The sequence below is a fragment of the Lactuca serriola genome, chromosome 7 (assembly GCF_051521515.1).
Source record: "Lactuca serriola cultivar US96UC23 chromosome 7, Lser_US96UC23_V15, whole genome shotgun sequence".
Lineage (NCBI taxonomy): Eukaryota > Viridiplantae > Streptophyta > Magnoliopsida > Asterales > Asteraceae > Lactuca > Lactuca serriola.
Window position 1 is genome coordinate 61,233,909 of NC_136414.1, and position 72,089 is coordinate 61,305,997.

At 35.5% G+C, this 72,089-nt stretch overlaps 4 protein-coding genes across 4 annotated transcripts; 3 read left to right on the forward strand and 1 right to left on the reverse strand.

Annotated features, from left to right (window-relative positions):
* Positions 1-5,740: 5,740 nt before the first annotated feature.
* Positions 5,741-12,705, forward strand: LOC145061157 (casein kinase 1-like protein HD16). Its single transcript, XM_079008556.1, has 18 exons — positions 5,741-6,005; positions 7,267-7,683; positions 8,611-8,736; positions 8,831-8,904; positions 8,990-9,059; positions 9,153-9,208; positions 9,293-9,364; positions 9,442-9,536; positions 9,635-9,701; positions 9,849-9,978; positions 10,249-10,467; positions 10,563-10,693; positions 10,819-10,993; positions 11,088-11,178; positions 11,420-11,577; positions 11,687-11,875; positions 12,041-12,122; positions 12,348-12,705. Exons 2-17 carry the CDS (start codon positions 7,306-7,308, stop codon positions 12,098-12,100), a joined length of 2,091 nt encoding a protein of 696 aa, XP_078864682.1. The 5' UTR covers positions 5,741-6,005; positions 7,267-7,305; the 3' UTR covers positions 12,101-12,122; positions 12,348-12,705.
* A 26,709-nt stretch (positions 12,706-39,414) lies between these two features.
* LOC145064028 (uncharacterized) lies at positions 39,415-40,125 on the forward strand. Its single transcript, XM_079011558.1, has one exon. The coding sequence runs from the start codon at positions 39,415-39,417 to the stop codon at positions 40,123-40,125; it is 711 nt and encodes a 236-aa protein (XP_078867684.1).
* A 12,913-nt stretch (positions 40,126-53,038) lies between these two features.
* MBF1C (multiprotein bridging factor 1C) lies at positions 53,039-53,757 on the reverse strand. Its single transcript, XM_079010851.1, has one exon. The coding sequence runs from the start codon at positions 53,665-53,667 to the stop codon at positions 53,230-53,232; it is 438 nt and encodes a 145-aa protein (XP_078866977.1). The 5' UTR covers positions 53,668-53,757; the 3' UTR covers positions 53,039-53,229.
* A 2,868-nt stretch (positions 53,758-56,625) lies between these two features.
* LOC145064029 (uncharacterized) lies at positions 56,626-58,503 on the forward strand. The gene is made up of 6 exons (XM_079011559.1): positions 56,626-56,739; positions 56,985-57,020; positions 57,128-57,310; positions 57,582-57,665; positions 57,740-57,919; positions 58,036-58,503. Exons 1-6 carry the CDS (start codon positions 56,626-56,628, stop codon positions 58,447-58,449), a joined length of 1,011 nt encoding a protein of 336 aa, XP_078867685.1. The 3' UTR covers positions 58,450-58,503.
* The last annotated feature ends 13,586 nt before the right edge of the window (positions 58,504-72,089 follow it).

Here is a 72,089-nt window from a genome sequence, read left to right on the forward strand (position 1 = left end):
TGCGAGGTGAGTTGCCTTCCAGTAGAAGTGGGTCTTATGCACCAAGGTCGGCCCACTAGTAAGAGTTATAGTTGAGATGACTGTCTTTGTGATAATTATCTGGTATGTTACTATCTGTTATGATTATGTGTTAGTATGCTATAATGTTATGTGATATACAATTGGAGGGGTAGGATAGACCTTAGTACCGGTCGAAAGGACTGAAGGGGTAGTTAGTACCTAGTTATGCTAGACAGATTATGTTATGTGCTATGATATTATGTGGTAGTAATAGGGGTGAAATAGTCCTCGGAGACCGATCGAAAGGACTGAAGGGGTAGGCCAGCACCCAGATATGCTAGACAAGATTATCGGTCGAAAGGACCGAATGGGTAGGCCAGCACCCAGATATGCTAGGCAAGGTTACTGGTCGAAAGGACAGAAGGGGTAGGCCGGACACCCAGATATGCCTGACAGTATGTGTGTTATTTATGATATGTGGTATGATGGGGGAACTCACTAAGCTTCATGCTTACAATTTTAGTTTTGTTTCAGGTACCTCTTTAGCGAAAGGGAAAGAGTCGGCGCGGTAGCTGCACATCACACACACACACACCAGATTTCCGCATTATGAGATTTTTGGGATTGTACTATGACATTATTATTATTTCATGACATGTTTTATGATATTTGAATTATGGGATTATGATCGATATGATATTGATGATGTTTTTCAGTAAACTGTTTCACAAGTAACATAATTAAAATAATAATTTTGGCCTTGAAAATTGGGATGTTACAAGTGTCAGATTTGGACGTTCTCTATATGCACCCTCTCGGTTTAACGTCTACTACGAATTTTGTTTTGATTTCTACGGCTAAAAAGTATTTCGTCAAAAAATCATTTTTTACGTTATGCGGAGCTGTGTCGGTTTAATCGCGAAACTTCGACGAGTCATAACTTCTTTGTTATAAGTCAGTTTTCAACGTTCTTTATATGTACAGAATCCTTGTGACATATACTATAAATTTTGTTAAGATTATTTATTTTAAATAATATTCTATCAAAAAGTCATTTTTAACGTTTATTATCTCTAAATTGACTAGCCCGAATTTGCGGACATTACAATGGTCTTACTTGACGAAGGCTTGGTTGTGATAGTAATGGAGATGATATATGGAATTTGATTATAAGGGATGTGGTAGGGGTTGGGTGTGTCTATTTCCATTGTCATAATTTAATAAATATGGAAAATATACTTTCAATTTGGACAAGGACCAAAGCCACAAAGAAACCCTCTTAAAGGATGACATTTGAAACTTTGTAACTATTTTAACCACATCTAAAGAAAAAAAAAACCAAAACACATTGAACATTTTTTTAGTTTTATCATTTATGTATTGTTATTATATTAAGATGAATCTTCATATTCTTTCATCCCTTTCGTGTTACATTCTTCAACAACTAGCACGTATGAGAACCTCAAGATTAAATCATTAACCACATCCTCCAATAATGTCTACTCCAAGTTTTGAGACGAAAGTGGTGGTATTATGATGGTGAAGGTGATATCATAAGTTTTGCTCCATCACCATTCATGTTTCACCTTCTATAAACAATATTTGTTCATTTATTATCCCATGTAACCTAGGTGACCTTACCAAAAGTTCGTTCATTCTTTTTGATACTCTTGATGATATATACAACAATGGAGTCACCAGACTACAAACAAAATATTCAAACTACTCATATTATGGAACCGAGGGTTGATACTTGGACCTCTAACTATTGACAAAATCTTCAAAAAAATATAATTTCAAGGACACTGAATATAGCCATTCAATTCTTTAATGTTGTATAATTTCATTGATGAGCATCCATCCCTTTAAACATGACACATTAACATTTTATTAAACATATGGTAAGAAAACTATGTAGTAAGGAAAATATGTGTGTATGTTGGGGGGGGGGGTGTAGTGAATTAACATGAGTGTGATTATTTGATAGATACATTATGTCTAACAACAAAATATCAACCTTATTATTCGTTTATGTTAATTGACATAAGGTCAAAATATAAAGAACATCTACTCGACAATAAACAAAACATGTTATGATAACATCTTTTCATGTTGCTCTATGATTCCCAAATGGGATTGGGTCCAAAGACATACATACAAAAATGTACTGACTTGATTTCTGGTAACATGATTGGTTACTGATTAGATTTAATAGACTCTTGTGTTAATTAGCATGCTCTCTTTACTGACATGGAGTCCGATAAAAATACTATCATTTTCTTCATATGTCAAACGCGTTGGGGATAACATACACAATATATGTCTTGAACCAAACAAAATAAGGTGGAAATTAATTGTATAACCTTGTTATCCATTATTTTTCAAGATTTTGAATATAATTCCAAGGTGGCATTTGATCAAAACATAAGCACCCGCCTCAAAATCCATTGGCATGTTCTTAAAACCAAATAAAATTTATCTATGTATTGGGACCCTTTTATTTATTCATGGATCAATTCCAAGTTATATATAGTTTGTTGCAAATGTTCTCGACTTGAAATATTTTCACCCGCTTCAAGCCAACAAGTTGTTCTCCTACATTTGTGTACACATAATGCTTTGTAGGGTTTTGTCTCAATACTATAACGATACTTTTTGTTGTAAGAAAAATTTACCAACAACAAGTATGGATCCTAATTCCCACCAATGTCAATGACATAATATCTTAACATGTATTTGAGTGTTTTGTATGGTGCACTCACTTTAGCTATTTGTCTATAAGTGGTGCGTGGTACTTAAGTGAAAATCCTCACATCCGGGATAGTTTGAATAGTAATTTAAAACCATTCTTTAAAGTTTATTAAACCATTTCCAACGTGCAAAAGTCCCCGAAGTAGATTATTATAGGATATTAATACCCATAAAGAGAAAAATTATGACAAAATCTCCATTATTTTAAGCATAAATAGTCTTCTTAATCCTCGATGTGACCACTCTTAGTATGTCCCTAATTATCTTACGTTTCACATGAGCACATGCCAAAATAATATGTTAGATTAGGAAGATTATTGAATCACAAAAGGGATTAACATCATATGAATAATATATAGATGGACACATTTATATATTTTAGAAATAACTAATTTTAGCGTGACACATTTGAAATCACTTTAAATTACCATTTAATAACTTTTAAAATATCTTTTGGGTAAAACATTCGATTTCCACATTGAAGTATAAGTCACACAAGAATGAGAGTGTAATAGTAAATGCAATGTTTGATATGTACTCACATACCGAAACCCAAGTCACCTTAGTCTTGTTTTTTCGTCCCCTTTCTCATATAGGTTCCATACACACCTTAAGGGATGATGATAATAAACAATGCAACGTTCAAATTTCCAGACAAAAATTCCATTTTTGAAACATAATTAAAAACATTCCAATAACCACTTTTTTTATTAAAATCATAAGCACCAAAATGTTCAACCATAATAAAACCATATCAAAATGTATCAGAGTATGCAGAAGTTCGAAAATATAAACAAAATATTGATGCGTAACAGTTAAGCCTTGCCATTCCCGTTATCACTGTAACAACCCGAAAAACATTTAACATAAGAGAGTACACAAAAAGCTTAGTGAGTTCCTCAACTTACCATGTATCACATCACATATACAATGCATACATGTAAAAGGATCATAGTTAACACCTTAGTGAGCATATAGGTACAATACCCTTTTCCCAACATGACCTGTTAGACTTCCAACCAACTCATAGTCAATACCTCATTAGGCCTATAAGTACATAGCCCTCATCCCAATCTGACATGTTAAACTTCCAACTATCCTCTTAGTAGGCCTGAAGGCTTACAATTAACTTCCCATAAGATCCAACACATACCACAATATAAGACAAACCAGTCCTAATCATATATTCACACCCTAACAGTATCTATACAGGCTACCACATTATATATACCATATCAAACATAGTATAATGAGAACACTAACTTGAATAAGAGAGCTGAACCATCATACACTCGCGTCCTTAAATGAATCAACAATATTAACCACTTAAATTACCATTAGTTGTACCATAGTGACCAATAATAATTAAAGGTCAATCTTTAGTCCAAAACCCTAAATCCACCAAAGTTTAACCCAAAGTCAAACTGGTCAAAAAATCAACAGTCAACTGGTAAAAGTCAACGGTTAACGACTAGATGCGCCACACAATTCGCCAGACGTGTCCCGTCTACTAAAGCACAAAATAGTCACGTTTTTACCCTCAGACACAACACACTCAAAGGATGGCACTATACACTTTCTGGGAAAAAACACTTCTCATGTTAAATGCTTAATCCTTTAAGCAAAGGGTTCAAACTTTCTATAACATTTTTAATGATGATCTAAATGGATAAAGTTTCCAACTTTATCCATAAGGAATCCCCATATAAAAACCCAAAACCCTAGATCTAAAAGTGGCAAATATTGCTAGTTACTTGATACATGGCTCAAGGAGAGCTTGAGCATGCACTCCTTTTACTCTATGAAGTCCAAAAACCAACTCCATACAAAGATTTTGACCCGGAGTTTCCTAACTCCAAAGCAACATCATAAAAGGGACCGCAAACACCACTAATTGTTAGATCCAGAAGCATATAAGCATAAAGTTTGGATCTTGAAGACTTATGAAGGTCCATACACAAATGATAAGGCTGGATCTTCACCAAAGAATGCTCATCCTGACACCAAATGGCTAACTTCTTCTTTAAAGAGCACCAAAATCACCAAACACTCAAAAAACACACATAAGGGAGGCTATCGTTTGCTTTATGGAGATGGATGCTGATGTATCAGGCAAACCCTAAGAGTTAGTGCCTTTAAATAAGGCTTAAAGTCCGAGAATTAGGGTTTGGGCCGCCAACTAAAATGATTCGCGCCAAATAAAAGGCAAGCCATGTCGGACACGCTACCAGACATGCTGCGTCAACAAAGGCACACGCCGCACTTAGGCTTAAGCCAACCCTTAACTTAAATCAAAGTTAAAAGGTTTGATGAATAAGAACATACCAAAACCAAGTGGAATCAAAACTCTCTATAATGTATTAACTTTTAAAGAATTGGAGGATTTTATTTGGGTTCTTGGAGTACCAATTCATTCCATAAGTATTCTAGTAAATGGAGAGAAATATTATTTGTGGAACCTTTTCAAATGAAATATTTTATACAATGGAGAGATGTGTATAAAGACAAATTACATTGACTACATTTCAAATGGGGTACTTAAAAGAACGGGAAGATATGAGAAGTTTTGAAAAATGTATTTAATGTAGATGACCAAGTTCGGTGGGTAGTCGATGGAGACGAAAATTTACGATTTTATTTCATGGAATGATCATCATGAAAAGGACTTTCGCACTACAAGGTGTTATGTCTAATGTGGGTTAGATTTTAATTCCAATTCAAATGAAAGATGCATTTTGCTCTTTTTTGCAACCAAGTTTGATGATACATTCACAATTAGGCCCAGAATATTAGGTGGTTCTTTTAAAAGAATATCAAAGTCGAGTAGGGACTTTCTTACAAATATGCATTATGTACACTGTATTGTATGCATTGGATAAGAGATTTGAAATCAGCCCACAAACATATTTAGGAAGATGTTAAATTGAGAGCCCATTTACACAACACCAAATCTGCTATGTCAATGGCAATATCTGTATATGCTGTAAGCCTGTAATAATGGAACGTTACAATCTACGCCTCACACCGTCTTTCCATGCGCCATATCTCTCACACATCGACCGCACACCCGCATCGACTCACCGACCGTCGTTTCTTTCTCCTATTTACTCATCCATATATAAATAAACCAACCCCATTTCATCAATATACAATAGTTTATCTTCAATTTCATCTTTAGGGATTTCTTCATAATCTTATCATACCTATACGGCTAAACCAATCAATAATCCGCCCACACACCTATTTAATTAAAGGTATAATCTTTATCTTTACCTGTTTTGGTCCTTGATTGCACTGTTTATATGTGTTTGAATACTGACATTTCTGCATTGATGTTCTATGCTTCCGATTGTTTGGTTTAGAGTATTTAAATGGGTATCCATCTTTTTGCAACAAAACTTTGAGTTTTTTCCGGCGATCGTTGTTGATTGCCTTGTAGATTGATCTCATCTTCATTTCGTATAGTTTTTGTAAGTGATGATGAAACCGATTGATGTTTAGTTCAATAGCAAGGTCCGATTATTAGGTCTGTAGTGGTGTGGGGTATTATGATATGAAGCAAGATTGCTTTTTTCGATGAACTTAACTTTATATATGCAGTTGGGGTTTCTGATTATATGAAAATAGGCATCTATGCAGATTGAATATCAGTTACTGTTTTTTGTTTTGATGTCTGGTACGTGGGGTTTCCAGGATGAATCTCCTCCTGCACACCATGTGTTTGATTATTGGTTAGCACTTTGTATAAATCTTAAGTGTTTCATATGTGTGTTTTCTTAATTTGATCATTGCTGCATATGTAATTTTTACATAATGTTGCCTGTGATAATTGTTTTTAACTTTCCCGACTTTGATTCATGATTATATTCATCAAAGTTTCTGCCTTTTTGTTCAGAAGTCAGAATGGCAAATATTTTAACTGGTTTTTACTTTTTAGAACATCCAAGAACACGAATCAAAGTTCACGTGAGTTATTGTTTGTATGAATGCAGTTTTTAGCAATGAAATTATATAGTCATAATGTGCTCTGAAAATCTGAAGCAAATTTTATTCCCCTTGAGGTATTTTAAATATGGTTTAAGTACAAAAGGTCTACAAGTAAAGGAAGTCATAATGGATCTAGAATATTAAGAAAGAAAAATACATTAAAAAGGTGAATGGTGTTTAACAAGTATTAGCACATTTTAAATCAAAGCTTTCCCAATAACGATTCCTTAAAATCTTTTTGAAGGTATTTAATTCAAAGAAAGAGATCTTCTTTCAAAAGTTTTCATCTTTTCTCGTATATCATATGATTTAGCAACTAACTATTTCGTATGTTCTCGTTTAGTCCCTTTAGTCATTTCAATGTCTCAAAAAGGTAACCAACTACAATGTTTGTTTAAAGCATATCATTATGAGTAGCTATATCAAGTTTTACCTATTTTAGATGCTTATCATACAACCACCTAAAAAGTTTCTTGATTCTCATGATTATGTTCTAAATATGCTTGAATCTTTTTATTTTTTTTGAAGGTTGAAGAGTATTTATTTGTGCATGGAAGAAGAAAAAAGATGCCAGATTTGAGACGTGGAGTTCGCCAAGCTAAAAAAGTGATAAATCTTGATAATAATAATAATAATGATGATGATGATGTTGTTGTTGTAGTAGCCCCTACAACACGTCGTGGGACCCGCAGAGGTAAAGCTCAGGCACCAAAAGCAACTCCGGCATACCCGATTCCAATGCCGAGGCCAGGTGGCAGAGGTAGAGGGGTTAGAGGAATTGAACATGATAAAAATGGTGAGATATTTGGTGGTGTTGGTGGTGGACGTGGGCCCCACTTGAATTTGGATGTGGGAATTCGTGATCAATTGGTTGTGGGAAAAAGTGCAGAGAAATTGGTTGTTAATGGTGAGGAGGAAGGAAGCTCGAGCCCCGTTCCTGAAAGGGTATCTTTTTTAATTTTAAATTTTAATTTTTTTTGATTTTATAAATGCATTAGGAGTTACTATTTGAATTCTTTGTTTCATAGTTCTTGTCATTTCTTATTTGAAAAATTGCAGAAAACCATTATATTTTGGGGAGTTTTGCTGTTTAACCACTTATACTTTACTTTTTTTCAGTCAAACTATTAAAGTTTCAGACATTTTTCCAAACTAAATAACTAAAATTACCAGTTAAACCTGATATATGAGGTTTAAACAGTTAATTTGGAAAAATGTATGAAACATTTATTAGTAGTTAAACCACAAAGCTGCCTTCTCAAATATAATGTTTTTTTTGGTAATTTGGCTGACTTTATAAACGCATTATGACTATTATTTTGATTCTTTATTTCATAAAGTTCTTGCCTTTTATTATTTTGTGAGTTAAATGAAAGACTCTTTCTCCCATTAAGTCCTAACCTTTTACAAAATTGTCCCCATTTATTTTTTTGTTCCCTTTCCCTAGTTGCGTCATACTGTCATCATTTTCTCAAATATTTTTTTAAACAACATATATTTAAACAACACTTAATGGAGAAATAAAGAACGGGGCCTAAGTTTATCATGATTCTAATGCTAAAAAGCAAAGAAGACTTTATTTTCCAAAAAGGTAGAAGATTTACTTTCTATTTTGGTCTTTTGTGGATTGCTTTGGTTTAAGAACACAATATTAATACAATGCCTGGGAAAAAGAATGAAAACCCATAAATAATAATAGGAAAGAAATTATCTTTCATGACTTTTTAAAGATTTTCAACTAGTGGATGAACAATGATTCTTGATGATCATGGCATTGAGCCATGGATTGTCTACATGGAATGTATAACATAGTTTAATAAAATATAATTTTGTTTTTTGTTTTTAAAATTTTGGATTTTGCTTGTTTTGTAGGTGCAAGTTGGCAATTCTCCTGCATACAAGTTAGAAAGAAAACTCGGTAAAGGAGGGTTTGGTCAAGTTTATGTTGGTAGGAGGGTGACAGGTGGCATGGGAAACTCGGGTCCAGATGCTCTTGAGGTACATGTCATCTTCATTCACATTTAATTTTCCATTTTTTAAAATTGTTTTATATTTTATTTCATTCAAATATATTATTATTATTATTATGTAGGTTGCTTTGAAGTTGGAACATCGTAATGGGAAGGGATGTAGTTATGGTCCTCCTTATGAGTGGCAAGTTTATAGGTAATTAAAAAGTTTCATTTTACATTTCTTGAACCTTAATTAGCACAAGAAAACTAATTTTCTATGATTATTTTTCTTTATGAAGTACTCTAAATGGTTGTTATGGGATTCCAATGGTTCATCACAAAGGTCGCCAAGGAGAATATTATATCCTTGTGAGTTCTTCACTTTTTCTTTTTATTTTGTTCCATGGTGTCTTAAAGTCTTAAAACACTTTTTGTAATTCCTATTTTGCCCTTTTGATTTAGGTTATGGATAAGCTAGGCCCGAGTTTGTGGGATGTTTGGAACTCTAGCAACCAAACGTATGTAAAAAAAATCTACATTTGTTGCATATTTTCTTTAAATTTTTTTTAGTTTTTAATCGATATTTCGCCTCTTTTTGGTAGTCTTTCAGAAGAAATGGTTGCTTGTATAGCAGTGGAATCTTTATCAATATTAGAGCAGCTTCACTTAAGAGGGTAAAATTTAAATTTATACATGTGAGTTTTAGACTTTTAATATGAATTTCATATGACAATTAATTGTTCTTTTTTAGTTTTGTTCATGGAGATGTAAAACCAGAAAACTTTTTACTCGGTCAACCGGGGACACCCAATGAGAAAAAGTTGTATTTGGTTGATCTTGGTTTAGGTATATATATATTTCTATTACTTACTTTTAAGGTTCATATTATTTTATACATATTCTACATGAGCTTAATAAGCGATCCATTTCTTTTTTATTTTCAGCTTCAAAATGGAGGGATACGTCTTCGGGTAATCATGTTGATTATGACCAAAAGCCTGATGTGTTCAGGTAATTTTTGTATATCTTTAAATATAATATTAGTAAGTAGATCTAAATGCAAGAAATAGCAATGTGCTTTCATTTATTTGTGTATGCTTGTTGCTTTTATGATAATCATGGTCTTTTTTTATTATAAATTTTTTGTTTTTTTTATAGGGGAACAGTACGTTACGCGAGTGTACATGCTCATTTAGGAAGGACTGGAAGTAGAAGAGATGACCTTGAATCATTGGCTTATACATTAGTTTTCCTCCTTAAAGGAAAACTTCCATGGCAAGGTTTCGTTGTAAGTTTTTTTTCTACTTTTACTAAATTATCCAAATTCACCTTTTCAGGATAGGACAAAAAGTTGCTACTTTTGTCTCATGTGACAAAATTTGCTACTTTTTTTTCCCATACACATTGTCATGTCATGTCATGATTTAGACGAATGTCATAGTATGAAAGTTCACTGACAAAAAGTTGCCACTTTTGTCCCATTCATAGAACAAAGACTTAAGGGACAAATATTGATATATTGGCATCATGTTTTGACATTTTTTTTTTGGGATTTCAGGGAGAGAACAAAGGGTTCCTTGTTTGTAAAAAAAAGATGGCAACGTCTCCGGATATTCTTTGTTATTATTGTCCTTCACCCTTTAAACAATTTCTTGAAGCTGTGACCAATATGAAGTTTGATGAAGAGCCTAATTACTCAAAGCTTATTGCATTGTTTGAAAACTGCCTAGTTTCTAATGCATCATTGCGCCCTTTAAGAATCGATGGTGCTCTAAAGGTGACTCTTTTATATTTTATTAATTTTGATAATATCATTGAGGGTTTTGATATATTGTTTGTGTGTGTGCGTGTGTGTGTGTGTGTGTGATTTAGGTGGGACAAAAGAGGGGAAGGCTGCTTAGTGATTTGGAAGATGGTTCTCAACCTAAGAAGAAAATTAGACTCGGGACACCAGCTAATCAGTGGATTTCAGTTTATACATCAAGAACACCAATGAAGCAAAGGTATAAATAATAGTGCACTCAAAATATCAACATTTCTTAACTTTAATCTGTTTTATGCTATTTAAGAACAATCTACTTTAGATTTCTTCCATTTGTAATGATATTTTGTATTTCAATTGTTTCAGATACTATTATAATGTACTGGATTCAAGACTTCATCAGCATGTGGAAAAAGGGAAGAATGATGGTTTGTATGTTAGTTGTGTAGCATCTGCATTGAATCTATGGGCAGTTGTCATGGATGCTGGGACAGGGTTCACTTCGCAGGTTTACGAGATTACCCCCATGTTTTTACGCAAGGTAATAAATAATAATTACATCTTACGCCCTTCTTCAATCTGTCTCTTTTGAAGAAAGGATAAGCATTTGAATTCCCTTTTTGTATATATTCAAGGAGTGGATAATGGAGCAATGGGAGAAAAACTATTACATAACATCACTTGCAGGTGCCTCGAATGGCAGTGCCTTGGTTGTAATGTCAAAGGGTAAGTCTTCATTTCCTTTTCTTTAATGAGGGCAAATTTGTAAAAACTTGTTTTTTCTCCTACATTAAGTAATAAAGAAACACTCATATTATCATACATAGCTTACCTGATAACGTTTTGTCCTTGTTATCTTTTGTTGTATTCGGGATCAAAGCTCTAATAGAAGTCAAGAATTTGAATTTTCCATAAATACCCTTGTATAAGTGATATATATATTTTTTTCTTTTTTACCCCTCACTAGGGACAACGTACACACAACAATCATACAAAGTAAGCGATGTGTTTCCATTCAAGTGGATCAACAAGAAATGGAAGGAGGGCTTTTTGGTCACTTCAATGACAACTGCTGGTAATAGATGGGGCATTGTGATGTCTCGTGATGCAACTTATTCCAATCAGGTATTTTGTTTGTTACATTTTGCTTTTATTGATAAAGAAATGCCAAGTGTTTTATATTATTGTGTGTAAAGAAATGTAATTACATTGCTATATTATTGGTTATTTGCAGGTGGTGGAACTTGATTTTCTTTATCCGAGTGAAGGGATTCATAGAAGATGGGAAAACGGATACCGAATTACATCAGCTGCTGCAACTGAAGATCAAGCTGCTTTCATACTTAGTACTTCAAGGAGGAAATTACAAGATGTCACTCAAGAAACTCTCAGGACTTCTGCTTTTCCTAGTACCCATGTCAAGGTAATTAAGTGCTTTATGCATAAAAAGGCTTAATGGGATAAATTCCTGTTTCTTTTTGTTAGTGTTACAAGGGCAAAATGGTTATTTACATCATGTTCAGACAATTTATTCGGTTCATAACACTTATGGCTTACCATATTATGTCTTGGATTTGTTTATCAACAGGAGAAATGGTCAAAGAATTTGTACATAGCATCCATCTGTTATGGAAGAACTGTATCTTGAGATATACTAGAAGCTTCTATCGGTATGTATCCCTTTCCCTTTCTTATATTACCTTTCACTATATGACTTCAAAATTTTGGAGTTTAGATTGATTTGGGATAAGGTCATGAAAGGGTAATGTATGTGTGAAAATAACATAGTTATGTACATAAGAAAGAGTTGAAAAAGTACATTGCTATTATATGACCTTATCCCGATTGTTTCTGCAAAATATGGTATCTGAAAAGATTGAATTTGTTACTCACAGGTATTCAAAATCTGCTCAACATGTTGTCGTTTAGCTTTCATGCTACACCTTTCTTGAAAAATGGTTGATTGGAAATGTTGAAATTTAGTCGACATTTCTGTGTCATTTTTTTTAATATGAGGAAGGGAGATAATTTATATAACGATGAAGAAAAGATGGGGTTTTGTGGCACCTCTCTTTTTTCGGGTTTGGTGGTGTGTTGTAAGGATGTATAGTCGATAAACTTAATGTTAAAACTGGTGGTTAAAAGTGTGATGTTGTTACATGGCTTGAAAAAAGTCGGGTTTTGTGAAAAATTGTATGGTGTGTAATTGAATTTATAAAGAAAAGTTAAGAAAAAGGTGAAGAGATTATGATACTTGATGAGTTGTTTTGTTTTGTTTTTGGCAAAATTTCTTCCATGGTTTTGTTTTAATGATCATGTGTGTGGGTTGGGAAGCATGTCAACGTATGATTTTTAAGGTGTATGTGGTTATGTTGACATGTTATCACTTTTTCTAGTTCTTTAAATTTCAAGAGATATTTACAAAATGACCAAATGGTATGTGGAATATAGATCAATGACCAAAGTTTTAGGCATAATTTTAAGGTGTATATGTGGTTATGTTGATTTGGTAGGTATGTTCAGACAACTTAGGCTAGTATTAATTTTTTTTCCCCATATGTGTTGGTTAGGGTTTTCCCAATCTTTTCTCAAGCAAAATTCTGCAGATAGAAATAACTTCATCCGATCTTATACATGAAGAAAGCTTTTCCACCCTTCTTGTAAACCATTGCACATAAAAACGACGAATCCCATATTAGTTATCCATATAAAAAAGATGACTGATTGTTTTGAGTTCTTAGTTGTCGCCCTGTTGTAATATTAATTTTGTAACAGCCTAAAAATAGTGATAAAATTTTTCATTGAAAGATTATCAATTTCATTCATTAATTAGTTCAAAAACCATCACCAAATATAATATCCAAAATATCAAATTATAATTATTCAAAATGCAGAAATCATGAGGGGAGGATGTTACGTCATCACACTGGACTTTTCCTTTTTGAATCAAAAAGTACCTGAAACCATAAACATAAACTGTAAGCACAAAATTTAGCGAGTTTTCCAAAGTACCATATACCAATAATACAACTGCGTTTTAACCTTGGGGTATAGACCAACCCAATATACATATATAGGTCCAACACTGGGGCCTCACCTTGGGGTGTATTTCAACCCTATCAATACAGATGGGCCCCGCCCTGGGGCTTTAAACCCAATCATACAATAGTGAGCCCCGTCCTGGGATTTATTTCAACCCGAACATGCGATAGTGGGCTCTTCCGTGGGGTTTATTTCAACCCATCATACAAACTCATATAAGCTACATAACAACCATCATCCTAAATAACACAATAATGGGCCGCCATTGGTGCTTTTGACCCATGGACAGTGAGAAGACTCACCTCATAGGCAGATGAAAAGATGAAACAATACGTTGCTCCGAAATCAACTCTATCGGTCACCTTTATAAATAACAGTGGCTAAAACTCATAATACAACTCAAAAATACCCAAAATACCCCTAGATCAAAATCCAGGTCAATGTCAACCGAGTCAACCAGGTAAACTCGGTGAGTACGCTGGGTGTAGACTCGGTGAGTATGTTGGGTGTACTCAACACGTACACGGGGCATACTACGTGCTTGACCAAAGTCGAGGGGTTGACCGTGTACGCGCAACGTACTCTTTGGTACGGCCAACATACGCGGCTGCCACCCTTTCTTCCCATTAAGAGCTTAATCCTTAAGCTCTTTCATCTAAAATCCAGATCTAGCCCTCAAAAGATGCTCTTAACCATAAAGTTTCCAACTTTATGGTCTTGCATAGCTACTAAGAACTCAACATCAAAAACCCTAACTTCTTGACCCATTAAGACAACCTAGATCATGCATGGAAAGAGACTAATGCCCAATATCATATTTTTATGATTTATCACACCCTAAAGCCTCTGAAAGGACAACTCAAAAGTCCTGGAGTATTCTATACTCACAAAGATCAAGATTTGGGACAAAAAGGTGCCAACTTAAGCTTGAACTAGATCTTAATGAAATATTCATCAAAGTTGGAGCTTTATACCTCCAGAAGATGCACAAGAGAGACTAGTTGTTGGATCCAAAGTCTTGAGTGAAGCACCACAACTTCAAGGTTCTTCCTTCACCACTAAGAGCACCAAAATGACTCTCCAAGCTCTAAAATACACTCACACACTTTAGGGTTTCGAAATGAGGGAAAAAAAAGGATGGAGGCTGGAGTTAAGAGAGAGTATGGGGCTATAATGATATTTAAATAAAGTTGAAACCCTAAAAATTAGGATTTGCAACTTGGCCACGTACGCCCAACGTACGCATGCATGGCCTCATATTACAAAAATGCCATTAGGGACTAACTTTGCAAACAAATTACAAACCAAGGATCAAAATGGAATACCTGGAAATCAAGATGTTACAACTCTCCCCCACTCGAACTAGACTTCGTCTTCGAAGTCTGCTGCCGTGAATAAATTAGGGTAGTGCTCTCGCATCTCCACCTCGAGCTCCCAAGTTCATTCGGAATCCCTCCGATGTTGCCACTAGACCTTGACCAAAGACAGGAAAATCCAGTCAGTATGCAACCTTGCCCACTCGGGCGGTAATCTTGAAAAGACTGATAAATCAGGGTCCCAACTTGGCTCGCTTCCAAAATCGGATGACACCATTCCAAGGTGACACCTTTAGAAGCACCAAGTCCCCCACCTGAAACTCGAGGTCCGAACGTCGCCGGTCTGCATAACTCTTCTGCCGGCTTTGCACGATTCACAACCTATCTCACACCTGATGAATCAACTCAGTGGTCTTGAGTACCACCTCATTACTCCCCATGAACCGATGCCCGACCTCCCTCCAACAAACCAGGGTCCTGCACCTCCTCCCATATAACTGTTGTTGTAGGAGAACTTGACAAGTGGAAGGTAAGTATCCCAACTTCCTCCAAAATCTAAAACACATGCTCGGAGCATATCTTTGAGCGTCTGAATCATCCGTTCGCTCTGATCGTCATTATGGGGGTGGTATGTGATGGGTTTTGGTCATAAGAACATCCTATGTGCCCATACAAACCCTAATGCTTGGATCTAGGTTTCTCTATTGTACATGCAAGTTATCCAAGACTATAAACCCTAGATCTAGCATATGATAATCAATATAACATATAATTAGGGTTTAGATCATACCTTGATTGTTATGTAGCAATAACAATCCCAATTCCTCCTTGTATTGACTTTAGAAAGCTTAGAGGCACAAATGTCACTCCTCTAATGGTTCACAAACACCATAAGCAAGAGGATGAGAATGAGAGAGGAAAGAGGCTGCCCTAAAACGTGTGAAACCCTAGAAGAAGTCTTAGCCACGTTTTTGGGTCATAAGGGATCTCTCTCTCTCTCTCTCTTTCTCTCTCTCTCTCTCTCTCTCTCTCTATATATATATATATATATATATATATATATATATATATATATATATATATATATATATATATATATATATATATATATATATAGAGGAGGCTATTAGGGTTATCTAACAAGGAAACCCTAATTTGGATGCTTAAGCCTTAAGCAACCCATAGATTCCTTTCCTTAAGGCCTTGGACGATTTCTTCTTGGGTTTTCCCATAGAATTCGTCCACTCCTTAATATAAGGCAATCCATGGCCCAAATTGCAATTATCTTATAATTACAATTCCAGTCCCTTAAGTATAATTAGTCTCTTTTAGTCACAAAACTAATTACCAATTAATTATTGACTAATATTAATTAAACAATATGATTTCTCCTTTAATATATTATTCTCATAATATATTAATAAATCATATTTAATCCTTTCTCTCCATAATTCATCCTATCAAGTTGCTTTGGTGAAGGCAACCCAAAAGGACCATGCACCATCGGGTCAAGTACATACCAAACTAGTTATGGACTTAGACACTAATCCAACAGTATGTTGTACTAAAATGGAACTGAGTACCCAACTCCTCATGAAACTTCCTCCAAAATCTGGAAGTGAAACGAACATCCTGGTCCGAAACCACCGAAACTGGCACTCCTTGCCAAACCACTACCTCCCGAATATAGATGTCAGCTATCTTCTTAGCAGATACACTCTCGGCAGTCGGTATGAAATGTGCAATCTTGGTCAATCTATCAACAATGACCCAAATAGAATCAACTCCACTTTCCGTCTTTGGTAGCTTTGTGCTGAAATTCATGGTAATCTCTTCCTACTTCCACATATGAATGGGTAACAGCTGCATCTTGTTATGGGGTCTCTAATGTTCGTCGTTAACTTTCCTGCAAGTCCAGCACCGCTCTACGAACCATGCTATCTTCCTTTTCATACAGGGCCACCAATAACTCAACTTCATATACCGATACATCTTTGTGGCCCCTAGGATGGATTGAGAATTTTGACTTATGAGCCACCTCCAGAACTATCTGTCTCACCCCACCAGTATTCGGAACCCAAACTCTACCACATTGAGTCAACAATCCCCGACCTTCTCTAAAAAATAAAGGAATTTATCTATGATTCGCTCAGCCTTCCAATTCTCCTTTTTCAATCCCTCCACCTAAGCCTTTTTGATAAAATCTAACAAGGGTAAAGTAAAAATCATCCTCAAGCAAATATCCATGATAAGAGAACTCACGACTTTATGGCTCAAAGCATCGGTCACCATATTGGCCTTCCCAGGGTGGTACAGGATCTCATAATCATAATCCTTTACCACATCCAACCATCTCCGTTTCCGCATATTTAAATTCGATTGATCCATGAGATATCTCAAACTCTTGTGGTCAGTGTATATAGTACACCTAACCCCATACAGATAGTGCCTCCAAATCTTGAGGGAAAAAACCACTGCCCCCAACTCCAAATCGTGCGTAGGGTAATTCGACTCATGAGGCTTCAACTGCCTTAAAGCATAAGCAATCACATGACCCATCTGCATAAGAATAACTCCCAAACCTGAAATGGAGGTGTCACAATAAACTACAAAATCATCCATACCCTTGGGAACCTCGAGAATCGGGGCCTCGCATAATCTCTATCTCAGTGTCTCAAAAGTCAATTGCTGATTAGGCCCCCAACAAAAAGTAACATTCTTCTTTTTCAAGCGGGTCAAAGGCACTGCAATCTTCAAGAAATCCTAGATAAATCTTCGATAATACCCTGCAAGACCCAAGAAGCTTTGAATCTCAGATGGGGTCCTTGGGACCTCCAATCAAATCACAACCTCGATCTTGGCCGGGTCGACCAATATACCCCTCTGGTTGATGATGTGCCCCAAGAGTTACACCTCACGCAACCAAAACTCACTTTTGGAGAATTTGGCATATAACCTCTCTCTCTATCTCTTTAGGGTCTCCAACACCTCTCACAAGTGTTCCCCGTGTTGTTCCTTGGTCTTGGAGTAGAACAAAATATCATCTATGAATACTAGCACTGACTGATCCAACGTCGAAATGCAAACCCGGTTCATGAGATCCATGAAAATTGACGGTGCATTAGTGAGCCCGAATAGCATCACCACAAACTTGTAATGACCATAACGAGTCATGAAGGCCTTCTTCTGTACATTATCATCCCTGAACCTCATCTGATGGTAACCTGATCGCATATCAATCTTGGAAAACCAAGATGAACCCCGAAGCTGGTCAAATAAATCATCAATCCTCAAGAGTGGATAACGGTTTTTCACCGTTAGCTTATTCAACTCCCGATAGTCAATGCACATCCAGTGCACACTGTCCTTATTCTTCATGAGCAGGATCGGTGCTCCCCATGGCGAGCTACTCAGCTGAATAAACCCCTTGTCTAGCAGCTCCTGAAGCTGCATAGACAACTCCTGCATCTCTGGTGATGCCAAATGATACAATGCCTTAGGTATTGGAGCCACACCAGGAACCAGATCAATCTGGAACCCGACTTTCCTCTCAGGAAGCATTCCTGGTAACTCCTCAGGAAACACATCGGGGAAATCCTGAATAATGGGCACCTCATTCAACGTTGTCGTTCCGTCCACCCGAGTATCCGCCACATAAGCCCAAAATCCCGATCAACCCTACTGAAGATATCTCCTTGCGCTCGCAGCTAAATAGAGAACCGAATCATGTGAATCTTCCTCGCCAGGAATACCCATTTCTCCCCCACTTGGGGTTCTAACTCTCACTAGTTGGCGCTCACAGTCAATGATGGCCCTATTGGGGCCCAACCAATCCATCCTAATAATAACATTCGATCCTCGCAGAAGAATCGACACCAAATCAATGGAATATCTCTGACTAAATAGATTCAGGACACACCCACGATGAACCCTCAAAGCACTCACAAATTCACAATCTCAGCCTCCAACGAGAAATCCAGAGTTCCAGGAGCATCACAAAAGCTCTTGCTAAGCACAAGAGATACACAGGATCGTGTACCCAAATCAAACAGAACACGAGCAATCATACCATTGACCAAAAAGGTCCATATACAAAATCAAATATAATCATGAGCATAAATAAGGAAATCAATGAAAGATAGAAATAAGTCACATACTAGTAACTGTTGGATTAGTGTCTAAGTCCATAACTATTATGACATGTACTTGACCCGATGGTGCATGGTCCTTTTGGGTTGCCTTCACCAAAGCAACTTGATAGGATGAATTATGGAGAGAAAGGATTAAATAAGATTTATTAATATATTATGAGAATAATATATTAAAGGAGAAATCATATTGTTTAATTAATATTAGTCAATAATTAATTGGTAATTAGTTTTGTGACTAAAAGAGATTAATTAAACTTAAGGGACTGAATTGTAATTGTAAGATAATTGCAATTTGGGCTATGGATTGTCTTAAATTAAGGAGTGGACGAATTCTATGGGGAAGCCCATAAGGAAATCGTCCAAGGCCTTAATTAAAGGAGTCTATGGGTTGCTTAGGGCTTAAGCATCCAAATTAGGGTTTCCTTGTTAGATAACCCTAATTGCCTCCTATATAAAGAGATCCCTTATGACCAAAAATGTGGCTAAGACTTCTTCTAGGGTTTCACACATTTTTGGGCAGCCTCCATCCCCTCTCCTCTTCATCCTCTTGCTTATGGTGTTTGTGAACCATTAGAGGAGTGACAATTGTGACTCTATGCTTTCTAAAGTCAATACAAGGAGATTTAGGATTGTTATTGCTACATAACAATCAAGGTAATATCTTAAACCCATTCTTATGTTAATATGATTACTTGTATGCTAGAATTAGGGTTTATAGTCTTGGATAACTTGCATGTACAATAGAGAAACCTAGATCCAAGCATTAGGGTTTGTATGAGCACATAGGATGTTCTTAGGACCAAAACCCATCAGTGGTATCAGAGCCTAGACTGGTTTCTATTGTATTGATGCTTTGTATGTTGAAACAAATTCGATTTTTGTGCTTCAGGGGTCAGAACTCGTCAAGTTTTTTAGATGAACTCGCCGAGTTCATGATGAACTCGACGAATCCATGCCTGACTCGACGAGTCGGCTGGTCAGTGAGAGGGAAAAACGAGATTTCTTGCTGTTTTTGCTTAAGGATAGTTGCCTTATCATATTAGATCAATATAAATCCGATTTTATGATATATTTGACTATATTCTTGATCTAATTGAAGATATTTATCAATTAATAAAATATTTGTTTCCTTATGTGATAATTGATTAATTATTTTGATTAAATTGTTAAATTGTTTTGCAAGAAATCATTAAATAAATCAAATATGGATAATTATGTGATTAAATGTTAATTTAGATTATTTGTTATTTGATCCCTGTGCTTTGAAAAGTTTCATATTTTCCCCTTTAGGTTTTATAGTTTAAATTTGAACCCAAAAGTTTTGTTGTTTTGAAATTTAAATAGTTAAAACCCTAATGTTTTGAAAAATGTTTCAAAACTTGCCCTCAAGTTTTGGAATTTAAATTTTGATTAATTGTTTAATTTGATGTATATTTAAATTCTAAACCCTAATGTTTGGAAATGTTTCAAAACTTGCCCTCAAGTTTTGGAATTTAAAAGTTGATTAAAAGTTTAATTAGGAATGTTAAATTCTAAAACTCTAGTATTGTTTTGAAAAGTTCAAATCACACCCTTATGGTTTTATTAATTAATTAAGGTGTATAATTAAAAGAGGTTTAATAAATCCATAAAAGTATAGGTTAACAATTTAATTGAATTAAAAGTATAATTGTTAAATTAAACCACCTAGTATTTTAAAAGTGTAAAATACACCCTATACTATATATATAACATTAAAAGTCTAACATTATATATGTATGAGTAAAAGTCAGTCTTACCGTTAGTAGGCCTCATTCACGAAGCTGGTCTATAAGGGGTGTTTAAGGAAATTGCCTATAAAATGGCGATTGAATGGGTATCCACTCTTACCCACCGCACTCTTGACTAGTGGAGGGTCGTTAGCCGAACGGGTAGGATAGGACGAAACCTTCCATTATAAGTATAATGAATTATTAAAGTAACTAAATGTTTTCATAAAATTCCCAATATTAGTTACTTAGGCAAAAGTGAATTGATGCAATTCCATGAAATTACACTTTGTGCCCTTGTGAAGACGTTAGTGGAGCGTGTGTGGTTTACCGGCACACTAAATGGTTCTAAGCAAAGGTAGCAAAGGGTGACTCAATGTTTGTCATAGTTCGCTGGAGTGTGTGTGGTTTACCGGAACATCGAATAAGTGACTGAAACATGTGGGGGCACCATGTAGTTTGCATGGTTATTCACACCCGCTTTGTGATCCTCGGCATCTTATTCACAAACAAGAGGGGCATATCGAGATTTAAACATGCCATTGAAAGTTCAATGAATCTCAAAGGATCTAGGAGTTTTCATAGATTTAAAACTTAAATTTCTTTTTTGTTTTTTCGTGGTGGAAATTAGTGAATCGTCATTCACTTACCTTCAAATATTCTGCAATTAGGGTTACAGCATCCCTCTCCCGAGTTGTGGAATATTGTGTTGGGTCCTAGCCTTAGTATCTCATTTGGGTGATTTACTAAGGACTCAATCAATCAACTAACTTGAATTCGTTTTCTCCCGTTTTGTAGATGTCAAAGTTTGACAACTATGGTCTTCTCAAATCCCGTGGAACAATCATTCCACATGAAGATGATATTCCACGATTCGATCGAGGAACAAGAGATCATACTTCACTTCCTCCTCCTCCGATTATTCTCCCTATCCCACAAGTTCGAAGGCTTGAAAAGTTCAAACTCACTCAAGCCCTTTTGGCAAGTAAACATAAAGAAGGAAAGTCGGTGTGTGCACACGTCCTAGGGATGAAGTCACACATTGATAGGTTAAGAATGTTGGGATCCGTTGTCTGTGAGGAAATGGCTATTGATTGGGTTCTTCAGTCACTTCCTAACTCATATAGTGAGTTCGTAAGAGAGTACTATATGATGAACCACGACGTGACCCTTATAGATCTCACCTATATGCTTGTTGCTGCTGAATCAGCAATGGTTTGGCGCAATAGAAAAGCAAAGTTGATTGGTGAATATGCCTTCAAGACCTCTTTGGATATGGATAATGGCAACGAAAGACATGCTATGATCGAAAAGTTTGATTATAAGAGAAAGGCAATGTCTGAAGTAGTTCCATGTGCTGTTCCAAAAGAGTCGATTTGCTTTTATTGCCAGGAGAAGGGGCATTGGAGACGAAGCTGCCCTATTTACCTAAGAGATCTAAGAGATGGGAGAGTCGAAACGTATGACTCTAATATAGGTAAAATCCATTAACTAACTCTTTTAAGCTTCTATTCTAGATTCTTAATACATAATGTGATAATATTACAATTGATGTTTTTGTAGGATCGAAGAAAAGAAAGGAAGCTTAAGGGAAGAAGTGAGCAGAATCTAACCATGAAGGAATGGATTTCGATCGCATTTCTCGAAGATTAGATTATTGAGCTACTACTTGGAGTTAGAATAAGATTGCTAAGAAAGATGTATTAGCATAATTTTTCAATGAATTGCATTGTAAGGACAAATTTTTCCGCAATAAAATAAATTTTGATTTTTAATTTTTATTTATTTATTTATCCTTACAATGGCGTGTATGAAAATTGATGTTAAAATGTTTCTATTGTTAGCAATAATGGAGTTGGTTCTTATTATGTTATTTATGGAAAGTCGAGAATTTACCAAATAGGGAGAGTTTCTCATCGCCCAAGTTTCAATTGGACAGAAACTTGGAATCATGCAACTTGGTTGCACGATGAATGAGAAATTTCATATTTGGAAATTATACTAATTCATTGACAAAGTGTCAAGTGAAGGACTAGGAGATCGAGTACACAAAGTTGTGTGTTGATCAAAGTCCACCATAAAAGTAACAAAGATATTCGTCATGATTTACTAAAGGTTTAGTAAATATGATTATACTTATAAGATTAAGTGTAATTCTGAATTGATTAAAAAAGGGTTTAAATCAATAGCAGAACGAATAAAAAGAATCAAGTAGGCAGAAAGATAAAAGTTTCTCCATTCTAAGAAGAAGGGAGAGTACCTTTTATGCTTTATGATAGGTCTTAATGATTAAGAACCATATCTCAATTGATCCTCTAAGTGAGTCTTAGTACAATTGTATGTGTAAGAAGAGGAATCAAGAATTGAAGAAATGGTTAAATCAAGAAGTAAATCATACTTCGTTCCAAAACAAGTCTTAAAGTTAAGATTGTGACATTGAGTGGATAAGTATTAAGAAGGTTTATAACATTCATCAAATGTGGAAAGTTGTGATGTCTTGGATAAGACAAAGACCAACTAGGACCAATTTATGAAATGTTTTGATAAAAGCTACACTAACTCTTGAATATTTGTTTGTCAAGAAATGTTTTGACAAGAGAATCTTATATGTCAAGGAGTCAGTGGGAGTCTTAATGGTCTTGAAAGGTTTCAAGAACAAATCAAATAAACCTTATCGATCATCACTAGCACACGAGTTAAGGTTTACAACTTATCGTGTTGACATAATTTTGTTTATGTGCCATTCCAATTGAGTTAATTATGCATGTGAGTCCTATGAGTTCTCATTTGAATGCATAAAAGGCAAGGACCTTGATCAATACATTGATAGGAAAAGGTGAGCTGCTTAACTACTTGGAAGACATGGTGGGCAGCTATGCTACCATAAGGCAAGAAATCAAGATTAAGAAAGTTCGATCCATATAAGTTTGAATTTGTCGTAAACCTTGGTTTTGACAAATTGACATGGATAAGAACACATACACCATTAAAATCTAAGTGTCATAAGATTACCTCCTTCATGAAAATGATTGTGATGAAATTCTTTCACTAAGAAAGATTTTAAGAAGATAGTGATTGTAAAATTGCATTCTCGAATTCGATTATGGTTACGGTATCCCTTTCCATAACTTGAGTTGTGAGGTTTGGCAATTAGTCTTAATTGTTTAGACGCACATATGAACTATCAAAGGCAAAGGTGTATAAGTTCAAAAAGCCTTGATAAAAGATTATCAAAGCACTAAGTATTAAAAACATGAACTTAAGAAATTCAATAAGCATTGTTTTTTTTTTCTGAAAGTTAAGCTGTTTCTGAATACATGTCAAAGCTAGTGGGAGCATAAGTGTTAAGTTTATAATAATCATCATGATAGTGGGAGCATAAATGTTATGATTGTATGATTATTAAGGAAAGTATTGCAAGTTGGCAATATTAATTATAAAAAACAAGAGTCATTCTTTGCAAAATTGTAAGGATGGAATAGTTGTTTTGCTATAATTAAGGGAGAGAATATTATGCTTCATTTCAAATCTAAAGGCTTAGGTTGTGGAATGTTAATAAATTTAGTCAAGGGTACATAGTGTGTTCTTAAAATTTCGATTATGATTACGACATTCCTCTTCACAATTCGAATTTTAAGGACATAGCAAATAAAATATTATGGCGGAAGATTGATAAAGTATCAAATCTTTATGTAAGACATTATGCATTGTGTCCCATACGCTTCGGGTATAGGATCGATTGCAAATGCTATAATATTTGACCATTCTAAAATTTTCCAAATGTCTAGCGCATTTAGAGGGAAAAAGGACAAGAATCGGTTTTGACTAAGATAATTAAACAACTATCAAAGGACAATCCAAAGTTCGTCGAGGATTGGTCGCTTGTGAGTAGTTGGAAGTATAGTATTGGAAAATATGGAAATGTTTCCATATTGGATGGACCATATCGACATTATTATGAATAGATAAGATTCTATTAAGAATGAGTTGTCATATGGAAATATGGAAACATGTCCATATTAGGAATTGAATATAGAAAATCTTTGTCTAGATTAGAAACTTTTATGCAAAAGGATGTTCAAAGGAATGTACTTTGAGTGAGAGACATCATATCTAAGGAATTTTCTTGTAACAATATCCGATAGAGAACTTTGTAATATCATTGGCAATAGTCTTTGTGACGTTGGTGCAGTGACATTACAAAAGGATCATTGTATAAAGTGTTAGAATCTAGCATATTCTATAAGTGGCAAGTATTTGATATTCTTACACTTAAGAAAAAGGATTTGGAGTTGTGAAATGAGAATGGTTGGAAATGTGTTCAATTTGATCTATTTCACAAAAGTAAGAACCATAGGTAAACATTGTGTGCATGCTAAGAGCATGGGACAAGTGTAATAATTCAAGTAAGAAGTTGATTACCCGAAACGACAAATAATGAGTAATCGATATGGTGATAAATAAAAGGAGTTTTATTTATACTCAAAGGTTTGAGGCCATATGAGATTAGTATTATTCTTGTGTTTCACATTTGCATGTTTTGACTTCCAGAATAATTGAGTTTATTAAGAATAATCGAATTATTCGAACGGGCCACATTCGTTCATATGTTGGAAGTAGATATGAATAAAGACTGTCGTGAATTGGTGTGTAGATTGTCTAAAAGAGTATTAGACATAAGAAAATGTTTGCTGCAACGTTCATGAGTGCTTATGAATATGATTTGAGCATTGGATTAAACCCACGCTCACTTGGATCACTCCATGAATTGTATCACGAGTGATTGGTGAGACGATAACATCTTATATTCTTGAAACCAAGATGTGTCAGTTGTATCTTGCAAATCGGTTGCACATTGATAATATGTAAACGCACTAGTAACTTCGTGTTATAAAACATATTATTGTGTGTGATTCAGTGAGTGAGTGCAAGCAAGCATTGTATCAAAGTTTATCCGTTCCTATTATCCAAGGTAGGATAAAAGCGATATCTTTGGGCCCCTCGATGGTTTAATGATGACAAACGTAAATGCTCGGCCGGGCTAGGGCTAATTTGATTTGTTCAATTAGTCAGTCATCATAAATCGGAATTCGAGATATAGTACAAAGAGAATGATTTGAAATCATATCTCATATGATATCTAGAATGGAGGAATATATGATCCTTTATCTAAGGACACGCGTATCTGATATGATCAGAGTTGACAGCGGCTTTGGAAAGCTACGATTGCAGATCAAGATCTGAAGTCATACGCATAATAGTTATTAGACTTATCCAAGTGGGAGACTGTTGGATTAGTGTCTAAGTCCATAACTATTATGGCATGTACTTGACCCGATGGTGCATGGTCCTTTTGGGTTGCCTTCACCAAAGCAACTTGATAGGATGAATTATGGAGAGAAAGGATTAAATAAGATTTATTAATATATTATGAGAATAATATATTAAAGGAGAAATCATATTGTTTAATTAATATTAGTCAATAATTAATTGGTAATTAGTTTTGTGACTAAAAGAGATTAATTAAACTTAAGGGACTGGAATTGTAATTATAAGATAATTACAATTTGGGCTATGGATTGTCTTAAATTAATGAGTGGACGAATTCTATGGGGAAGCCCGTAAGGAAATCGTCCAAGGCCTTAATTAAAGGAGTCTATGGGTTGCTTAGGGCTTAAGCATCCAAATTAGGGTTTCCTTGTTAGATAACCCTAATTGCCTCCTATATAAAGAGATCCCTTATGACAAAAAACGTGGCTAAGACTTCTTCTAGGGTTTCACACGTTTTTGGGCAGCCTCCATCCTCTCTCCTCTTCATCCTCTTGCTTATGGTGTTTGTGAACCATTAAAGGAGTGACAATTGTGACTCTATGCTTTCTAAAGTCAATACAAGGAGATTTAGGATTGTTATTGCTACATAACAATCAAGGTAATATCTTAAACCCATTCTTATGTTAATATGATTACTTGTATGCTAGAATTAGGGTTTATAGTCTTGGATAACTTGCATGTACAATAGAGAAACCTAGATCCAAGCATTAGGGTTTGTATGAGCACATAGGATGTTCTTAGGACCAAAACCCATCAGTAACCACATCCAGTGCCCCATCGGTGGTCAGCTAAAATGCCATGCTCTTCACCACAGGTGCCTCCGCCTTGCCCTGACGACCATCAGTAATCCTCAAGGTGGCACCGCCACTGCTCCTCTTGACAATCTCGGACAATCGGTCTTTTTATGGCCGGTCTGATTGCAATGAAAGCAAATCAGAGCACTCCTGGGGAAGTCCCAAGTTACATGGCCCGACTGACCACAATCAAAACATACTGAACCCGTCAATCAACATGCCCCACCGTGCAACTTGCCGCACTTACCGCATTGGCTTCGACTCTGCGGGCCTCTGATGCGCAGAAGTCTTGGGCTTCTTAGCCTGGCCCACCGTTGTCTTCACCTCCACTGACTTCCACTTCATCCGAAGCTCCAACTCGATCTCCCGCTCACGGACCTTCTCAATTGTATCATCCAGGGTCTTACACCCCGAAAGTTCACAAACTCCCTGATATCCTCTCTCAACATATCATGGTATCTCATCTTTTTCATCTCCTTATCCACAGTTTACTGCGGAGCCAACAAATTCCTCTCCCTGAATTTGGTGGTAATCTCTGCCATAGTCTTAGTAGTCTGGCGAAGATCCTGGAACTCCCTCGTCAGCTGCTACACCTCTATAGTTAGTGTAAAATCCCTCTAGAACCTCGAAAAGAAATCCTCCCAAGTCATGATAGCCACTGCCCATAAAACGTTTACAATGAGCAGATCTAACACCAAACATGTTCCTACACTATTGGCTGCCCATAAAACGTTTACCAAAGACGGGTCCTCATTTGCTGATCCTACCCTTTATCGGTCACTAGTGGGTGCGCTTCGATGTTTGATCATAACTCGTCCGGATTTATCATATGATGTAAATCAAGCTAGTAAGTATCTTCATGCTCCAATAGATGTTCATTTTCAATCCATTAAACGCATCATACGGTATATCAAAGACACTATATCCTTTGGGATCACTTTTCGACGAACACATACTAATTCTATATTGGGCTACTCGGATGCTGATGGGGCATGAGGTCTTGAATTTATTCTCTTGGATTTCCAAGAAACAACCCACTGTTTCTTGATCTACCCGTGAGTCAGAGTATCGAGCTATGACCAATACAACAACTAAAATCGTATGGATTACACACCTTCTTCAGGAACTTCATGCCTTACCTCCTGATCATACAACATTGTTGTATGATAACAAACGTGCTCTGTTTATGTCTCAAAATCCAATTTCCCACAAGCGGGCAAAACACATTGATCTTGACTACCATTTTGTTTGAGAACTTGTTGCATCCGGCAAGCTTTAGACCAAGTTCATACCATCCAAGCTCCGGGTGACAAATATTTTTCACAAAGAGTCTTCCGTGTAAATAAATAAACTAAATCAATTCCTTGTGGTGTTTAGAAGAAACAAAACAGAAGAAAAAGTAGAACAAATTTATTACTCATAAAGTTAAACTAAAATAAGCACTGGAATTGCATTAATAAAAACACGCATGCCACCTATTTTTATACGAAAAGAATTAGATATCTAATGAAACTCTAAAATAATAAAAAAATCTTAATTAGGTAAGTTTTCTAATTAAACTCAAACTCTACTTTCCTAAAATGCCCTTTGAGTTAATAATATCCGATTAACCTGTCACACCCCCAAACCTGAACGGCAGAAACATTCGGGGGCGGAGGACGTCATGTACAATATCATAACAATTGAATAGTAAAGAAAGTACACACCACCATAATATATATTTGAAATTTTACATGATTGTTGTATTACATGTTTCAAAAATCAAATACAATAGGATGTTCCAAAAGATGTTACTAACGCCAGAGCATTAGTCCCCATAAGTAGTTATTAACCTGGTGTTTAGCAATTTCCTGAGAATACAAGTTATTACAAAGAAAAAGTGTCAACAATTAAGTTGGTGAGTTCATAAGTAGATATTTGCGTAAGTGCACGCCATTCGAAAAATTCTCGTTTGTTTTCCAGAAAATCCAATTTTCTTATAAAGTGAGTTATGAATCGTTGAGTTGTATAAAATGAATATATTGAACCAGGAAAATCCTATATTTTCCTAAAGTTGAAAAACAGTCTTAAATGCCCAAGACTGTTACATAAAATAATGATGTATAGTTTTATTAGTAAACAAAACTATAAGAAGGTTGTATTTTCACGTAAAAATTACTATAATATTACTTTTCCCGCAAAACATAATACCATAATAATTGTCTATCCTGTGAGTTTTCATAACCGTACTATGATGGATTTGCATGTAGCGACGTTCTTCAGGCGTCGAAGCGTGATGATATTTGTCACCTCACGGACTGTAGCTAACAGTTAGGGTGCGGAATCATGAGTCCCGTATAGATCTATACACACTTATCACGTTCTCCGAGCGGAGACTCTAGTTATAAAATAGAGCTTTCTTGTATACCTTGATAGGTACGATGAAGACGAATGACTCACATATTCTCAATTAAGTCACGTATTTTGTAATGTATATGTTTATGTCCAAAATGATTACCCTTTCTACAATATTGATAAAGGCATAATAACGATATGTATTTTCTTTGTATAAATGTAATGTTATAGTTGAAATGGTTACCTATGGTATGATGTAGTATGCAAACATATAAATAAAACATATTTCTATTTATAAAACATATTGTATCCCATGAGGGTAAAGTTGTGATGTGTGATGTTTTGCATGTTAACAACTTCATACGATAGTTATAACAATAGTATGAAAAGTATAGCAAAAGATTGATGTTTTTTACACGAGTTTAACTGTGTGTTTACTTGTATTCCCCACTTAAAAGTGTTTAAAAGCATTCAAAGTGTAGTCATAGGGGTATGAACTCACTTGGTAGAAGTGACGATTTGATGAAAATGATACTTTGCTCGGGTAGCACTTCGACCGGAAAGAAGTCGATTTCTCGGGGCTTCGAACTTCCATCAAAGCTTGGATATGAAACCGGGGCGTCGGGGTAGTCCCGAGGTGTTAAACACAGAGAAAAAGTAGGAGAGAGGTTAGAACTGAGCAACCAAACCCGGAACCCTCGACTTCTATCTATAGGTTGTATTTTCAGGGTTCACGCCGTGAACATGGAGTTGTTCACGTCGTGAGCTCGATCTTATCTCCTCCGTAGACTCGATGACTGATAGCCCGACTCTGGCACACATCAATCACTAGCTCACGTCGTGAGTTTCCTGACAGTGTGGGGTTTCCTGTCCCGAACTTTAGAAATTCATATCTCTCGCATACGATTTCCGATTTTTACGTTCTTTATACCCACGCGTAGGTGAGAATGTACTCTACAACTCTCGTTTAGACTTCGTCGGCTAATTTTGACTTTTATTTTTAATATTACATTTTTAACAGCCCAGGACACGAAAAGTCCGTTAAAAATTCATAACTTCTTCATCTGACGTCCGTTTTTGTCTGTCTTTTTACCGTTATACTACTATTGCCAAGATCTTTGATTCTCGTTTAGGTTGTGTTGGCTAAAAGTCGCTCGATCTCTATTTCGAGTTTTTAGTTGTCTACTGTTGTATTCAAAACTTAGAAAAATCATAACTTCCTTATACGAAGTCAGATTTGGACGTGATTTTTATGTACGTTTACGGTTTAATGATATCTACGACTTTCAGTTAGATACCTAAGGCTAAAAAGTATTTTATTGAAATTTCGCATTTTATGCCTAACAGTGTTTTACAGGTTTTGTTGCGGATCTTTGATTGGTCATAACTTCTTCGTTATAACTCGGATTTTAGTGTTATTTATATTTTTGAAAACCTTGTTACGATATCTAACAATTAGTACATTCACATTGAGATTTTTGAACATTTCATTTTGTCACTATTTTTATTATCATCTCAAAATAGGTTACAATACTTGACTTTAGGTTATTGCATTGACTTGAAATATCGGGTTGTTACATAACCGAACAATCATCCCTTAATCGAATTGCTCATACCACTCGTTCACAACAACCTTTAATCACCTTCTTTTCGAAGCATCTCGATTCTCGACTTTTCAGGACACCCGACCTTCACCTCGGTCACATCCAAAGTCTTCTCTTAATCCCTTTGATTGTTGACAACACATGTGACATATACCATGGCATCTCATTGGACATGTTCACTACGATCTAGACTTTTCCCAAATTCACGACCTCGGCCATATCCAAAGTTATCCAATTTGACCTCTAATTCCATAATGTTCACACTGTGTAGTTTCTCAAATCTCTTCCTTTGCTTCAATCATATTATTCAAAGAGGCGTCTCCACCGACCAAGAAATCAAAGCCACCCGCTTAACCTTTTCCTTTCAATCTGCAAAACGACCTGAATCCAAAGCCACCTGCTTTGACGGATCCTTCATGCCCGATTTTCACGCACCTCCCGACTTTCACACACCTATGTTGGTATCCCCTTATCACAAACAAACCGATCAAGAACTGTGAAATCCCGACAATAATCCCCTGCTAAAAATGTCTTAAAACAAACTATTCTTTGATCATAACTAACAACCACGGACCGCCTATGTTCATTACGGGTCACCCCGTCATCCCGTACGGTGCTCCCCGTCTCCCCACGACAATGGTCGACCCGAAAACACTTTACAGTCTCCGTCTTCTACTTTAAAACAGTCTCGAAACAGCCCTGTGTCCCGAACCTTCTTGTGTACCACAGAGAACACTTTACAATCCAAAGCCACCCTATATAAGTTGAATTTGTGGATATTTGGCCGTTGCCTCACTCGCTTCTGGTAGTATTTGTTTTTTGGAAACCGCTAAAAGGATTAAAAGAGCTCCACCCCTAGCAAGTTGCTAGAGAAAACAAATGGTAACAGTACAAGTACAAGGAATGAGAAGTTAGTATTCCTTTTTAAGTTTTAGTGTATATATCACTGATCTTATGCACATCAAACAAAAAGTATCAAGAAATTTGTCGGTCAATGTGTTAGTTTAGTAATTCTAAGACTTGTTTGTTGTTATTCTAATTAAAACATGAGGATATGAGAACTCATATTTCTTTGTATTTATGAATTGATATATATATATATATATATATATATATATATATATATATATATATATATATATATATATCACCGTTGTAAAAATCCCGACTAGGTCCCGATTAATCCCTAAGCACTACTCGACCGATTAGAGGGCGCCTAGCGATTATTCCCTGCATACATAATGAGTGAAACATTACAAAACGATGCAATTTTAACATTTTAAAGAAATTTTATTTCAGTGGAAACTATTTGAGACATGATTAGTGTTGGATTAATCATATTAACCTATTTTGTTATCATATTAGTGGTATTTATGAACTTTGATATGATATTAGTCATATTTAATTTTTTAAAATTCTACAAATTAGCAATTAATGATCCCCGATAAATCTCCGCCTAGCCGATTAATCCCTTGACCTTAGTCCACCGACTATCTAACGTCGAGCGTTTTTTATAACCTATATATATATATATATATATATATATATATATATATATATATATATATATATATATTGGTTGGTACGGTATAACCGTGGTATTCAAAATTTCATACCATTACCGTACCAAGACTACTTAATTGGCATGGTATTACCCGCCAAACATATTGACTACCAAACAACTTGGCTACCGATTTAATTGGTTCGGTTGGTAACATGTTGGTTGGTTCTCTGTGGTACATATTTGCCAGCCCTAAATTTAATGCATAAAAAATCATATTCACAAATTAATAACTTATATACTCATAAATTAATACATAAAAAACACATATTCACAGCTTAATAACTTACTGAATTTTATTTGAGGCGTTTCATCAAACACTTTGTGTGCACAACATACATCAGATCCACAATCACCATAAACACATCAGATCTGACCAAATATATCAGAGTCTCATCATCTTCAATGTCAGGCGATGTTATTTGGTTCTTCGGTGATGTTTGACGGTGGTGTTTTGACGGTAAGAAAAGATTCATATCATGAGAGAAAAACATCAAACATTTTTCATGTTATCTGAAATGAAGAACACAAAATCAAGTGTGTGACTTGAAGAACATGAAAGCATATCTCTCTAATACTCTTTCAATGTCACCAGAGCTCACGGATTTGGATGTTATTGGTGGCAGAAATCATAGATCTGGACGCCAGTGGTGGCGGAAATCATAGATCTGAACTTAAGCTTGCATATCTGGAAGACAAAACAACAGATCTAGAGTTTTTGACTCCATATCTAAGATCAGTGGAGTCCGAAGGTAGATCTGAAGCGAAAACCATTGGCTACTCGACATTCCGACGACGAAAGGCGGTAGAATACGACGGCGATAGGTGGCAGGAATCATAGATCTGGACCGGAACTCATAGATCTAGATGTTATTAGTGGCGGAAATCACAAATTTGAACTTCAACTTACATATTTGGATGACAGATCTGGTGGTTGAAGAAGAAAAACGTTGATCTGGTCGTCACAGTTCCAATAGATCAGTGGAGTTTTTACTCCAGATCTGAGATTAGTGGAGTCTAAAGGTGGACCTGAAGCGAAAAACATTGGTTACTCATCATTCAGACGTCGGAAAGCATCTGATGACGGTGGCGGTAAGCGGCGACGATAGGCTGCAGGTGACGTAGGTAGGTGGCAAAGGTGGTTTTGGGTTTTGTGTTCTTGAGAGAGTTTGAGAGGTTTTAGGAAAGTTTTTTGTAAAAAATGTTTGAAAGTGTTAGAAATATTGTTGGATAGTAGACAAAAAGAAACTAAAATTAAATGCTTCTTAGGGTTCTTAACTTTTGGGGGTTTTCATTTGAACTTTTACCTATATATATATATATATATATATATATATATATATATATATATATATATATATATATATATATATATATATATATATATATACTAGGTTAAAACCCTTGAAACCCATGGATGTTAATTTTAAATAGAATTAAAAATTGATTATGTAATAAATCATTGGAAGTAAGTTGTTATTTTAAATTATCTATGACACGAGTAAAACATAAAAGTAACATTCGGTCCAAGCCTATTTAATTATTTGGAAAGCTTTAGGTAAGCAATAGTTCTTAAGGAAGACCGAACAAACAAACTCAGACGTATTTTTCTTTTTATATATATGAAATAGCACCATTTCATAAGAACCTGGCGAAAAGGATTTAACACCATTTCATAAAATGTTTACAATCTTCTTTTAGAATCCATATAAATGATTTTAAAGGAAAAAAGAAATATACTAAAAATAAATGATTTTAAAGGAAAAAAGAAATATACCATCATTATAGTTGATGTTTTAATCGCAAGTATCATGTTTTCATTGTCTTCTTCCCATCGATGCTTCTTACTGTCCCCTTTCCCATCATTGCTTCAAAATTTCAATAAGGAAAAAAATGAAAATAAAGAAATAGAAATTAAATTAAAAATTGATTACCCTTTATGATATTTTTTATTATAATATTCTTGTTTAAATATTTTAACTAAAAAGTCATTTGTCATATAAATATAAGATTTTTAATTATTTATACTTTGACATAAGCTCATTTAAACACCTAAATAGCAATACGTTTTAAAAGTACAATGCTATAACTGGATGAAAGCATTTGGAAATGTCCAAAATCATTATTAAATCTCAAAATTATTTGACTTGATTGGCTCCCAAAAAACCGATAAAAGTGGCTTTAGATCGATGAAATGATATGGCATTTTCAAACTGGATCCAAAAAATATGAAGTTGCAATGACATGTGAGGGCAAAATGGTATTAGTTATCAATTTTTAAAAAGGGTAAAACCGTAAATTTGATGTTCTTCTAACTTTTATTTGGCTGTCTTGGAACATTCTTGCATTCTTCTCTTTTCCAATTTTAGTGGTTTTAGTCTCCTTGCAAGTTTTGACCCACAAAAAATTGATACACAAATGATTATCCTACATTTGGAAATATTTACATCATTAACTTTCACTAAGATATATACAAACCTTTATCTTATGTATTAAATGAATGATAGTTCTATCAATGGATCTTATTGTTGCTTTAATGACAACACCATCCGAACTAACTACACGAAACTGAAACTAAGGATGTGTAATCTGTAGTTGATCATGGACATAACTGTAATATAACATGGAGGATAAATGAGGACTCCATCCTTTAATCTTGGAAGATGTTACTGATCTTTCCCTGGTCCAACCAAAACACATATCAAAATCTTGAAATTTGCTATAAAACTCGAGTAAAACAAATGACAGAATACAATAACTAATTTCTAGATCTAAACAACACAAATTTTGGTGAAGTTCACACACTTTTACTAAACAAACATAGAAATTGAAAACATTTTTGGTTTCATTAGTTAATTATATACTGTAAACAGTGGGTCAAATAGATTAAATTTTATCAACTATTTAGTTATATTCAACAATAACACCGTAATTGAAATTAGAAATCCTCATCACATAAGAACTACAAGAAGGCATTGAATCCTCCCAACGGATGATCGTTGTTGATCTTACCAATCGTTGTTTATTAATTTTTTTCACGATTGACTTTTTACCTGCTATCCAAGCCAATTGAGTAATGGCATATGCTTAAGAGATAACAGCCAAGTCCCTGCAACAGAGTAAAATAAATCAATTTTTTTTAGAAAACATGAACATGCACTATTAGAAAAAAGAATACCAGCAACAAAATCGTTGAAAGATAGACCATCAACAACAAAATAAATGGAAAAGATGTTAGTCATTGAGGCATTTTGTCAAACAGTTGGTGTTCATAAAAACTAAAACAACCCAAAAAAAATCCAAAATTTATGTTAAATAACCAAATTCTACACAACCCGGGTGGAGATATATTATTATGGTGGTTAATCTAGATTTCCATGAACATGATTTTTGCACAATTTCATGTTGAAGCCCACATATTCCATATTTCATACGGCTTAGATCCTACACATCAGAATACAAAATTGAAGAAATATACACAACAATAAACAATATTTAGTTCTTATCTTAATCCAGAAGAAGTTAATCATGCCTACAGGAAGCAATAAGAGTTAAATTATTTAAAGTATAAGAAGACCCAAAAGGGGATTGGATGCATACTAAGATGAGAGACCCGCGAGTGAATCTTACCTGAAATGAGAGAGACGAAGGTGAAGGAGATGATTAGCTTTGTTGGAGATGAATGCGCGTTCAAGGTATATACGAAGTCGACAGAAGGAATAGTGAATTTGATTCAAATTTGGATATTGAGTCCTGATTTCTTGCTATTAGCGTGTTGATTTATTGATGATTGCTGATTTTATAAATGCATGTAACAGAAAGAAAGGAATCAGAGTTTTATTCAGTGTTTGAAATTTGAAATTTCAATTGCAGGAAATCAGGAACAAAATCAATATAAAGATTTAAGAACATTCCGGATTTCATGAATTGAGTTTTAAGCAAATATAAAACATATTGAATGGCAATGGGTAAAAATCATAGAAAGGGTGTTTTAGGAAATCCATCATAGAAAGGGCGTTTTAGGAAATCCACTTTGAGAGAATGAGCGGGAAGAAAAGCTTGGGGGCGAAGGAGGGAAAGCCAGGTCGCAATAAGAGTACTTATTTATTATAATAGGGGGTATATATATATATATATATATATATATATATATATATATATATATATATATATATATATATATATATATATATATAAAAGTTTATTAAACATCACGAAACCAGCCATGGAGAAAGAAAACTATCTAAATTTATCAAATATTATCGTTTTCTTATTATAGTATTAGTCAAAAGGTTTGTTAAACATCATATCTTTACAAACAGTTTTCAACAAAAATAAGTCACTTTATGTACTTAAATATACAACCTTCTTAATCACATGGTATTGTTATTTATATACGCAAACACAAATTTCGCATGAACTTCTTGACCTTAATCTTGTAATCTTCTCTATATTGACCATCATATACACACATGTGATTGTTATTTATACACACACACACACGCACGTATATAGTGTATATTATATCTACCCACAGATGCATAATCATAACTCTGTGAGCTTTCTCAAAAAGTTTCATAGTATAGTCCTCAGAAAACTGAAAACCCTAGTCAACAACCGAAGAAACTGTTCCAACTCCAAGTCTTAACCATGGATATCAAGATGTCGCGTAGCTCAACAGTCAAGCCTGACCGGGTTCGTGAGATGAACGGTGAGTCAAGTGGATCTTCAAAGTCTGTGTTGAAAGTAATTTGGAAGAAGTTAACGAGAGAGAAGAAGAAGTTTTTGATGAGGTTGCCATCGAAGCATGTTCGTGTGTCTTATGACGAGTATAACTATGCCCAGAATTTTGATCAAGGTTCAGAATGGAGAAACGAGATTGATATACTCTCTCGATCTTTCTCTGTTCAATACACAAATCGACCTTCTATCATCATTTAGACGAGCAGTTTTATCAAAAAAAAAAAAAAAAAAAAAAAAAAAAAATTGGGAGCATATTGCTTATCAGCACTTGCCCTCAGTGGAATCTTTGGACGTGTTGTTAATTTTGTGAATATGTAGAAAGTAGAAAGACCGTTCAGTCATTTTGAATTTACAAATTTTTTATGTATAAATCATACAAGACATGTTTATCGTTTGATCAAGTTTAATTAATTAAAAAAAAATTCTAGATCCACCATGCTCAATTTCTAGCCAAACTGAGATCCCAGGTCATTTGCTCATATAAGTTATTAGTTTGAATTATAATGTTTTGAAAGATGTATATATATCTTTAAATAATGTGTTCTATATATATTTAATTTAAATTTATCTATTTGAACGCGGGCTATGTGAATATTATTTGTTCCTGTCTTCCAGATAATGATCAAGTCTTTTTCTTCCTTTTCTTAATATCTATTTTGATTCATTTCTTTATTATTGCCGGAAAAATTAATTCTTCTTATTTTTTTATAAGGGTCAAGGTTAGAAATGCTTTGATACAAAAATCTCATTTTAAATGGTAACATTTCAAATTCTAGCTATTAGGTCGGTTAGTGTAGAGAAGTAGCTTTTACTATCAATTTTTGTCGGAAATACCAAGGCATAATAATAAATCCTCCTATATCTCATTTTGGTGGGGAAGACCTTGTGTAGGTTTATAAAGTTTTTCTCTTGATAAGCTTTTTAAGCCTTTAAGGGGATCAAGAAATTGGCCAAACTCAAACATTCGCACCTAGCCTAGCGCCCTAGCCGATGCCATGGGTGAGCTTTTATTTTTGATGAGTTTGGGTTAAGTCGGTTTGACCGACCTTGTCAAAAAGTTGACCATCGTTGACTTTATGGATGAGTATATGAAACCTTCTACAATCATTTGAAAAGATCAGATAGACTTCAGGTTTGAATTCGGATAAAAGCAAATATCAATATCTGATTCGAAATTCAAACCACCATATGTCAGCTTGTAAGTGGCTCGACTTAGTCACCAGGTACGACTTTTTTGGGGCCTCTAGGGTTTCCATCCAGTATAAATAGGACCTACTAGGTCCCAGTTACACACACAAAAATTCATAGCTCTCTCTCTCTCTCTCTCTCTCTCTCTTAGTGATTTCTTCCTAGTTTCTGAGTATTCACTTTGCGTTTATCATTTTTCATTACTGTTGGAAAACCGATAAATCTACATTAAATCTTAATGTTTTACTCTGTTGCTTACAACCAATAGAAGCGAAATAAAAACTTTTAAGCACATGAGTAAGATCCGTACAGTTTTTCTATAATCAAGACCAGTCATCAACAAGTCAGTTTTACTTTATTGTTTCACGTTTAAATTCGTCAACAAGATAGTTTGCTTCTACTCCTTTCTTATAACCAGATCTGATCGTGAATGATCATTCTAATTCTTGGACGAAACTCGGTAACAATATTAATAATAATTAAACTTATTATTTGCAACTTCTCAACGTTCAAATCTCAATATTGATCGTTAGTTGTTTGCTTACGTCAAAACATTTTGCATATTTAGTCATATATATTATCTATTCATTCATTCGTTTGGCATTGTTAAATAATATGTTATTAGTTCATAACATTAAGGGCGTGTTTGGCAAAAGTAGCTGTTAGCTGGAAGCGGGTAGCGGTTAGCTGGTAGCGGGTAGCTGGTAGCTGGTAGCATGTAGCTGGTAGCTGGTAGCGGGAAACTGTAACTTTTATTTGTTATATGAATGTTTGGAAAAAGTAGCTGGAAGCTTTTGAAATGTATAAAATTACATAAAAAGACAATTGATTAAAAATAAAAAAAATATATATAAATATATTTTTAAGGGTAATTATGGAAATTGATTTCAAAAGCTCCGGAGCGTTTTGTTAAAAGCTACATGAAGTAGCTTTTAGAATCGGAGCGTTTTGTTAAAACTAAAAGTTAAACGCTCGTACTGCCAAACGAAGTTTTTTGTTTAAACTAGAGCGTTTTGTCAAAAGCTAAAAGCTAGAAGCTCTCAAACGCTTCCAAAAGCTCCGTGCCAAACACGCCTTAATTATTAGATTGTTTAAATATCAAGTCTGGATTTCAACAATCTTAAAGTTTTTTATTATAAATTTTAAACTTATGGACAATGAAATCCCAACTGCTAGTCTCCAACTCATGAACCAAGAGTTTGCCAAGCTTGATCGATTCAATGGTCATAACTACACCCGTTGGGCCGACAAGGTCAGGTCCATGCTTCATGTGCTGAAGCTCACTTATGTTTTGGGCCCTAACTTGACCCTAATTCATGTCAATCCAATTCCCGAAGCAGAAAAGACTACATATCCAAATGCCATATTTGATCTGGAGAAACGAAGGGCTCTACATAGAGAGTCTGAGGAACTATGTACGGGTCACATCAAGAACTGCCTATCTAATCGACTTTATGATCTTTACACGCCAGTCAAAGATCTGAGAGAGTTATGGAAAGCTCTGGAACTTAAGTACAAGGCACATGAGGTGGGTACTAACAAGTACCTTATGTCTAAGTACCTAGAGTTTCAAATCGTTGATGACAACCTTATTATGGATCAAGTTCATGAACTCCAGGTCATGGTCAAAAAATTGAACATGGTCTCCACATATTTACCAAAACTCTTTCAAGTTGGTGCAATCATCGCAAAACTGTCACCCTCGTGGAAATACTTCTCTAAGAGATTGATGCACAAATATGAGGACTACTTCTTGGATGATCTGATTAAGCACCTTCGTATTGAGGAGGAACTCGCACCAGGGACAAGCGTGGTAAAGTTGAATCGAGTGTGCATCACTTTTCAGCTGGGGTTCTGGTAGAAAAGGCAAGTCCGGGGGACATAACAAAAGGAACTTGGGACCGAAGAAAAAAACTTCAAGAAACCGGATAATCAAAACCCTAACTCAAAACTGGAGAGAGTCGTACCTTTCCATGTCAACAGAGAGATCGGGCACTATATGAAAGAATGCAAAGATCACAAATCAGGACCGTTGGCAAATGCAGTCGAGCAAGATACTAATCTGGTTGCAAATGTGGGCCTTGGAGAGATTTTGATGATCTCTTCTCTGAATCGAGAAATTTGTGCTCGAGGATGGTTCGTAGTCATTGGAGCGACTATGCATGTTTGTAGGCAACGAGAAAACTTCCACACTTAGCGTCCAACAACACCATGGATGGAAGTGATATGTGTAAATGGTCATAGAGCTTAAGTTCAAGTGAGAGGTTATGTTCTCTTGAAGTTCACACATGGTAGTTGGGTTACCCTTCGAGTTGTTAATCCCTACTATCTTGAAGGGGTTGGTTTCTGCGGAGAAGTTTGACAAGGGTGGGTTCAATATGGAGCTAGTGAAAGGTAGAATTATGATCTCTAAAGGCAAAATGTATGTTAGGAGGGTGAAAAATTATGCAGGAATGTATCGTATTTTCCTTAATGATGAGGGTAGTGCGAGTAGGTAAAATGTTGAGAGTGGTGGTTCAAGTGTTGAAAATGTGTCTAATGTTGCTAAGAATGATGTAACTAATGGGGTGATAAGGGAGCATTATCCTGATTTGTTTGTAGCAGCGGACTTTGAGGACGAACTCTGATTCAATTGGGAGAGAGTTGTAACATTCAGATCCTTGAGGTATGAAAATGTGAAGTATAATGTGAGCTTTGGGAAGGTCATGACATGAGGGAAGCATTGACACGCCATTATATGGTCGTGTCAATCGAGATGGATCATTTAAATGTCACGACTTGACACGCTATGGGTCACGACATGACACCTAATCAGATACAAACCCCTAATTTCGGACTTGGACCATATATAAGGAAGTGAGGAGTTAGGGTTTCCTTCACCCTAAGCCTCCATCACCTCCAAATGCCCCTTTGGCTAAACCCTAGCTCTCTTGAAGCTTATGAGCTCACTTTTGCAAGATTTTGGTGGTTTTGAAGGAAGAAAAAGAAGTTTTCATGCTTAGTTTCTCTAAGAAACCCCTCATCATCCTTGTGTGTAGCTTTTAGACTTCTTGTAAGTCCTCAAACTCTCATCTTTTTGTTGTATGCCTCTTGGATCTAGATTTTATGTCATATTTTGCCCCGTATGTGAAGATGGAATGAGTATAATAGATAAAGTTTGCAACTTTATGATATCTCTAAGTCCCAAGAGCATTGTACCTTATAGATCTAGGATGTGGTTGTGATTTGGGGACTTTGGGAAAGGACATGCATGGGGCATACATGTCCATAAATTTTGCATTTTTACGGATCATTAGGGTCCCTAAAACCCTTCTGGAAGTTTTAGATTGATGACTTTAAGAATTAAGTGCTTAATAGTTGATTTCATGCACAAATTTGCCATTAAGGACCTAGGATTCGAGATATTGGCTAAGAAGGATGTCTTAATGGATAAAGTTGGAAACTTTATCCATTAAGACCTTGGGAAGAATCAGATCTGAGCTTTGGAGCTCATGGAATGGATGGAAAACGGCTTAATCCATTAAGTTGTGGAACCAATTTTCACAACGTGACAATTTTGGCTTTCACGATGTTGCAACTAGGGAGGGGCACACGACTATTTTGTCCTTATTTTGCCACGACGTGACCAATAGGAAGTCACGACGTGGCGACTCTCTAAAGTTGACTTTAAATGTTGACTTTTTTACTTGGGTTTACTTTTGGTCAAAGTGCTAGTTCTAGGGAATACACTAAGGTTGGACCTTGTTTTATTAGTAGGTGTGTCGTAGCACTGTTGCATGACAATTAGATGTGGTTTATCTTAAGTCGTGAGATAGGTGAGTCTTCTCACTATATTGTGTAGGATGCTAGTTGTTTTTGTGATACTTACATGGAAGACCTCGAGGTAGCCCGTGGCATTCATATGAAAGACCATGGGGTAGTCCATGTCACTTATATATAAGACTGTGGGGTAGCCATGGTAATGCGAAAAAAGACCATGGGGGTAGCCCATGACAATTGTATGAAATAACACGGGTTAGCCCATGACACTTGTATGCAAGACCATGGGGTAGTCTATGGCAATGTATGTATGGTATGCGGTATTTTGGAGAACTCACTAAGCTTTGTGTTTACGTTTTATGGTTTGAACATTTATAGGTACTTCCAGTTCCAAAAGGAATAGTCCTGTAACAACGTAAATTTTCAAAATAATTTTTCATTTTCAAAACGTTCATTTACTCACAAAATAACAGCAAACATATTGTATCAAATGTATTTATCACAAAAACATCTCCCCAGAATCCAAAACATAAACTCCCCAAGTGTGTACGAATCATGTCGGCGCCTTCCCGCGCTCATCACTGGTACCTGAAACACATCACATAACAACTGTAAGCATAAATGCTTAGTGAGTTCCCCAAAATACCACATACAACACATACACCACTCGAGGCTATAATACGACCCTTCGGTCGATGTGTCTCAGCGGGACCCCCCAGTCCCGTAGATCGTTGGACCCTCTAGTCCGGTCATAGCTTGTTGGGCCCTTCGGCCCGGTCTGTATCGTCGGACCCTTCGGTCCGGTCTATAACATCATACAACATACACATAACACATAGCACATAATCTCATACATAGCACATAAGACCCTCTGGTCTATACAAATATACCACTCTAGGTAACGTATAGTGAGAAGACTCACCTCGCGGTCTCGATAAGTATCTGTCTCAGAAGAAATGTGATCTAGCCTCCGCCTAATCACACAAAGTAAATACTCTCATAAATACAACTGTACTCAACCCTAAGAGTCAACAAGCTCAACGGTCAAACTTTGACCCGACTCGTCAAGTGCACTAGGGCAACTCGGCGAGTGCACACATGTCCACTGACTCTCTTAATCCCTCTCTTGGCATGTCGAGTTCTTCCCCTGACTCGACGAGTTCCACCTGGCATGAATCGAGGGGCCACCCCGACTCAACTCGCCGAGTCTCAAGAACAACTCGGCGAGTTCAACTTGAACTCAGTTCCCCCTGACTCTCCCTGACTCACTGAGTTATACCCCAACTCAGCAAGTCCACTCACTGAGTGATTAACAGACCATCTTCATACTACTCGCCGAGTCTTGTAACATCCCAAAAATACAGGCCAAAAATTTCATTTTTAAATACGTCATTATAAAACCAACAGTGTAATAAAACATTTGTAATATTATGTCATGTCAAAACCAAAGTAGAAATAATCAAACATGTTATCATAAAACAATATCAGAGTGTAATCCCAAAGATCTCATGTGCGGAAAACCATAGTGTGATGCGCTGCGATCAAGCCGGCTCCTTTCCTTTGAAAACGAGTACCTGAAACCAAAACTGTAAACCGTAAGCACGAAGCTTAGTGAGTTCCCCCATCATACCACATACCATACAATCACATAGCATACATACTACCGGGAAATTCTGGGGTGCCCGACCTACCCGTGTCAAGCCATTCTGGGGTGCTGACCTACCCGTGTCAAGCCATTCTGGGGTGCTGACCTACCCGTCGGTCCTAACAACCGACCCTCGGGGACTATTCCACCCCCTACTGCTACTATCACATATATCATAACATAAACATATTATCAGACATATATGGGTGCCTGAACTACCCTTCGGTCCTAACAACCGAACTCGGGAACTAGTCCCCTCCTACTACCTCTATCGCATATAACATAACAAGCCAGCATGCAAACATATCATCACATATTGTCAGACGTATCTGGGGTGTCTGACTACCCTTCGGTCCTAACAACCGAACTTGGGTACTATTCCCCTCCTACTACCACTATTACATATAACATATCATGCCAGCATATAAACATATCATCACATACTGTTAGACATATCTGGGGTGTCTGACCTACCCTTCGGTCCTAACAACCGAACTCTACTACTATCACACATAACATATCATGCTAGCATATAACATATCAGGTAGTAGCAAACCTAGATGATATCACAAAGACAATCATCTAACATACAACTCCTACTGGTGGGCCGGCATTGTGATCGTAGACCCACCGCTACTGGAAGGTAACTCACCTCACACTGCTGAAGTCCCGAAGACACAATCCCACACTTGCTGAAGTCCCGCAGACTCGACCCCAGCTGTTGGCTGACAGATTCCCGAACTGTCAACACCAAAATAACACCCAATTAATAATTGGGTCCCAATACATAACCATAAGTATATTCTTTGGGTAATTATTACATTACCCCTAACTTGGCTTATTCAAGCCCAATGCCCAATCCATAGGCCCAAAGTCATTTAGAAATCAAAGCCCAACATATGGCCCAATTTTCTAAATTGGGCCCAAACCCTTACAAGGTCTTACCATAAGGCCCAACCATTTAGTCTAGTCCAACATTCAACATTCTAATGGCCCAATATCAAATAATCATAAAGGCCCAAACTATGGCCCAATTTTCCAAATTAGGCCCAACTCCTCATATGGGCCTTACCACCAAGCCCATTAATTATTCTAGTTCATTTGCTTGATCCTGGATGGCCCATTTATAATCCAATCATCAAGGCCCAAAAGAAAGGCCCAACAATAAACCCAAGTGAAATTAGGGTTTCACATAAAATGATGATTAGGGTTAAGTTTCCTACTTAACCCATTAAGGACTTAATCCATTAAGTCCAATATTGCTTAGATTAATTTCCACCATTGATTATTATTTAATATTCCAAATTATTAAATAATTCCCGTGTGTCCCGATTAATTCTCCAAATTAGGGTTTATTGGCATTATGGTTTTCCAATTCAAATATTAGCCCATTTATCAATTTGTTGGCCTTTTATGTCAATTAGGGCTTTATTGGGCCTATTAAGCCCATTAAAATATTATTAAGCCTATAAAGGTTTTATTGGGTCCATTAGAGCCCATTAAGCTTCATTGGGCCCATTAGGGTTTCAAGGCCCATTAGGGTTTTAGTCCCTTGTCCAATCATCCAAACGAGTCCAAACACCACACCGCCACCCGACACGGCGGCCGGTGGCGGCAGGAGGCGGCAGCCACCACCCTATGGTGATGGTTTGATTTTTCCTTTCATTATTCCAATTGCTTTACAATTTACAATGAACTCACAAATAAACACACACACTACACTAATTAAACATGCACAGCCACCCTATGGTGGCCGGCAGCGGCGAATGGTGGCAGCCACCACCTCACGGTGGTGGTGGTGGCCTTCTTGGTTTTCTAGCCACACAAACCCAACCTTACATCGCAGAAATAACACACGACAAATAAAATAGACACATGCAACCACCTTGAGGCTGCAGGTGGCGGTAGCGAGTGGTGGCGGGGGGTTTTCTTCGGATCTCCAGCCAGAAAACGCTTTTGTAGCTCTAAACCATCCCAATACTCGTGCACAACATCGCAACACACACACAGCTTCACGAGACCACCAACCCAGCCACCATTTCACGGTGGCAGGTGGCTTATGGAGGCGTCGGCGGGGTGTAGTGATTTGCGAACGACAGCAGCAAGCGATGACAACAAAATGTGCCTAGCCTCCGACTAGAACCCAATAGCAACAATGTCGTGGTTCCTCGGTGACGAAGGAGTAGCGACAGCAGGATCTGACGGCCATGGGCGGCGGCTGCGACGATCTCGGCCTCTCTCAGCGACTTTCCGGCTTCCCATTCGCTTCCAGCAACAGCGATTTGGCGGCACCTAGCGACGATTGGGTTGCTATGGCGAAGGGAGGATGGGAACGGGAGGTGGCGGCGACCGGAGGTGAAGAAATGGGAGTGGCGGCCGGCGAGGAAGGCATAAGGAGGGTGACGGCTGCCTCATGTATTAGGGTTAGGGTTTTTCTTTGTGGAACCGACACATGCTACTCTTTATACCCGTCCCTTCAAATTATTGCCATAATTTCAAGATCAGTCCCTCTCCATAAAATTCTTTTCATATCAAGTCTATAATTTACCCTTTTAACCCATCTATGCAAATCCTTTACAATTGAAGTCCAAATTTTACTAAAACAGCCCCTCCTCTACAAGTTCTTTTCAATCTAAGTCCATTAATTACCAAACACACCCTAACTTCTCAATTCCTTCTCAAATTAAATTCAGAACTTACACTTTTAAACCCCAACTTCTAAAATTATGACAATTAGCCCTTTGAGACCATCCTTTTCTATATAATTATTTATTTTAGGGCTACTATTCGTTCATTAATTTATTTATTTATCTAATAAATAAACAGGGTATTACAAGTCTATTCTTTGGACACGGCGAGTTCATGCCATGCACAAACTCTATACAGCTCCTGAGGTCAGATCTGTTCCATACAATCATAGATCTGGCCTCCCCAAGCATGATAATCACGTAAAGTTCGGACCTTGACACACATATAGCATAGAAATGGTCCAAAATGGTGATTTAGCCCCAAAAATGACATTCTAAGCTCATGAATTCCAAAATGGCTCATAGAGCTCCAAGGGTTAAGGTCTCTGGACCTCTTTGAGTCCAGATCCAAAGCACAAACTCGCAAAGGGGACTAAATACTCTACATACTCTTCTTCTAAAGGGTTTAAAAACCCTAACTCTATGAATCAACACCCAACACTGGAGAAGGTCCGAAGGAATACCTTAATATGAAGCCTTTGATCTCTGAAGACACTAGATTTGCACTTCCTTCAGCCTTCTTTTGCCTTGGACACCTTCTCCTTCAAATTTCACCAGCAAATGATCAACAATGGACTCTCTTCTCCTCACAAGCGATCTAGGACTCTCTCTCTCTCTCTGGGGTGTGGTAGCCGCAATGGACGGCCATAATGGCCTTTAAATAGGTCCCAAACCCTGGAAATTAGGGTTTCATTAAACAGCGTGGACTCGCCGAGTCCAGACGCGAACCCGCATACACAACCGCGATCCTACTCGGCGAGTTTAGACCCCAACTCGCCGAGTCTCCTCACAACACCCAAAAATAAAAAGAATAAAATAATACCTGGGAATCCAGATGTTACAAGTCCGACTTGACTACACAACATTTCCCCCTGATGATTTTCCGCATTGATGATTGTTATTGTACTCTGATGATTATGATACATTTTTTCTATGATGGATTTTTAGGACAAATACTATGTGATTTGATGAATTAAAAATGAAAAAATTTATTCATATTTTTTGGATGTTACATTAGGTGTTTTAGGACAAATACTTCGTGGGGATCGATCTGGCTGCTTTATATGTTTTAGATTTGTTAAAAAGTTTAGTTTTCCTTTACTGGTAAATTTATTTTTATAAATAAAATGTAGCTTGCATTTTTTAAAGGGTAATGGTTTTGTATATGGATGATAGTGCTATGTTCGGGTAGACTTTTCAAACTTCAATGATTTCATAAGAAGTGATGAAAGTAAAATGTTATAATAACAAATAAATTGAAGTGCGTTGCTATTCCTTGCATTTAACCATTCCTTATCAACAACCACATAAGCAGGATTGCCATGTTAGCATCCAAAGGATTATATTTGTCAGCAATAATTTTTTTATAGGTTGAAAAGTACACTTATCAAATCTCTTCCTTTTATTGTTCAGAAGTATCATCAGAAGGTGGAGGTGTCCATGGAGTATGCCATGTTTTTGTAGTTTTGGTTACTTCATTATCATTATTGGTTGGTGGCATAAGTTACTGCCTTATAAGAGTTGCAACAAAAGCCTATGACTACCCAAAAACCAAAGTACATTGGTGTTTGTTGCATTTTTTCATAAATTCCAATCTACTTTCAATTTGCACATTTTTTTTGGGTGTTTGCAATTGCTTTTGATTTCTTTACCGAAAACCAAAGTATATCGTCATTTGGTGTAATTTCCATATTTAGGTGGTACATGCACTAAATAACAATATACTTTGAATTTATTTGTTTATTATAAGATCCTACTTTTATTTCTCATTACAACACTATAAGTTTTTTTAAGTACATTGTCTTAATGAGAAAAACATTGAAAGTATAATGTTGTAATAGAAATAAATAAAAGTAAGATGTTGTCATAATTAAAAGTACGTTGCTAATTCATACATTTAGCCCTACAAATTATATCAAAAAGTAAAAAGGAATATATATATATATATATATATATATATATATATATATATATATATATATATATATATATATATATGTTTACCTAAAATGCATTTTTTGTTTAATAGATTTATATATATATATATATATATATATATATATATATATATATATATATATATATATATGTTTACCTAAAATGCATTTTTTGTTTAATTTAAACAAGTTAAAAAAATAATAATAAGATTTTTGTTAATGTATAAATAATTCACAAAACAAATTGTTGTCATTTCACAAACACACATACTTTGTAGAGATTAGAATGAGGAGTTCAAGATGTTTATGGACTTCTTAAAGACTTTGACCTACTAAAGACGGATTTTTCCTTACCATTGTACTTTGAGTATTTTATGTTTGTAAATAGGCGAATTACAGAGAATAGCAACATACTTTATTGTGGCTATCAATTCAAGCAATGTATTATACTTTCATACAAAAACAATACCTTCCAACCCCGCAACGCGGGGGGAACACTCCTGGTTATCTTTTAATTTTTGGTTACATATACTTATTTTTCCTTATTGGTTAATTGTTTTTATTTTAAAACTTGTATTTATTAAATGATTTATGTCATTTTTTGTCACTTAACTTTTGGTTTAGTGTTTATTTGGTTACTTAATTATTTTTAAGTTTTAAAGGTCATCAAACGTCTGGCTTTGTGCTCATTTAGTCACTTAACTTTTGGTTTGGTCACATTTAGTCACCTAACTTTTAAAATTGTGTTCATTTAGTCACTAAACTTTTAAATTTTTTCAAAAATTTAGTGACTAAATTAGCACAATTTTAAAAGTTAGGTGACTAAATGAGCACAAATCTAAAAGTTAAGTGACCAAACCAAAAGTTAAGTGACTAAATGAGCACAAAGTCAAAAGTTTGATGACCTTTTAAAACTTAAAAAGAGTTAAGTGACCAAATGAACACAAAACCAAAAGTTAAATGATCAAAAATGACCTAAACCCTTTATTAAACTCATAACTGAATCTATTTCTTACATATTTGAGACTTGATTTGGATATACTTATATCAATGTTAAAAAATTAAAAAGTTGGTTGTATGATACGTAGAAATATGCTTTAGAAAAATTAGTCAATCAATCTTATTATTTATGTAAATAGTATATTTTATAGAATTATATTTATTTTTATAATTATTTAAAACCCATTCCGTTGATTTGTGTTGGATTTTTATTTTTTGGTTTCGACTTTATCGGTTTTTCGGTTTCCATGTCTATTTTTGCTCTCCCCAGCTCTACTCCTTTAGCCACCCGCTGTGTCTTTTTCTTTTCCTCTCCGCTACCATATTATTTTTAATGAAAACTGATCCGTAAACATTTATAAAATATTCATAAGTTTTAGACAAAACTTCAAAAATGGTCCCTGTGGTTTCCGAAAATATCAAGTTTCGTCCCTAAGTTCAAAAAACCTCACAGATCGTCCCTGTGGTTTCAAAACTTTTAACATTTGGTCCTTCCGGCTAACTCCGTTACTATTTAGCCGTTAAGTCAGGGGCAATTTTGTCATTTCACTACACAGGGACCATTTATGAGATTTTCTCTATTTTAAAAGAAAAAAAATATAATTATTTAATTAAAGGGCCCCACCCTCTCTCTCTCTCTCTCTCTTTCTCTCTCTCGTCAACTACAAGTTCATCTTCTCCGGTGAGACCAAAATCACTCTTCTTCATCATCATCCTAGCTACCAGAAACCACCACCTAGTCCACCATTATACTTTCTCTTTCCCGTTCGATTTTTTAGATATGGAATCCACAAAACTCAAACACCTTGCATCCGATTTCAAACTCAAACACGGAGATGAATGAAAGAAGAGGCAAGAAGAGGAAACAGCCTCCCTCGTTCTCCACCACTGTTCCTGTCGAAGAGGCTCCACCCAAACACCCCCTCACAGTCGCTAAAAACCCCAATCCAATTTTCTTCATTGGCTCACCGGAAAAACGAAGCAGAACACGAAGAATGATCAACAGGTTTTGAAGAACGAAGAATGATCAACAGGTTTTCAAGAACGAAATTGTCGTCATCAAACACCAAATCAACCATGAACTCAAAAGACACGACGATGAAGACGACCCCAATGCGTTAAACCCTAGTTCTACCGCTGGCAACGCTCAATCTCAGAGTTCAGGGGGAGCCGGAGTAATTCCTCTGGATCTCAAAACCCTAACCGCATAAGAAGATACTCTCGTTCCAAGAGGAGCTTCAATTCCGATTTGGACACCAGTTTAAAGAATGACGATGGTGATGATGATAAGACTGAAAACGATGAGGCACTGCACAACCACCACCACTGGCACAGGGAGAAGGTTAGGATTTCGTCTCTCTCTCTCTCTCTCTCTCTCTCTCTCTCTCTCTCTCTCTGTTGTATAAAATTCTTTCTCGTCACTAGCTCCCCTTTAAGTTGTATAGATTCCATGTCTCATTCATCATTTGATTCCATATCTTCATGAATCAAATTGAATCTGAATTTGTTTTGAATCGCCGTTGTATACCTTCGACTCCATGGCAGTGTAGAGTCCATTAGATGGTCTACTGTGGGAAGATACAGAGTTGATGTAGCATCATTCGAATCATTAGCTTTGCCTGAGTTACAGGTTCGTTTAGCTTCATCTCCGATTTCTCAATAAGAAGTTGATTTTCGATTTCATTTTCAGTTCAAAGAAGATACAGATCTGTTTGTGATTGATGAAGTTGGAAAGATGGAGCTCTTCAGTTCGTTGTTCTTCCCAGCAGTGTTATGTGTTCTTGAGTCAAAGAAGATAAATCTCCGGTGGTTGTTTCTTCCGACGGTGAATCAAAGAGAGAGAGAGAGAGAGAGAGGACCCTTGCATATTAAATATTATATATTTATTTATTTTTTTTAAAAAAAAGTAATTAAAAACCTCATAAATGGTCCCTGTGTAGTGAAATGACAAAATTGCCCCTGACTTAATGGCTAAATAGTAACGGAGTTAGCCGGAAGGACCAAATGTTAAAAGTTTTGAAACCACAAGAACGATCCGTGAGGTTTTTTGAACTTAGGGACGAAACTTGATATTTTCGGAAACCACAGGGACCATTTTTGAAGTTTTGTCTAAGTTTTATTTTACTTACATATATTAAAATCAATACTATAATTACCTTAATTGATATTTTTGACAATCCAACCTGATATCCAAACTAGTTTCAACCGTTAATTTTGTTACTACGATTATATTGGAAGTTTATAATTAAAACATCTTCAATGGTGAAACTATACTAAGAGTTAAAACTATTATCACATAATTATTCCAATAACTTTAACCTTTAAATAAACAACCCCTCCAATGATTAACATCTTCTAATAATTTTTTATCAATATTTAACCAATTTACTCATATCTATATTAAATATTCTATAAAATCTCCTTATTTAATTATTCATTTTTTCAAACAAACATAGTTTTTTAATTTATAAAAATATTACAACATATCGTTCAAAAAAATATATGAACAAATGTCATTCGGAAAAATTAATACGAAAAAACTATTTAATAAATGGTCATAACGATTATAATTTTATATTCTTAATTGAAATGCCATTAAATATTTAATAAAAAAGGGGTTTTAATCGTTTTATAGGGTCTTAGCAAGAGAATTTCTATCAATAATCAAGAAAACAAATAATAAACATTATATTTAAAAAGAAAAAAAAGAAATAGGGAAGAGAGGATTTAAGAGGCCCATAAGGATCAAGATAAACACAAGAATGAGCCAATAATAAATAAAAATAAAATATATTTTAAAATTATAATACATGTAAGAAAATAAATTGAAATAACCACGATGCAAATCGATTAAATGACAACATATACAAATATATTGACTACATTGAGTGGTGGAGAAAAAAATAAAAAATAAAAAATAAATCTCTATTAGTAATAAGTGATTAGTAAAAAAGTGAATTATAATAAACTTAAAAATATGTCCCATCAGAGCTCTCTTATATCGTTGGGGTAGAAAAAAACTAATTTTGAAGATAACTTCACTTTAGCCTTACAAAATCTTTATTTTTTGTTTAACAATTCTGTAAGAAGTCCATTTTATGTGTTATAAAAGCCATATCTAAAACATGAAGTCCATTTTTTTTAACAGACACATGAAGTCCATTTAATCACGGTGTCATCCGGTTGTTTTCCTCGTTTTTTACTTCCCTAAAGCATATCCATATACAAATATTGTTCTCTGTTATAGAAGTTGCTAGAACGTTCACCGGAGATGGCCTTACCGCCGGAGAACCGCCGGAGAGCAGGCAAAATTGGGAGGATTTGCCCGAGGCCAAAGAAATATTACACAAGACGAATTATTTCAATTATTGGGAAGAAATACTCCGATTATACTTCAAAACAGACATTTTATTCGTTAATTAGGTAATAAACATCAGTTTTTCGATTTGTAGGGATCTCGCACATTATTTCCGAAGTTTTTAGGAATGAATCGTGACTTAATTGAAGCTCCGGCATTAATTGACTGGTCTTTATGAATGGAATTACTCATAGAATCAAGCAAATACTGATATCAAGCAAGCATTCTTATGATCAGTTTTTGGGCGATTATTTAACCCTTGACTAACATTTTTGTAAAACATCTTTCTCCTTTTCTTTTGTTTCTGCCTTATAAAATCAGTCATTAGCTTATGGACGGAAATTACTGCCAGATCTCAGATATCACATTCATTTTTACAACACGGAACGATTTCGATAAGCAATCTCATATGAACGATAAAGATCACCATAATTCTCCATCAAACCTTAACAAACACCAAATTTACAGCATACGATATACGATCTACTAGGTTTTTTTTTCATCATTTAGGGGAAAGAAATTACTTGTGAATTTTTCCCCGAAGTTTGACGCCAAGTACCCTCTCCATCTTCGCCAACACAGCCTGATTCGGAACTGCTTTCCCATTCTCGTACTCCTGAACAACTTGAGGCCTCTCGTTGATCTGTTTCGCAAGATCCGCCTGGCTCAGTTTCTTATCGATCCTCGCCTTCTGAATCACTTGTCTCACCTCCGGTGCCACCCTATCAAGCGCTGCTGGCTCAGCTGCCTCATCGAGCTTTCTAGCATAAACCGCGGTCGCCGGTGCCTTTTTGTTGGTTCCGCCGTCGAATTTCTTCACCGTTTGGACCTGAGCGCCGGCGCGGAGGGCCTGGTTCACTGCCTTGGGATCACGGAGGACTTGCGCTTTGGGTCTGGATTTGTGGAGCACCACCGGCTCCCAGTCTTGTGACATAGCTCCGGTTGTTCTCGTCGGCATGTTGTTCTCGGAAAATGAATTGATCGAAAGACTGGTAAATGGTAATTGTTTTGTGAGAAATGATTTGTATGGCTACGATGGTTGATGTGGGAGACGGGGTGTTTATAGGGGTGGAGAGTCTGGAAAGTTCCTGCCCGAATGCGATTCGGGCAGTTTGTGGATCGGAATGACGGGTCTGGAAGGTTCTTTTGTTTTTGTCCGTTTTGAATTCTTTTTCCCCACGGCAATAAGAAAAAAAGAGAATAAATATGAATCCTTGTTGCCCACGGATTAGATATTAGTAGTATTTACAATGAAAATATCTTTTGTTTTGTTTAACGTCTTGTGATATAATCATATTTTTTTGGTGATTTACTGATTTAATAGTGAAGAATTTGGAATATAATACGTATAGTCCTCAACTCTTAGGTAAACACAAGTTTTTTATTGAGAAAATGACAAAAATAGCCAATTACACTAATTGCATTACAAAAATAGTCAAAAAAAATCGGGATTACATATTTAGCCACCCATTTCGCAGATGAGAAGGTCCCATCTGCGAAATGGGCATCTCATCTGCGAAAGTACAAGTGCCTGAAGCACAACTGTGCTTCAGGCACTTGTACTTTCGCAGATGAGATGCCCATTTCGCAGATGGGACCTTCTCATCTGCGAAATGGGTGATTTTTAGGTATAAAAACGTTTTTTTTTTTTTTCATTTTCACCATTCTCTACACAAAAACTCTCTCTAACTTTGGGCTTCTCTCGGAATTTTGGCTAGTTTTTGAAGAAAATTGAGGATTATGTCAACAATCCCGCAAATATGGTTAGATTTTAACTCTTTTAATGTTTAAAGTTATTTTTTTTTATCAATTGTTGTATTATTTAGTGTTAAAAAAGGGTAATTTTGTTGTGTTTGATAGTTTTAGTATATTTTTAGTATACTTGAAGTTTAAATGCAAGTAGAGACAAGTAGAGACTGCGTAGATAATGTTTACAATTTGTTATTTTTGTAGTTTTTTTAGTTGTTGTATAACCTGAAATCTTGTAAATTTTTATCCTATAATTGTTTATATAAACTGCAAAATAGTTGTTTGTATATATATTTGTCGTATAACATTTGTATAAGTTGAAAATTTGTCGTATATATATTGTTAGAAATTGTTTTTATTTGTCGTATAAGTTGAAAAATTTGTATAAAGTAGTCGTATAACTTGCAAAATTGTTAGTTTGGTTGTCGTTTTATTTTTAAATTTTTTTGTTTATATGGTTATATAATGTTGGTTTTAATTAGAAAGATAAAAATTGTTTATATATTTGTCGTTTAAGTTGAAAATTTGTTTAAGTTGAAAATATGTTTAAGTTGAAAATATTTATATAATTATGTATGATATTGTTTTCTATCGTAAATATATTTGTTGTATAACTTGGAAAATTGTTTATATATGTGTATGTTATTGTTTTTTATCGGGGAAATATATATATTAGTAATTAAGAAAGTATTTGCAGTTCGTAATCATATATTTAAAAAAAAATATTTTTTAGTTATCTAATTTGTTTTTGTGTTTTTTTTTTTTGCAGCATGATTTTAGTTTAATGAATACGAAAGCCTTTGCGAACCTAAAAGGCTCTGGCGGTAACATATGGGAAGTCTTTGAAGTTTTAGATGATGCCCGACGTGCTATTTTCAGAAATACCGTCTTTGGCTATTTTATTGATGTCCCTCGTTTACAAGGGACGCTTTATTGTTTCATAAAATGTTCCTTCATCAGATTCGGTCGGACCCTGTTTTATCTCCAGATGGAATAAAACGTTTATATTTTCGAGTAGGCAATACCAAAATGGTTTATGGGCCGGAAGAGTTTTGTTTGATTACCGGCTTCAATTTTGGGGAGTATCCAAAAAACATTGGGAGAAAAGGGTCGGAAAAATTAATAAGCAGTAAAAAAAGATGTTTACTGCGTGAACGGCTATTTCCGGACCATACTAATAGTTCGGTGAAAATCGGCGACCTGAAAAGTTTAATTTTAAATCAAACATTCCTAGCACTTGACGACCTTGATGCAGTTAGAGTATGTTTGATATACATTTTGTGTGAAGGTTTTTTGGGCAAAGAAGTTAACGATCGGGTGCCACAAGATTGGTTTTTTTTGGCTGAGAATTTGGATCTCTGGAATAGGTATATTTTATTTACGTTAAAAGTTCTATTTTATTAAAGTTATAATTTATATAATAATCAATTTTGTTTTTTTTTGTTTTGTTAGCTTCTCTTGGGGTAGCTATCTATGGGATTTTACTTTTGTTGACCTTGAGGATACGTGGAATAAGATACATCATTATTTATCACTTCCTCAGCGTGGTCAAACTTTAAAGTATTCCGTCTCAGGATTTACGGCTCCAATTAGGGTATAAAAATTTTCTTATATTTAAATTGTTTTATTGTTATATTTTTTATTTTAATTTTAACTTTTATTACTGTTATTGTACAAAATTGTAGATATGGATATATGAGATGATTCCGGCTGTTCGTGCATGTGGATTTGCATTGAGAAAAAATAAAGACTTGCCTCGGATGAAAAGATGGAGCGGAACAAAAAAATTGAAATGGGTTGACGTGAACAAGATTTGGTCAAAGATGCAAGTTTAAAAATATTTCGTTTATTATTAATAAAGTTGATTATTATAGTTTTATATGCATTTTTAATATGTTTAATTTTTTAGGAGGGGCTACCACCAAGACAAAACATGTTACCGGGTGATGGTGAGATGACATCTTTTTATTATATGTCATTTCAAGAGTATGTATATGGTGAAGGGAAAGCAGTTCCATCCCCAGTACGGGACCATTTTAGGAGACAAGACGAATCTTCGTCTAGTATGTCGTCCAGTGGTCGCTCTCATGGTAGAGGTCGGGGCAGTGGGAAACACAAGCTAGACGAGTTGTTGAAACGGGTACATGCACTGGAGCAGCATGTGTTTATGAATCAACAAAAACCTATAGAGGTTTTTGTTGAAGAAGTGAATAATGAACAATTTTGGAACGACATTATTTTTGAGGAACCGACAGTGTCACAAAAAAATTATGATGAACAGGTTAGTTACACGCTACATTATTTATTAAATTTTATTAACATATATGAATACCTGTGTTCATATTTTATATTTGAAAATATAGGTTGTGCAAGATGAAGTGATGAATAAAAACAATACAACTCAAAATGTTTTTGGTGATACTCAAGACGACAAGGTTGTTATAGATGTTACCTTTACGATTTTAATAATTACTTTTTAATAAAGTGTATTTTGTTATTAAGTAAAAAGTTATATTTTTAATGTAGGTGTGTGATGTAAACGATTATAGTGAAGTTAAAGAGGTTATTATATAGTTACATTAATATTAATATTTTGTTTATTTAGATATTATTGCTTATTAAATTATGTGTATTTCGTTATTAAGTATAAAGTATTATCTTTAATGTAGGAGTGGGAGGAGAGGAATGACAATGCAGGGAACAAATTTGTTGATGATGTGCCGGATGAAGACGAACTTATAATAATGGGAAATGTAGATTATTTTCATGATGATGATGATGACAAAGAAGTTACACCCGATAAACCTAGGAGTCGAAAACCATCACAATTTTTATGCACTCCTCACACCGAGGTATTCGTTTTATTTATAAACTGTTGATTTTATGTTTATGTGAATTATCTGAAAGATATACATTTAAACATTTGAATATTGTTTTTAGTTGCACACGACACCGAAAAAAAAAAAAAGAACAAAAAAGAAGGTTGGTATGAAATCAACAAGCCCCGTTCCTCCTCCAGTTTTTGGTGTTGCTCATGACTTCTCCAGGTTGCGTCTGCAACCTTACGTAGCAGGCGGTGAGGATGTCATCCAAAATTATGTATTGCATTCATACGATGTGCAGCATCGTTTGTTTAATTTCGTGTTAGATAGAGATTTTTGGAGCTCATTGTTTGGGCATACACACGATGGATGGTTGGAGTCAGCGGTAAATAAATTGTTAATTAATTCTTTTAAAAGTTAATTGTTTTTTAGTCAATAACAAAAGTATCATGTGTGCAGCATATAACCATTTGGTACCGACTTTTGATGGAGAGACGGTTTGAGAGCGACCGACATACAATAATGCCTCCAAATTTTTTTGTTTCTCATGCTTTGGAAGAAGGACAGGACTGGAGGGCGTTTATGGCTGGTATTGCTACATACCCCAACTTCATGGTTGCTTGGTGGGATGTTGATACGGTAAACTTAATAGTTTATATTGAAAATAATATCGTTTTTTTGTTATGTTTTTGTATTGTGATGTTTTTGTATTGTGATGTAAATAAACATAATTTTATTTTCTGATCCTTATACAGGTCTTATTGCCGATTCATTCATCCCCTAATCATTGGCTATTTGGGGAACTACGATTAGCGTCAATGGAAGTGCATATTTATGACAGTCTTGGTAGAGGTGCTTATGAAAAATTCCAATCCGAAGGAATCTTTTCCAAATTTGAACGTCGGGTGGCAAATTATTTGGACAAGATTAAGTATTGGGCGCGGAGGAACATCCCAAGGATTCCATTGAATATGCAATTCATTTATGAAGAAAACGTTCCCCAACAAAGTAGTCATTTGGGAGATTGCGGTGTTTTTCTTTGTATGTTTATGGAGCAATTGGTTTCAGGTCAACCAATACGTGTTCTTATTGACCCAAAGAACGCAGCTTTAGAGTTCCGTCTCCGGATGGCAAAAATTATTTGGGGGTCTAGTCTTGCTCCTCTGTAGTTGGATTATATAAATGTATATACAAATTAATGTTGGATTTCATTATTAGTTTATCTTTAGAGTTTACTCAACAGATGACAAAAAATATAACGTTACGACAATTACAACAATTTAATGACCTACTAATTACTTATCAATAAATTCAACATAAGAACGACCACAACATTTGTTTTAACGTTACAAATACAACAATTTATTGACCTAACAACTTCAAAACCATAAAAACAATATTGAAAAGCTTACAACTTGTAAACAAGAACTGCCAAGAACAACACCCAACTACAAACCAACGCTATCTTTAACTTCTTATTTTCTGATTGAAAGAGCTTATTAGAGTTAGCTACTTTAGCTATTACCATAGAAGATTGGTCCTTCTCTTCATCAACCCAACTGATAAACCCGCATTTTGGTCCCTGTTAAATTTAATATCCACAGTAAGAAAATAAATTTGTGTCATGTAAACACGAGGGTTTAAATTTGAATGACGGTAAGAACATGATACCAAATACGGGCAAGCGTAGAACAATCTTCCTGGGTTTTTAGCTGTACCCGAAATCCTAACGATACGTTCTCCTCCACAATTGCAGTATGCCATTAGCCTTCTTATTCTTTTAAATCGGAGTTACTTTCTCAGTTAAATTTTTTCATAATGAGTGACACCCATTTATAGAATAAATCATATTACGGACAATTCTTTTTGACTATGAAATAAACTGGTTTGACTATGAATTCAAAAAGTTCAACTATGGAATGCAGACAAGTACATTCTGTAGTATTGTCATGTCGGTCAGTGAAATTTGACTATGAAATGAACTGGTTTGACTATGAATTCAAAAAGGTCAACTATGGAATGCAGACAAGTACATTCTGTAGTATTGTCATGTCGGTCAGTGAAATTTGACTATGAAATGAACTGGTTTGACTATGAATTCAAAATGTTCAACTACGAATTTAAAGGGTTAAACTATGAATTTTGATCAGTAGAGATACAATAACTTCTATTTATAATTCCATTTGTGTGATCATTGTAGAGCACAATTATCGGTATTGAAAATGAGTAGTCACAGCCAAAGAACCTTTTCTCAACTACCAATTTTCTTGCATAACCTTCAAAGAACAAATCCTAATACCTTCACAGCCATTAAGAAAACCGATAACAACCGCTTTCAATTCTGTTTTGTGGCTTTAGGTTGCGTGGTATAACATACTTCTTTTATTGAGTTATACAATATTTCATGGTAATGTATGTCGATTAGTTCTTACATAACACTAATATGTGTTCGTTTTTATGTAGATTCGTACCTTCCTTAGGTGCATGATACCGCTGATATATGTGGGTTATTTACCCCTTCTTGGGAGCTTTCTGACAACAATGTACTTCGCAGTGGCTTTAGATGGAAATCATGAGCCACTACTCTTAGCACTTGGTTTGGGAACCTTACAGTGTGAAGAATCATGGAGATGGTTCATGTTGAGGTTAAGAGATTGTTTAGGTGAGGACACAGAGGTTGGTTTCATAAGCAACATGTGTGATAACATAGACTTTGGTGTTGACAGTGCCTACCCGGATTCCTATCATGGATATTGTCCTAAAGATATAGCTCGAAAGATACGTGAGTCTATCGGACATAACAATACGGAAGTCGAATCGTTGTTTTGGAAGTCATGCAATGCATATAGCGTTGATGATTTTTACTTGTGTTTCGAAAGGTTGCAAAGTACATGTAGGCAACCACCTTTCTGCACCTTGCTTATGAGTCCAATTTACTGGCTTGACGATATACCGATTTCAAAATGGACAAGAGCATTTTTCCCAAAAATACGTTACAATGTTAAATCGATTGACGTCCCTGAAATTTTGCAAATTATATCCTCACGTGAGTTTCCTATAACAACGATAATTGAGTTAACCACCACGTCGATAAAATCAAAGTATGCTGAACGGGCCGAACTGGCTGGTAAGGGAGATTGTTATATTTTGTTTTTTTATTGTGCTGCTATTTTTATTAAAATATCAAATTTTACAGGGAGGTTGTCTGGTGGGTTGACCCCTTACGTTGAGAGTAAGGTTCAAAAAAGTCTCAGCAAGTCTTACAATTGTAATGCAAAACGTTTGTATGGGGATACATTTGAAGTCCATGACACTTTTGCCACCAGCAACGTACAACTTGAACGAAGGGTATGTAGTTGTGGTAAATGGCAAAAAAGCGGTATACCATGTGGCCACGCTATAGCATGTCTAAGAACCCGTACATCTGAGTCCATTCAGAGAATGGTTGAATACAAGTTCACTAATTATGTGTATCGAGTTGCATATGGATCTGAGTTGGTGAATGGTATACCATCATATGAGCATTGGGAAATACCAAATGAAACGGTAGTCCTGTTACCTCCCTCAATGCAGTAGTTATTCATGTAGCACATATATTTTTTATGTAGTATTATGTATTAGTTTTTTATGTACTCCGTTTTTATTTTACTGTTGTGTTACGTATTAGTTATCCATGTACCCAGTTTATTTTTTATGTCGTATTATGTGTTAGTTATTTATGTACCCCGGTTTTATTTTATTGCTTTCTAAATATTGGCTATTGAGGGAACAACATACATTAAAAGAAATGGACGTTTATTAAATAGTAACGACTAGACACATACAACAACAAGCAACTTAAATAACGAAAAACAATTAACTTAACCAACATGCATATTAAAAATAAGGGACATTCTTTAAAACATTCCATGCATCTAAGTGGGTAAACTCGCTACCATCGTATTGAAAGCGGTATAGTTCCAAAGCCACCTGCCGTAGAATGTCTTCATCCGTATTTGCATGTTCGTTATCCAACTCGTTATAAATACGTTGAAATTGTTTCACCTTCATTTTCATATCTAGAAACTTCGCTTTGACATCTCTTCTTCTTCGATATTGAGTGCGGTTCATTAAATGGTGAAACAAATGACAGACACGAGACCAAAATGATCCAGCACGAACTTGTGGGGGACCCGGTGGAAAATCCACCTCTACAGTTGTAATCCAAGCTTGAACCAAAGCGACCTCCTCTGCATTCCTCCATATATGTGGTGAGTCCATAATTGCAAGGAGGGAAGTGATAGAATACAATTACAACGGATATTGAAATCTATTTATAACGACTCCTTACTTTCCTGGTGCAATGAGTTGTCAACTCAAACAGCAATGTATTGTGTTGTCATTCAACCGGGGATGAATTGTCAACTCGAACAGTGATCTGTTGTGTTATAAGTATAGTACACTGCATTCGTCAGTTAATTTTGACTATGAATTGCAGACATATTAGAAGTTTGAACTGCGATTTTGTGTAGAAACTACTATAAATTGACCCTAAGTTACATGCAAAACGTTATTAAATTAACCAATATAGTTGTTCAAATATTGTTTTTTAGATTCTACCCTCTTTGTTTCAATCCAAATGACTTCTATATCATGGAGCAATGAAGAGTTCTTGGTTCTTACACATGCTTATATTCATGTGTACGAGACAAGCAAGTTGAATGATCCAATGTTTTGGAGCCGTCTAACAAATATTTTCAATGCTGAAAACCGAATGGCTACAAGAAACGATCGTGACGAACTAGACATCTTAGCAAGATGGTATGAAATGAAAACCGAAGTTCTATTATTCAACGATCTTTATACCAAAATTGACGACACCCGTTTAAATGCTACTGAGGATGTCATCTTGGAAGCTGCTAAGGAGGAATACAAGTCATTAAGTAACGGGTTGGAATTCCATTTTGAAGCCCCTTGGAATATTTTGAAATATATCCCGTTTGTTTAAAATCTATTTTAGTTTATTATTTGAGTACTAGGTTATTTTCATGTACTAGGTTATTTTCATGTATTTCTTATGTATTTCGTTTGTTTAAAATCTATTTTAGTTTATTATGTGAGTACTAGGTTATTTTCATGTATTTCGTATGTATTTCATATGTTTAAAATATATTTTAGTTTAGTATGTGAGAAACTCGTATGATTAAGTTGAGTTAATATATATATTTTAGTTTGTTATGTGAGAAACTCGTATGATTAACTTGAGTTAATAAATGGCCATTGCATTAGTTATCAAAATATATTAGAATACATTAGTAACAAGATTCCATGAACCATTAAAACATCACAACAATTACATGAAAAAAACGACATAATACGAACAAAGCATTAACGTAAAACACAAGTCAATGGCTTATTCTTAACACAAATTAGAGCGGTCTACTTGAAATACTGTTTATCTCTAACAACCTTCCAAACTTCCTCATATTCGAAGTCTCTGCCTTCATGCTCAAAGATGTAAAACTCTGTAACAACTTCCAAGAACTCTTCTTCGTCACGACAACGAACATTGTTACGTTTCGCATAACTACATGCTCGATTGAACCATGTCACTTCCTCCTTTACATCCGTCCACTTAGTAACAACATCTGATTTTTCTCTTTTTTGCCCTTCTCCCATCTCATGGTTAAACAAAGATGTGATGCAACTCCATTCATCACCAATTAGGCAATGCGGGGGAGCAAGTAACGGTTCACCATCCTTAACACTTAGCCAGCACCGTGTTAGAACTAACACCTCCTTTGTCGTCCATGGCCTTTCAGAATTGGAACCAGGTACTTCATTCGAAGAACCTGCTGCATTCGACGACATTTCTAATAATGGGAATTCGTTTCGTTTAGGTGATTTGGGTGTTTGGTTTATAGATCTTAAACATCTATTTATATAAATAAATAGACTATGAAATAATACTTTGACTACGAAATGGTTATATTTGGACTACGAATTTCAGCTTTATGCAGTGTTTTGTCATGTCAAACTGTCATTTATCTCTTGTCACTTAAGGGACCCACTGGGATGTGCAGGTTACTACAGTGACTTGTCATTACTGTCTAGTCATTTCAAAGTTGGACTTCTCATTACTGTCTAGTATGTATAAATACCACTTATTGCTCCAGTTTAATACAACATCGATTTTATTATGAGTTCCTCACACAAATTCGAAATTTGCTCATGCAACGAAGTAGATTGTTACTACTGTGATTCGGTAGACCCTTTTTTTACACCCTCTTCAGCCGGGTCATATATGTCACATGAAAATTTTGAAGAATTAAAGAAGGCTGAAGCACAACAAGAAGAGGACAAAGAGTCATCCCGACTTCTCACTCAACTTGCTAATGATATAGGTTCGGAATGCAAACAAGCTGAAGAATGGATTGACCTCAATAAAAACAAAATCAAAGAGCATAAAGATTGGATAAAAAAGAGTAAGAAGGCAATCAAAACGACTGAAAAACGGCTTGCTGAGAAGGATGAGCAGTTGATACACATTATGGTAAAAAAGGATCGTTTCGAAGACAAAATGAGAATTAGGGATGACTATATAACAATGGAGAAAGAGAAGTACCCGTTGCAGTTCCTTGAGTTTAAAAATTAGTTATAAAGTTGTTGTAATATTATCATGAAACAGATTAGGTTGCCAAAGGATCGTTTGTTGTTTTTTTTTTTAAATAACATGTTGTAAGTGTTAAAATAAATCTGCAAACTATATTTTATAATATAAAGGCTTCATTCATTGTTATAATCAACAAACTTAACTAAAATATGAAAGCATAGCAATGTCTTGTAAGAGTTAATAAAAATATTACAATACATAATAAGCTAACAACTCGTCATTACTCTTAATTTCAAGGTTGTTTTATATCAAAATCAGCGTTATGGGTTTGTGAGCAACCCGCTGAACCACCAATATTATATGCCATTTCTGCAGTAGAAATTATGTGACCTGCTCTGCTACCAGACGCCCTTCCAGTACAATTATTTCTCGTGTGTCCTAGTTGACCACATGTAGAACACTCTTTTATAATTGGACCCTCGCCTTGGGATGGAATGCGGTCTGTGTTTCTTGGCCTGCCTGGCTGACGTTTATCCATTATCGGTGGCTTAACAATCATCAAATCATCGGGGATCTCCCATTCGGATGGCTTCGGCAGAGGGTTTATTGATTCCTCATATGTTTTCCTCAGTGTTTCGGTAAAGTAAGCATTTAATGCAAACCTCGAGCAGTCTTGGTAATTGTTCACTGTTAAACATCTTATGACATGACCACAAGGTATCCCATCAAGTTGCCAATGCCTACATGTACATGTCATATGTTGAAAATCAACAATCACATTTTGTGCCCCCTTTTTGACCTCGCATTTCGTATTTGAGATCATGCGAACATCCCATTTGGTAAAATTTTTCTTGTTTTCTTTTACAACTTCATCCGCCCAAGGGGTAAGTGTTGTTGTTGCTTCACCTAAAAAAACAGCCAAAATGAAGAAGTTAAAATCAATAACATCGAAACTAATAAAACATTAATATTACAAATTTATGTAATACCTGCAAAGTTACGTCTTTGAAACCACCATTGTTGCATTGTAGCACGAAAAAAATCAATCAACATAAGTATTGGCACCTTACGTGCTTGTCTAGATAATGCATTTATAGACTCCGCACTGTTGGACGACATAAGATTGTATCGGTTCCCTTTAAAATGTGCCCTTGACCAGGTTTCTGGATTTATACTTTTTAAGTACTCCCATACTGGTTCTTTTGTCTTTTTCATAACATCCATGGCAGCATCAAAAGCATCAACTGTGTACGCCCTACACGCCTCCCAAAAAATTCGTTTAACCGTCTTACTCTTGCCGAATCTAGATACTATGTTGAAATACAAATGGACACCACATATTCCATGATGAGCGTGAGGAAAAATGTTGGCAACGGATGTTGCTATAGATGGAGACCTATCAGATATAATTGTAAGCTCCTGCATATGTCCTATGCAATCACGTAGTTTTTGAAAAAACCATGTCCAAGAATCAGTACACTCATTTTTGCATATACCATATGCAACCGGTAATATTTGATTTTGTCCGTCCTTAGTAACTGCAAGTAGCATGGTACCTTTGAACTCGCCCTTTAGGTGAGCTCCATCTACTACTAGGGTCGGCTTACAAAAATTGACAAAAGCTCGTACCTACAATACATTGTATATCTATTCAAATACACCAAAATAAATATTAAAAAAAAAATTAGGACATGATAATACTAACCGAGCAACCGATTGCGACGTACAAAAAGTCAAACCGATCATCAGCATCTGTTTTAATATGTGTGACAGTACCCGGATTATGTTTGGCCAAGTTGTGACAATACGCCGGAAGTTTGGTAAAAGAATCCTCTTTCGTACCCCTTAACGACAACAATGCATATTGCTTCGCACGCCATGCCTGATGGTATGAGATATTGATATTCAATTGAGCATTAATATCATTAACAATTTCTTTTCCCCGATAAACTCTACTATAGTCTTCAGCTAAAACATCAGCAACATATTCACCCAAAACATATTTGTTTGCTTGTCGATGATTAGGTTGCAACAATGTTGAAGAACATGTGTGTACATCAACAAATTTATTCACTTGGAAAAGTCCATCAGTATTTTTAATTGCTTTTGCTCTTAGTAACCAAGAACAATTTTTCGAAACACACACAGCTTCATACCTTGATTTGGTGGATCTACTTGTCCTCGTATGGAAACCTTCTCGAAGACATTTTTTACCAATACACCGCTTTAAAAGTTCTTTGTTTTTAAATATACTCTCACATTGAATCTTTTGAAGATTAATGTCTACCATCTGTGTTGGGATATCTTCATTATTATCAACTGGCCATGCTGGTACAGGGGGCATACCGTGAAAAAGGTTATCGGGATACTTAGCTTTAACTTCATCACCCAACTCATCTCTATCGGAATTACTTTGTAGCTCGGTTATATCTAAACATACATCACCAACATCAACATAATGCCCGTAAACATGATTTTTTTCATTTTTTTGAGTTGAATTTTTTTCTTTTTAGTTTTATCTACCACACGCCTATTCATAAGTTTAACTTCTTGTTCGGCAACATCATCACAACGACCACCAACATGATTAAGATATGTACCAACATCATCATCACCAACATACTTGTAATTCTCGGGATCCACATATTGAATAGGTGAATAACTAACATTAACATTTTCAGCAACACTGTGAAACTGAGGTACACTAGGAGTATTGAAAGTACCTATCGGATCGTTGCTCCCTTTAAAACTGCATAAATTACCAACAACTTCGTTTCCAATTTCACCGCCCCCATTAACCTCCTCAACTTCATCAACCACCACAAACACTTTCACAGCCCTTCCTCCACTACATTTGATTACGTTTATCAACATTCTAACATCCACGTCTTCAACTATAGCTATATAATAATTTAATTCAGGATGGTGGAAACGAAGACTAATTCTATATTTGTCTAACAAACCAATTTTGCTTCTTACCATAGATACAAAATCACTATAACTAATATACTCAGAAAATATCAAAGCAAGTTCAGAAATACCTCCCTGTGGACATATGTATTCCAGATTAGTTCCATTAACTTGCCATCTCCCACCGGTTACAAGACAAACCAAATATTCAATCATTTTTTGAGCAAATTGTAGAGATAGAGAGTATTTCACAAACCAAATAACAACCAAAATGATATTTTTTCTACAAAAGTTTTTATATAGCAAAGCCCATTTCGTAGTCAAACCAATTCATTTCGTAGTCAACCTTAAAAATAAAAAATAAAAAATAAAAATAAAATAAAAAAAAGTTGCATCATTTCGCAGATAGGATCAGAGGATTTCGCAGATGGGACCTATTCCATCTGCGAAATTATCCCTATTTATACCGAAAAAATTTTAAAAAAAAAAAAAAATTCTCATCTACGAAAGTACAAGTGCCTAAAGCACAACTGTGCTTTAGGCACTTGTACTTTCGCAGATGAGAAGCCCATTTCGCAGATGGGACCTTCTCATCTGCGAAATGGGTGGCTATATATGTAATCTCGATTTTTTTTGACTATTTTTGTAATGCAATTAGTGTAATTGGCTATTTTTGTCATTTTCTCTTTTTTATTTGGTGAGAATTTGTAGGTTCACATGGTTTGTTCATAGAAACGTGATATTTTTATGAGATATTTTTATTTATGTTTTTTAATAAATTAGTTTTAAAATGATTTAATTTTTATATTGTTTATTTGACAAATTTGATAGAAAATTGTAGGGATAATGACTTAAAAAGGTAATATATTTTTCGATTTATACACATTTAGTCATTGAATTTTTTTTTCCGTCCACATTTACCCCTTCAACTTGTTAAACTGTACACATTTAGTCCTTATGACCGGCTATTCCAGGTTAGCCGGTAAAAATGACTTAATAGGGTAATATATTTTTCACTTTGTACATATTTAGTCTTTAATATTTTTGTACACATTTAGTCCTTAATATATTTTTTTTTGCAAAATAAGTCATTTTTATTTTTGTATTCATTCAGTACTTATGAATGATTTTTGTAGGTTTTTCTCACGACATCTTATGTAGGATAGTCATATGGTGGTGGGATAGGTTGAGGTGGTCTTGCTATATGTTGTAGGCCAACATACCTGGTGCAGACCAACTATAAGCTATAGGCACGGGGACTCGAGAAGAGCGAGTGGGTTAAGGCGGCACAACAAACCCTGGGTATTCCAGTCTGATGATTGATTTGACATGTTGCATGTTGGCGTTCCAGTCTGATGACTGATTGGGCCAAGGTATTCCAATCTGATGAGTGTGAGTCCGTTATGCATGATAATACATTTGTTGTATCGAGTATTTTGAAGGAAACTCACTAAACTGTGTGCTTACCTAGTTGTTTATGTTTTCAGGTACTATCGTTGGTCGTGAGAAGGAGAATGCATGATTCTACACACTCATCAACAATATTGAGGATTTTGCGTTACTTATATTACTTTGATTTTCGATAAATGTATTTTGGAATAAACGTTTTTTTTAATAATGGATTTATAATAAGGGAGTTTTGCCTTATTTAAAAATGAATTTTTTTTGTGAAAATGAGACATTACATATAAACATCAACAGCCCCACACACTTTATCAATGATTGTCCCACGTAAGATGTCGTGAGAAAAACTCACAGAATACATTCATAAGTATTGAATGTGTACAAAAACAAAAATGATTTATTTTGAAACAAAAAAATATGAAGGACTAAATATGTACAAAAATATTAAGGACTAAATGTGTACAAAATGAGAAATATATTACCCTATGAAGTCATTTTTCCCGGCTAACCTGGAGTAACCGGTAATAAGGACTAAATGTGTACAGTTTAACAAGTTGAAGGGGTAAATGTAGACGAAAAAAATTCAATGACCAAATGTGTACAAATCGAATAATATATTACCCTTTTAAGTCATTGTCCCAAAATTGTAATATGTGTTTTCTTATTCATTTCACGAAAGCAAACATCCCAAAAGAATTTATACTCAACAAAAAGAGAACCTAGATAAACTATGAAAGGATAAATATGACAGCTAGTAAAACAAGATAATTAATAGAGCAAAGATAATGACGTCAACACTACCTCCCAAGTTGGACTGTGAAGGACACGAACACCCAACTTGCCTCGAAGATATTGGAAACGATCTGCACCAAGAGCTTTGGTAAAAATGTTTGCAGGCTGATGCTCAAACTAAATAGCTAAAGTTTGTATTTCTCCACTGGATACTCGCTTACGAACAAAGTAACAATACATCTCTACATGCTTTGTGCGTTCATGATAGACATGATTAGCTGCAATATGACGAGCGACTTCATTGTCACACATTAATGGAGTAGCTCCCTTCTGGGAAGCACCAAGATCACAAAGTAACCGCCTCAACCATAACACTTCACATACTGTACTTGCATAGCTCGGTATTCGGCTTCTGCTGAAGATCTAGCAACAACACTCTGCTTTTTCGTCCTCCAGGAGACAGGTGAACCACCAATGGTAATGAAGTAGCATGTACAAGAACGTCTTGTTGATTGAAAACTCAACCAACTTGCATCACAAAAGGCTATCAAGTCTAAATTGCCTTCGGCCGGCAAAAATAAACCATGATCTGGGGTAGTCTTTAAATAACAAAGAACTCTAAAGGCAGCATCGATATGAAATTGTGTTGGTTAACTCAAGAACTAACTTAACTGATTAACACTACAGGAAATATTAGGGCGAGTCACAATGAGGTATAGAAGTCTACCAACAAGGCAACGATATTTTGAAGCATCTGCCTCGGGACTAGCATCTTCTCTTTCTAGTTTGAGATTTTGTTCCATGGGGAAAGCACTGGGACGACACCCTTGGATATGACAATCTTCAAGAATGTCAAGAGTGTATTTCCTTTGACTTATAACAAACCCTTTGGATGATCTAGCTACCTCAATACCCAAAAGTATTTGAGTGGGCCCAAATCCTTGATACTAAATTGTTTATGGAGAAGATCTTTAACCTCTCTAATTTTGTAAGTGTCGTTTCCCATAATAAGCACATCATCAACGTAAACGAGAGCAACAACATGTGTCGTTTTAGTCTTGTAAATGAACATAGAATGATCGACTTTCGATTGGTGAAAGTGATCATCAATGAAAGCTTTAGTAAACTTCTGGTACCAATTTCTGGAAGCTTGCTTCAACCCATAAATCGATTTTTAAAGTTTGCAGACACTGTCTTCTTTTGATTTGAGAAACCCTTGAGGGACTTTCATGTACACTTCTTCCTCCAAGTCCCCATGTAAGAAATCATTATTTACATCAATTTGATGTACCTCCCAATGTTTTTTAGTAACAACAACAGCACAACGAACAATAACAAGTTTTGCAACCGGTGCAAACATTTTGTGAAAATCAACCCCTTCGATTTGTGTGTACCCTTTTGCAACAAGGCAGACTTTATACCTTTCAACTTCTCCATTCAGCTTGAACTTGATCTTATAAACCCGTTTCGATTCAATTGCTTTTTTTCCTGGAGGTAGAGTAGTAAGAATCCAAGTACCATTGGATTCTAAGGCTGCAATTTCCTTTTTCATCGCCTCTTGCCAATTTGGGTCTTTAGACGCTTGCAAGAAGGTTCTCGGTTTAGTAGCAGAGGTAATAGCTGCAAGAAAGGCATGATGGGGCTTAGAAAACTTGTTATACGTGACATATTGAGATATGGGATATGGTCTAGTTGCATCTTAGTTGGAAATAGTAACCAAGGGATCAATTAAAGGAGGTAAGTTGGTGATAAAACCATCCAGTGCTTTGATTTTGTTCTAAACCGAGTACTTTGTCGAGGAGTTTCCGTTGGTAAACTCGTGTTGGGCTCATAACAGGACACATCTGAATCATCGGGAGAGTTGTTCACAGTTTCGTTGATTTGTTTTTCACTGTTATTGTTTCTATTTGCATCCCCTTTTCTCGTTTCAATTTCATCAACCTCTGTAGTAGGTTCAGTCATGGTTGTATGACTGTAATTCTTGATAAAATTATCTGCATTATTCATACATTCAGTAAAAGTATTATCTGATGGGATTTAGGTAAAACAGATAAACTAGAAAACTATTCCTAAGTTCACATGCAACCTACTTTGGATCTATGTTTTAACTATTAAACATACAACTTTGAATTGCAAAACAAGAACCCTAGAGGAGGAGGCTATTTTCAAAAATAATAAACTAGGGTTGGGAGTTACATACCTTTCAATTGTTATAACAAACAATTGATAATTCCCTTGATCTTGATCTTGATCTTCTTGGAAGCTTAGCACCACAAGTGTAATGCCTCTAATGGAATCACACCCAAACTAGCAAGAAGGAAAGTAGAAGAGAGAGGGGAGGGAGTATGCAATTTCGCCCAAGGTTTCTTCTAAAGAAATCAGTGTCCTCAAATGTGAACCAGGAGGCTCCTTAAATAGTTGAAGGATATATGGTTTAGGGGAAACCCTAGTTATCCTTTGCTTAAGGCTTAAGCAAAACCCAAGGGCCTTATCTTGGACCCCTTGGACGAATTCTCTAGGGTTTCCCCTAGGGTTTTCGTCCACCTCCTTTCAAGGGGGTCCTGGATCCTTCCATTCAACTATCAGTTAATTGCAAACTAGTCCATGCACTTTATAATTAATTTCTTTTAACCCCAAAATTAATTCTAATTAATTTCTGGCTACCAATTAACTAAACATAATGATTTCTTATTCATATATTAATCTTTTAACATATTAATAAATTCATTTATATTAATTTATTAATCTTATAATAAATTAATATCTCTCCTTTCATAATTTCCTTGTTCGGTTGCTAGGTTTGAGGGCAACCCAAAAGGACTGTGTTGCTATCAATTCAAGTACATACCAATTATAGTTATGGGCTTAGATACCTAATCCAACAGTCTCCCACTTGGATAAGTCTGTAACTATAATTGCTAGTATGCCTTCTAAATTTGACCAGCAAATTGTAGCTTCCAAAAAGCTGCTGCCGAACTCTGACCCAGTCAGTTACGTGTCCTGAGATAAGTGATCATATAATCCTTCGTTCTGCTAGATATCCCTAGAAAAAAGACATGGAATGTAATCAACCTCTTTGTCCAGAATCCATGTTTCCCGATTCCTGATTTGTGATGATATAAGACTTCTAATCGAACACATCAATTCAGTCATGGTTGGGCCCAGCACAAA

Bases quoted from the DNA above. Each gene is read 5' to 3' on its own strand.
- LOC145064029 (XM_079011559.1), top strand. From the start codon at position 56,626: ATGAATCAACAAAAACCTATAGAGGTTTTTGTTGAAGAAGTGAATAAT. The intron at 57,666-57,739 runs GTAAATAAATTG...TCATGTGTGCAG, and splicing joins ATGGATGGTTGGAGTCAGCG to CATATAACCATTTGGTACCG. The intron at 57,920-58,035 runs GTAAACTTAATA...ATCCTTATACAG, and splicing joins CTTGGTGGGATGTTGATACG to GTCTTATTGCCGATTCATTC.
- LOC145061157 (XM_079008556.1), top strand. From the start codon at position 7,306: ATGCCAGATTTGAGACGTGGAGTTCGCCAAGCTAAAAAAGTGATAAAT. The intron at 9,209-9,292 runs GTATGTAAAAAA...TCTTTTTGGTAG, and splicing joins TGGAACTCTAGCAACCAAAC to TCTTTCAGAAGAAATGGTTG. The intron at 11,578-11,686 runs GTATTTTGTTTG...GGTTATTTGCAG, and splicing joins ATGCAACTTATTCCAATCAG to GTGGTGGAACTTGATTTTCT.
- MBF1C (XM_079010851.1), bottom strand. From the start codon at position 53,667: ATGCCGACGAGAACAACCGGAGCTATGTCACAAGACTGGGAGCCGGTG.
- LOC145064028 (XM_079011558.1), top strand. From the start codon at position 39,415: ATGGACAATGAAATCCCAACTGCTAGTCTCCAACTCATGAACCAAGAG.